Source organism: Calypte anna, chromosome 20 (assembly GCF_003957555.1).
Source record: "Calypte anna isolate BGI_N300 chromosome 20, bCalAnn1_v1.p, whole genome shotgun sequence".
NCBI lineage: Eukaryota > Metazoa > Chordata > Aves > Apodiformes > Trochilidae > Calypte > Calypte anna.
In genome coordinates this window covers 8,507,759-8,579,847 of record NC_044265.1, presented here as the reverse complement: position 1 = coordinate 8,579,847, position 72,089 = coordinate 8,507,759, and the positions used below count along the sequence as shown (strand labels likewise).

General features: G+C 39.2%; 1 protein-coding gene across 2 annotated transcripts; it reads left to right on the top strand.

Annotated features, from left to right (window-relative positions):
* The first annotated feature begins 33,357 nt into the window (after window positions 1–33,357).
* ZNF217 (zinc finger protein 217) lies at window positions 33,358–61,240 on the top strand. 2 transcript variants are annotated; one of them, XM_030463187.1, is made up of 6 exons: window positions 33,358–33,572; window positions 47,676–49,446; window positions 51,319–51,444; window positions 52,392–53,984; window positions 57,702–57,830; window positions 59,134–61,240. In XM_030463187.1, exons 2-5 carry the CDS (start codon window positions 48,051–48,053, stop codon window positions 57,809–57,811), a joined length of 3,225 nt encoding a protein of 1,074 aa, XP_030319047.1. In that variant the 5' UTR covers window positions 33,358–33,572; window positions 47,676–48,050; the 3' UTR covers window positions 57,812–57,830; window positions 59,134–61,240. The 2 variants fall into 2 exon arrangements, with proteins under 2 accessions (XP_030319047.1, XP_030319046.1); XM_030463186.1 differs by lacking the exon at window positions 33,358–33,572 and adding an exon at window positions 34,130–34,300.
* Window positions 61,241–72,089: the final 10,849 nt, after the last annotated feature.

The window sequence follows — 72,089 nt, the reverse complement described above, 5'->3', positions numbered from 1 at the left end:
CAACTCTGTCTGACATGCAGCCATGATTTGGGATTTTGTATCTGTTTTTCACCTATTTGTTAAAATGAAATTATTTGCTTATGAGCAGGAAAAACAAACACACAAACACCATACCACAATTGCAGTGCATTTTAGAGCTATTATGGCCTTTGATTTATGAGGTTTAGCAGGTTCTGGAACAATGTCAGAAGGAAAACTGGGAAAAGGTTGCTGTTACATCATAAGAATACTATAGTATTCTGAAGTTTTATTTCAGAGGATTTAGTGTTTTAAATTGTGGTTTTATGACACCAGTGGATAGCATTATTTGCAATTTGCAGACTCAGAAAACTGTAAATACAGTGTGCTTACATTTTGGAATTTAAAAAGGTTTTCACAAATAAAGCAGATTGGAAATAGTACAAAAATCTGTTCATTTTACTAGAAGAATGTGAACAGAAACTGGGCACGATTTCAAAGCCAAAACAATACAAACTTATTTGGGTTTGTAGTGCTGCAAAGATGCAACCAGTTGTCATTTATTCACTGTTCATTAAATCAGAGCAGATTGCTATTACTTAAGTGGTAAGATGAAATCAGCATTCCTCTCCTGTGGTTCATTTTCTGTTTATTGTTCTTATCTTCTGTACAAGTGGATAAGGGAAAAAATAGCCAGAACATAAGCAATTACAAGGCCTAAAAGCTCATGCTTGCCAGTGCTAAGATAGAGCTATTCTGCATGGAAACAGACACTGAATGAGAGAAAACTACATTTTTCTTCATATGAATCATCCTTTCTAGTTCCAATAAGATTCTGATGGAAACTTCAGGACCATCCAGCAGAGCCTGCACTGTTTATTAAAGGAAAACATGTTTTCAGCTTTGCCTTGGATTCTTATCATGCCATCCACGATCTCTAGCAGTACCATAAATACAGTAAGTCCTGTGGTCCACTCTCTCAGGCATGGAAAACAATCCAAACTGTTGCATTTCTTAGCGTAACAGTAGCTGAGTCCTTTCTCAAAGACTCTCAGGGACTCCAGATGCAGGAGCCAGAGAGCTAATACCAAATGCACTGCCTGCAGAAACCCTGCTAGGTCCAAACATCCCCTTTCCCCAGAATTTGAAGATACATGCATTTATTTATTTATTTACTTCATTAGCATATATATTGACATTGATTGGCTCAGATCTGCCCCACATTCAGCTTTCACACCAGCACAGGCACGTCAGTTCCTCAGTTTGATTTGCCTGGACTCCAGTGGGAACTCTGCCGGTCAAGGCGGTGGCATCACTCCTGAATCAGGATTCTCCTCCCTGCTGAGCTCTTGGAAGTTGGAGCAAGGCTGAGTTGTTACTCTATGAGTCTGTGCTGCTGCAAAGTTGTTACTCTATGAGTCTGTGCTGCTGCAACTGCTGAGTTCTGCTACTAGAGCTGCTGTGGTGACTGACTCACAGTGAGGTACCCGTGCTGCCACAGGACAGCAAGATGGATGCTGCTCCTTCCAGTCAACAAGGTCTTTGTCTGAAGCTGACTTGCACTTTTTTCCATGTGAGTTTTAGTGAGAAAAACAAAGCATTTCACTGGCAGATTTTCTGACTAATTTTGTACCTGTAACAGGATGGCAGTAAAAATGCTGTTGAACTCTGGGCTACCAGAGTTACCAAGCAACTAACTTAAGAAAAAGGATGAATGTTGGTAGGAAAACAAGGATGTTAGTAAAGCCAAACAAAGCAAAAGCGTAAAAAATCAGGATGTCAGCTAGTTCTAGTTGTCAAAAAAAAAAAAAAAAATCACATCACATTCCAAAACAAACACCATTTTTCACTACAGAAATCCAAAGCAACACATCAGCATTCTAGTAATTCCTGTCACTGAATGTCTGACTCTTAAGCAGCAGATATTTTAGGAGGAAATATTTGAACTATATAAATTAAAGGCATCTGGGAATCTTGGGGTTTTTTTGGGTTTGTTTTTGTTTTGTTTTGTTTTTCTGAAATGCAAGGCCAGTAACTTATTTCTTATTAGCAAGTTCATCTTTTGTTTCCCCAAGGTGCTTTTGTGTGTGTGTGTGTGTGTGTGTGTGTGTGCGTGTGTGTGCGTGTGCTCCTGGCAAAATTGTTTGGAACAAAAAGAAAGCAGCTTCCCCTCCTGTTGTTTTGCTGCCTTTGCAAGCATTTATTTTCATGGAGACAAAGCTGGGTTTCCTCTGTGGCACTGTTGTGTGGCATGAAATGTCCCAACATTCCTATGAATGGAGGTTTCTAAAGACAGGCTGTTCTGTTTTGAACTTGTTATGACAAAAATAGCCAAAAAAAGCGCCAGCTTGTCAAATTAGGAATTACATGAGGTCAGCAAATTTTGGAACAACTGCAACTGGAGGAGAAAGAGAGACCTAATTACAACTTCGGGGGAGGGAGAAAGGGTGAACCTTTCCGAGACAAACCCAGAGCTGCTTTTGATCTCTGAGCATGGTGGGGCACTACAGATGAGTTTCTCACTAATTTTGATGGCAAACGATCAGGCCTTAATATGCCTAAAAATAGCACTAATGCTGGCCAACAGTCTGGCTTACCCTCTGCACACCATACTATTATTTCTGCCAGATGCATAAACTATTGAATTGTGAGGTTTAGCAGTTCCCTAAAGTCCTGTGTCCTCTTCTGACTTTCTCAAGTTTTTATATAGTATCTGCAACAATGACATCAAAAGCTCATATCTGTAAAAGTCCAGCTCTGAGTGATCTCTGGCAAGGGAACTCAGCACATTTTGGAGAAGTTTGGCATCACAGCATAACAATTCTACCTCTTGTTATGTCCAACCTCTGATGCCATCAGGCACAGAAGTTTCTTTCAACTTGGTACGTGAATAAGGGTGAACGGTAAAATCCACATCCAGCCCAAAGCAATAAGTTCAGAGGTGGTTTTGATTTGTTCCAAAGTCTAATATTATTTGGATGTGTAGTTACAGAAGGCAGTAGATAGCCTAGCATAGTCTAGGAGACTGCAGATATAGCAGTAAGCCAAAACTCCTGTATTCTGATCTTAACTCAGTGACTCAGTTTGCTTATCTTGTACAATGCAGATAATAATCCTGCTGACCTGCAGCAGCCCAGGCAGGCGTCAGCAGGCTCTGTCCTGGCAGAGGCTGGGGGAAGCTGCCAGGAGATGCCCTCCCTCCACCTGTCAGTTTTACAATGCTTGATTTATTTCTGGATTTATTTGTTTTCCCAAGCTCCATCTATCAGTCCTATGATTAAGTGTAACATGTTACATCCCTAATTTAAAAAAAAAAAAAAAAAGGTTGTATACATTTATACATTTGTAGTTAAGAAGGAAGTTAAAATTAATATTTCTATAAAGTGAAACAACTTAAAAGCAAATTTATAATTGCTGTGTTTTCTAAGAACCTTATGATTCCTAAATCACATGGGGGGGTGAGGGGGAAGGATGTCCTGACTTCTGAGCTCTTGGGAATGGCATCTCTGATTGTTTAGGCTAATAGAGATAGAGCACATTAAACATAAGGCAGGAGGTTGTTTAGTCCTGTGCCTCAACTCCCAGAGGGTGCATCACACAAGAGTGCTGTTCTTGCTTCTTTCTTTTGGTCATATGCAGATGCAGAATCCAAATCACCATCTAGACATTAACTAACTATTTATTCAAACCAAATTCAACCAACTAATTGTTCCCAAGCTTTTCCCTTCACTATTCATTATTTGCTATGTACAATCAGTCCCTAAGGCCCTAGGTCATATGACATGCCTCTTTTTTGGGGCCTGCTCGGATAATTAGAGTGTGAAAGTATGATAAATAGTAAGTACCAAATTTACTTGGGAGCAGTCAGCTATAGACACAACCTCCCTCTCTCCCCATCCCCTAATAACCCTGCTAATAAAAACTCATTCATGCCAGTGCTCACGAATAGCAAATGAAATGGGGCACAACACTGAATGTAAAAACCAAATGTTCTTTGCAAATGTTTGCAGACTTTGTAGACTGCATTAGCCCTGTGAGCCACGTGCAGTACCCAGGGATGTGGAGGTGACAGATATCTTGCTGGTGTTTGCAGCAGGACATAAGTCAGCTCTAAGAAATGTGGCATCTTTGAAGTATTACATCTGGAAGCAGCTCCCATTTTCACACACGTTTTCAGTCTTGTAGTTAAAATATATTCTAACCTTGTGTTGTCTCTGACTAGTGAGTTAAAAGTCCAACATTCTGATTTGTTAATTTTTAACCTGGGTTTGTGAAAATGTTCTGATTTTTAAAATGAAGATGTAAAATTAGCAAACCTTCCCTCCCCTGCCCCACTGCTACACTTGATTGTAAAGCACACAGTTAAGCACTACTTGAACAATACAGTAATAACTAAACTAGATAACCTATCTGGATTTAGTCCAGCCTGAAGAATGAGAGCAGTTTGAGTTGAAACTGAAAGGCCATATTTAAGATACAATCTGGTAAAGATGGTGTTTGATGTAACTTTAGCAGAATCACAAGAAATTAACAATTTCATGGGGTGTGTCTGTGAATTTTAAACTTCTATTTATTGCAGTCAGAAAAAAATAATTTTCAAACAGCAGCTGACGAAGTTTAGAAATTATGTGAATGTGTCTAATCTAGGAATAAGGAAGTTCTGCCTCAGATGCATATGTTTTATGCAATAGAGCTGTTTACTTTATTTGTAAACCCTTCAAAATACTGTCCAAAGTTCATTCTTTGTTCAAGGTAAGAATGTAATTGCACTGTCTGAAATGCAATATAAGTAATAAAGTTAGGAATCGCTAGAGAAAAACAATTTGGAATTAAGAAAAAGCAATCTAAAGAATCTTAATGCCTCTCCTCCCTCCTCCCTCCTCTCCTGCTTAATGACTCTCTTTCGTCCCCTTAAGAAATCTTTGAAGTAAGCCAAAAAGCACGAGTGAGGCTGTTTAAAGGTCGTGTATCTGGGCTGTTTTCCCTTGGTGCAATATGCCTTTGATAATCCCCAGAGTATACAAAGTTGTTTTACATTTTTATCCAAGTTTCATTTTCAGAAGATACAGCAGCGTCTGAGCTTTTCTATCAAACCTTTGATATGTGTTTAATATTGTTAATTATGCTATTGTTCTGTCTTGCAACAGCAAAGCCTATCAGTGGAAGTTCAGGGGAGATTTATTTGTAAGCACAGAGAGTACTTACAGAGAAATAAAATTCAGGAAATAGGAAGGCATAATGAATATGGGCACTCCTTCTGCAAAGATAAATGATTTAGTAATGAATAGATTCTTCAGGCCATAAAAAATCAATTTATTTTCTTTTTAATTTCGGATAGAGGACTTGCACTTTCCCACTCAGTTATAATCAGTTAAAAATAGAGTACAGAGAATGAAACCAGTGTGCAGGCAGAGCAGACAACAACAAGAATGTACAATAATAAAAGTTAAATTAACAGGCATTTTAAAAGAGGCAGCATTTCCGCAGAAAGGTATTTGTTTATTACTGTTCAACATGGACCAAAGATGTGATCTAAAACACACATTGCTTTTGCAAATTATCTGCCTCATAACAACGTGCTGCCAGATTTTAGTCAACTCATTAAAATGAAGAATCCACTTGACCTCTTCTGTAATTGTGGAAATGAACCAGAAATATGATTAGTCCAATAACTTCAAGGGTTGCTCCACATGAAGTTTGCCTTATCAAGGCATCTATCTGGCAGCAGAGTGAATGTGCTGAGTGTTGGATTCTGCTTCACTTGGGTTTTCCTGTGGAATATGGGGAGAAGAAGCCACACCTGGCTGGGGAGCAGAACCAACACTTTGTGTCATGCTTTCTCCCACATTTTCAGAGGGGATGGACACAGAAGGGCAGACGTAAGATCCTGGGGAGCTTGACCAGGCTGTAGCCACATGACTGGGATTTCTGGCTTCAGGAGTGGTGAGTTGCTGAGCAAAGGCTGCTTGTGGCTTTGAGCACGTGGCTGCTTGAAGGCAGAGTCCTTGGGGCAGGTCCATTGGGACGGTTCTGTGGCCCAAAAGCTAAACTCAGCCTGGGAAAGCAAAATAGTCTTGTTAGGGTTGAAACAGTATTGACTCAGTGGCTGGACTGAAAATATGCTAAGCATATAGTGATCAGCTACTGCTGTAGCACCATGTCCCCTTCACCCTTTCCTTTCTGTGGTTCCCAGGGTCTGGCTGAATGAGATATAGTTTTTTTTCTTTCTTTTTTTTTAAAACACTGACCTAAATGCAGATCCAGTGTTGCTGTATTTGGGCCTGTGGGGACTTTTACTACTGAAATGGTCTTACTGAGATCAATAACCAGAGCTCTTTGCACAATTAAGGATTTACTGGAAAAAGGGAGAGAGATTGGGAAAATAGAAGAACTGGCTGTTTAATTTTTGTGTTACCTGTAGCCTTCATATTTCAGTCTTAATGTGGGTAAATGTGTCAGGAGTTGGGTAAATGTGTTGAAATTAGCTGGATGATTTCAGAACAGTGAGATGGGAGCCAGTTTTGCAATAGTTCCATTCTCAACACTACTGCTGCTTCTCTTTGATATGAGAGATAAAACTAAGTTGCCTCTAGGTCCAGTCAAACTATACCACCTCCTGTCTACTCTGCTGAATTCACCAAACTATTTTCATTGGAAAATATGATATTCCTTAAAACATCCTTGTGAACACCAGGATGGCTCAGGAATTTACAGGCACTGAGATTTCCATGTGGCTGTGGCCAGGGAATGGCTGGACCTGCCAGTCCAGACTGAGTCTTCCCTGCTTGTCTGCAGTAAAGTCAAATGTAGGACTCTTCAATGTAAGCAGCAGCTCAATAATTCCAGTGATTTTTCACAAACACAACTCAGGCAAAAAGAACTGAGGCTTGGTCTTCAAAGTGTTTTCTAATTTAATGCCTATAAAAGTTATGAATAGTTTTGTGATGCTTTGAAAACATAAGAGTTTTAGCATTTTTGTCTGCACGGATTAATAACTGGAAAAGTCTGTATCCCAATTATCTCCCCCCAAACACTGAAATATCTGGATCCCATTTCTCTGATGATAATCCTTATAGTTTAGAAATTAGAATAGAAACAGAACTTTTTTCTTTTTCTTTTTTTTTTTTTTTTTTTTTTTAATAGAAAGGAATAGAAATTAGCTTGAAGTAAAGCTGACTGAAAAGCTTTAGTCCTGATTTTATCCTGTTGTTTTCTCTTCCCTCATGCTGCTCATTAGAGCTGTAGGCAAGCTTCATCCCCAGCAGATACAGCACTGGGCACACATCTGGAAGCTGAGTGCTGCAGGAGGCATCCTGCTTGTTTATTGCAGCTGTGCTTGAAAAACACATTCCAGCCAAAATGATCTCAGGATTAAATCCATACTTATTATCTATAATTTGACCCATGGAATTTCTGCATATGCTGAAGTCCCAGAATTTTAATCTTAACAGTTTACATGTTTAAAGACAAGAGCTTTTGCTTACACACTGTAGCTGCTCAGTGGATGACTATAAATCTAAGCAAATTGCTAAAGACTGAAACTCCAGAAGGCAGGAGGAAAGATGCAAACAGAAGGTCCTGTTCTGACTCAGTCACTTACCAACTTGTGTTACATTTTTATTGCAGGTCAAAAGTCGACAGAGTATGCAAATTAAAAAAAAAAAAAAGGGGGTTCTTGTTTTGTAAAAATACACCATTTTAGTATTTATAATTACACACTAAAGGGCTTTTATGCTCAGCCTCATTTATCTTGGATTTTTGCATAATTTGAACTAAAAGTGGCAATATATGTAGAGCTCATTTATTCAAATTATACAGGGTTAGTGTTTTCCCTCTCTTGAACATGGTGTGTGCATTTTGGGATAAGTGCCAGATTCAAAGAGGGAGGAGGAGTATAAAAACAAGAGACTGGAAAAAAGACTACAGAGATATTTAATACACTTTTAAAATGGCTTCCAACCCCCTGTGCAAAATTAGATGTATAAGTTAAATCCTCTTCACTTTGTAAGACAAATATATTCTCTGCAGATCTCAATAAATCCAACTGACATTTGCCATATTACTCATGCCATCTAAAGTGTACAGAAAAATTGCTGTTCTCACCTGTGTGATTTAATAGAAGGCAGCTTTTCTGCATCTCAGACACCAAGTCTTCCCTTCCTACTTGCCATTCCTTAAAATTATGTATGTCAAATTTATTAGCTTAAGAATTGCCTTACCTTGGCTGTGTGCACAATATTACAGATTCTACAGTAAGGATTACTCACTGGGCATCCTGTTGTAAAAAAAGGTTGTGAATAGATCTTATCATCCATCACAATCCAGACCAAACCTGTTTATAGTGTGGTTATCCAGTACAAGTAGTGTTTTGTATTCAGTTTTGCACTAATGAACACCTAATATGGTTCAAATTAAAGGTATGAAGCTCTTGCTAAACTAAAATCTCCAATGCAGCAGAACTACTGTGCCAAACAGGATGGTGTCAGTCCTTAAAGGAGAATGATACTGGGCCGTCTGTAAGACTTAAGTTATTTCCCAACATAATGATTTTAGCTTCTGTTGAAGTTGTTCCAAATGGGATGTTCCTTACCTTGTTCCCATCCTTAGGTCTGTGCTGGTGACTGAATTCTCTTTGGAAATGTAATTGTCATTATTGTGTTTTTTATGCAAAATAGTAGTTCCCAAGCTTTCAGTTTGTGATTCCTGTTCCAGCTTGTGTGCCCATTTCCTTCTGCACTTCCAGGTCATGAACCCAGCCAAGCCACAAGCTCATCTTTGCAAAGTGCCAATGTAAGGTGTCATCATAACTCCAGTGTCAAGCTCCAGTGAAGTGCTGTGATTAACAGGATCTATTTTTCTTTTCTAATAATACATTTGTTATGGAAAGAACTGAAGTTGAGCTTCCATTCCTTTGGAAACAAAGCTGCAGTGTTCCTTTTGTAATGAGATGGCCTCAAGGAACAAGTAATAGGGAAAAAAAAAAAAAGAAAAAACCACCAGACATCCACTTTTTAAGGCATCAAATACTAAATTGTCCTGTACAGAAAATCTTGTAACAGCCCCTGCTGTGCTCATTCCATCTCCAGGATGGATCATATTGTTGCCCCAAGGAAATCTGTAGAAAGCTCCTATCAGAAAGTTGCTTCAGTACTGCTGAAGGGCAAGTGCTGTATCTATCCATGTTATGTTATGAACCATTCTTTCTCCATGGCTTGAAAGAGCATCACTGCTTCCACATGTCAAATATGAACTCCCAGTGATACTGCTCCCAAATGCTAATGCACAGCTGTGGAGTTTGGATATTCCAGAGCTGACTCATTCTGCAACACAGCAGATTCACAGAGATGAAGTGGAGGAGGGGCAGTGCAAAATAGCTCTTTCAGGAATTAAAAGAACTCCTAAACCCCAAAGTATTACTATTCCATTACAGTATTTCTTTCATTGAAAAGTTTGGGTTTTAATGACCCCTAATTGATTTTGGGTTTTTGGCTTTGCTTTGTTTCAACATAAAATCTATGTCACTCTGGCTCAGCCTGCCAGTCTTTTGTCTGATGTTACAAACAAATCCAGCCAAACATTAAGATTCATAAGGGGGATGGTGGGGGGGAAGCACAGCTTCTTAAAGCCACATCAAGTATGTTAGAGACAAAACATTTAATTTAAATGGTAGAAACTAACACAAAACAGCTTCAAACCTAGTAAGCAGAGTTAGCTAAGTAGAAACACATGTTCTTTTGACATTTGTTTTCATGACAATTAGAAGCAACTAGTTTTCAGCTAACATTCTTGTTCAGCCCTTTGAGGCTTTGGCTAATACATTAATTCAGAATTACTGCAGAACAGGTGCTGATTGGAACAGTATAGGTAATTACATGCAACTTCATAGTATGTAAGGCAAGGAAGCCAAATCTGGTTCAGGCACGTACATAACCATACATTCAATGACTCGAGCAAATAAGGAACACAAAATGCTTTCATTTTTATGTTGCTTTGACCTCAGTGTATGTTTTGTTCTAATGTGTTTTGCATGCTCTGATCATCCTGATCACATGCATGTGTCTCATTCACTTGCAGAGCATTGAGTTTCTTCCCCCCATTTGAAGACAAAGCCCTGCAACAGCTTGCAAAGACAAGAACAGGTTTTTAACTTGTCATTAGCTGGTTGGGTTTGGTTGCAACAGTTTTAATGTCAGCCCAGAGCCACTGAGAGAATTAACTTGTCAATAAGCTGTTCCTACCTATTTTATTTTATTTTATTTTATTTTATTTTATTTTATTTTATTTTATTTTATTTTATTTTATTTTATTTTATTTTATTTTATTTTACTGTTTCTCTTAGCCAAGAAACAAATGCTTGCTTTTTGAAGTCAGTGGAAGCTTCAAGACTCATTTCAATTGAGTAATGATTTCATTTGCAGTTAGAGACCCTGCTGAGGTTTTAAAAGGAGAGAGGGGTCTGATATGCCCTGCTGGCTGCAGGAAAGTGACAGAAGGATAGGGACCATGCCCTCTTGGGTAAATGGGCAGGTAACTCTCAAGCTTCTGTTCTGGGATAATTGAAAGTCCAGAACAACCAGAATTACCTCAAAGCTGATCAGCATAGTTGACCACCCTGAAATTTGCTGCTCTGCAAATAAAGCCCAGGCTACCAGTCTCACAAAGATGGGTGACACTGGACTAGGAGAACCATGAATCAATATTCCTGTGTGCCTAAAACAGATAGGAATGAGACTGCCAGCAGAAATATTACCACACTCACATCCCAGTCCCTCCTGGATGTATTGGCATCAAGGTGCCTTCCCTTTGGTCTGACAAGTACAATCCTACGGATTGTTTTCCTTGGTTTGTGTCCCATTCCTTCCTATTGCCTTTGGCAGCTGTGTGCTCTATTGATGCTGGGACTAGTCCAAAGCAGAGTGACTTGGTAAGGGTCTAACTCTCTAAGAGAGAGAAAAATTAGAAGGTGGTGTCCTGGAGCATTTGGGACTTGGAGACATGACTGGGAACATAAATAGAAATTGCATTAGCACTTGGAATCCCAATTTTCAGAAGAGCTACGAGAACTAGAATCATACCCTGCAACTGCTGTCAAGGGATTTGTCCTAGTAGGTGAGATCTTCAAGAAATCAGAGTGACCTATTATTGTTAGCCAATTAATAATTATTTTCTTTTTGTTTGTTTAAACAGGTTTACTGTGCTACTGAAAGAGAGGAGTAATCTTTAAAGTCTTGCTAATGAGTTAGGAAATGCAGAAACACCACACCCTGCACTTGATTTATTTCAGTCAAACAATGGATTTGTATGTGATGAAGAACACAGATGGTGTCATGTGACAAACCCTTTATGGGTCTAGGCTGCATTAAATGGATATATATGTGACTGTGGCCTTCATCAAAGACCAACACAAAGCTTGGCTTGTTACCCTGAAATCTTCAAAGTACCATCCATATATGCTCTCTGCAACAAGCATTTGTTATGCAGAGCTGGGGTTTCTCCCATGTAGCAAAGAAATATTCTAGGAGGATGTCACAGCCCCCCAGTACTGCAGTCTGTACTGCAGGGCTCCTGTTAGTGATGGTGAGGGCTGCATCCCTCCTCAGCAAAGGAGGTTGTGTTGGTGTCAGCCACTCCTCTGCCTCCCTGCTAGAGGTGTGCATTTGCAGTGGTGTGCAGAAACTGTAATATCAGTATAGATGTAATACAACCATATGAGTTAATTTCACTTCATGTAATAACATGGGTGAAACTTCTATATATTACAGTGTTATAAATTGCTGTGGTGTAAGTGTGGTTTCACAGGCAGTGAAGGTTCTCCTGTTCAGTTTCCATCAGGGCTCTAGCTCACTATCTGCCCTGACCAACTCTCACCCATTGCTAAAATTGTTTCTGCTCTTATTTTTCTTTCTTTGTTATCATTTCTGCACAATAAAATCCATACATATGCATCATATAGATTATATATTTAAACACAGCAGTACTTTTTTATTTCTAGAAGAAAGAAATGTGGTTCTGCTCAGAGAACAGCTCACCAGAGGGCTTTGCTGGGGCAGTACATGGCAGAGGGCTTGGGCTGAGGTGTGGCAGGAAGCCCAAGTAGTTCAGCAGGTTGCTCCCTCCCTAGCTGCTGCTGTTCAGCATGCTCTTGGGGACAAAATGGCAATGAAATGTACATGAGATGTACAGCTGGTCCTACCCCACCGCTCCTCAGAGTCCCAGCAACAGTTTTAGTAACAGCAGGGTGTTCACGTCATATAAAAACCAAATTATTTTACTTTGATGACCTTTATCTCCAACTGTTTCTGGTCTGGTATTATCTCACTGGGAGGAGCATAGGTTACACCAGCAAAGATATCCCTTAATTCCAGTTTGCTAAACACTCCAGAACCAGCCAGACTGAATGTTGGTATATATAAATGCTACTATTATCCTGCCTTTTATTATGCCTTAAATTATGCCTTTTATCTGATCATCCCAAGCAGTTTATCAACAATGAATGATGCCCTCACATCACTATGAATCCTGCAAATAACTGAGATAAGATAATACAAAAGAATAGAAGGAACTTTATACCAACTCTGCTTTTTAACAAGCTGTAATAAATTGTGTATCATAGGGTGCAAAACCACTTTATAAATCCTCTTCTTTTCCAACGCTACATTTTGTACATATGATTTTGATTAATCTCACTCATTTCTGAAGTCTATTAAACCAATTGTCTTAATCTCACTTATTCTGCAGTGTATTTGCAGTGGAGCGACAGCATTAATGAAAATCCCTCTATAAACACATACCAGCTGGAGCAAGCACCACAAGAACTCAAAAGGGTGACCCACATGGGCAGCATTATCCATATTCTTTTTATTAGAGATAAACACTTTGTCTGGTCCTTCCCAGGAATGCCTTCTCCTGGATGCCCAGCTCTCCCCCTGGCCCACAGCACGCCAGCAGCTGCAGCAGATCAAGGCACTTTTTTTCCTGGTACTCCTCACCCCACAGGGAAGTGGAAATTTCTTTTCCCCTCCCCTTTTCTCTCTGTTCAGCCGGAGGTGATAATCCCCTCGGAATGCAGCATTTAGCACTTGTCAGGTATATGGTAATTGCTGAATTCCCAGGGGATTAAATCCGTGGAATCTAATTACAGTGGACTGAAACCTCCCTATAAGAGAGGAGTTCTGCTATAGAAGAGGAGTAAAAGTCTGTGTCAGAGTTAACAGGAACCGAGGGGAGGTGAAATGAAAGCTCTGGGTAGTGCTGAGCTCTGCCTGTAATTCCTGAGAAGGCCAGAAATCCTTGGGCAGGGTCGATTTATATCAAAGTCTGAAAGACCTTCTAAATCAGGGCTTCATTTTATGGCTATAGCCATGCTTGAACTACAGCACAAGAAGCTCTTTTTGCCCTGGGTAGGAACGCAGGGCCAGGCTGGGACTGAGCAACCAGGAGTGGGATGAGGTGGGGAGACACAAACACTTGGGGTTCAGACAAGTGGAACAGCAGCAGAGCCTCACCCCAAGCTCTGTGTCCACATCCTGCATCCATGGGCACCAGGTCCCATGAAGTCACCTCCCAGCTTCCCTTGGCAGGGTGTTCCAGGTAGCCCAAATGGCTACAAACTTTAAGTTTCTCTTTAAGTAAACCACTCATGATCACTTTTACCCCACTTGTTCTCATTACAGCTCTGGATTGTGTTTAAATAAGCTTGTGCTTAATTCTGTGCACTCTTGTATGTGTTTACCCTTGCTGGTAAGGTGGGCAGTAGCTCCTGGGTTTGGACTTGCTGGTGAGGTTTTTAATTCCTTGAATAATACGGATGCAATCCAAACCCCACTTAAGTCAGCAGGAAATTTACAGTTGTTTACAGGATCAAACACAATTTTACTAAATGAGATTGCAATGTATATCCACAAGCATAGCTGTATACACTCACCTACATGTGACCATAAAATCTGTAGTATTGGCAATCTAAACCAGCCTCACTTCCTGCTGATGTGTCACCTAGAAGCACTTTAGTTCTTTATAATTTTAGGTCAGCAAAGCATATTGCAGAGGAAAAAAAATTAAAAAGTGTGCAATACAAATATTCTGATCTATAGATGATACCAGAAGAAAATGAAGGAGACAGGAAGAGGTTTGTTTATAACAGGAAAGATCTTACTACATATACAAAGATAAAGTGTCTTATGTCAAGATACCAAGTAAGATTCTTGCTGTTCGATTTAAATCAAAAAAAGAACAGATGTGCTACAAGCTCCTATATGTAAGCTATTTTGTTGTGTTCAGTTTTCCAGTGGATAATTATCTTTGGAGAGTGAAAAAAAAATATATAAAACCTCAAATCAAAGTCCTTTGCAATTGTATATCTGTCTAGTCCAAAGAAAAGGCTGTGTCTTTGATTAACCAGCCTAGTATTCTGAAAAGATGAGTTTCAAGGAGATGAGTTAAAATCTACACCTGCCAACTCTGTAACTGACAAAACACAAGTGGGCAGATTTTAAAATGTCACTGCCTATCTGTATTCTTTGTCTAATACTACTAACACTATGTTGCCAAACAACAGTATTAGAAATTAAATTGTAGGACTGACTTGCCAAAGCCTTAGGTTTTAAAAATATCGTCTCTGTTTTATTTTTTTGTGATTTTTTTTTTAGTCTTTATGTATTTTCAGTTCATATTTCAAGCTTCTGTTTTCATTCAGGAAGACTAAAAGAAATAAAGAAATAACTTTGAGAAAGTACTTACTGTTCTCATGGAAACACAAGGGAACATTTCTACCTCCCAGAACTGAATCTTAAAAGGAACCTGCAGTATTACAAGGCTTAGTGATATTGCCAGAGTTAACACACTATGCAAAACATCACCTCTGTTATATTTGAATTATTATTTATAAACTAGAGATGTACAACAGTTCTGAAATGAAAATATCAAAAAATATGTACAAAATATTTATAATTGTACACTGGAAGACTTACACTGTAAATTAGCTCAGCCACTGGATTTCCATATGACTTCATTTCATCATTTCTGTTTTCATTTTCTGCATACATGAAGTTGACTTGTAATCCTTAATACATGAATCCTTAAAAATGCACTCTGAAATTCTTGGGTGGAGGTCAGATACATGTGTAGAGTATTAATCCATATTATTAATGCTATGACAAAGAAGCATGCATAATTAGAATATGGAAACATAACTGGATAGTATGTATATAGCCTATTACAGACATTTCCCCAGCAGGGAAATTATTTCTAACTATGCCACTGATTTATTTTCCCACAGGGTGAACATTATCTCCAATGCTTGGGAGTTTGCTCAAAAATAAATAGGGAATACTAATTCCTCCTATACCTTCTGGAAACACTTTTCTTCTGCTTTGGGAAATGCTGAGTGTTTAAGTCCCAGTAATCATGGTTAAATGTTAGTATCAGTAAAATATTCATAGGAGAAATGGACTGAAAAATAATTCTTTATTCACTTATTCATAAAGAAAATAAAATAAAAAGACTCTGGCATACCTATCAGCTAAGCAACACAAGTAATTTTTAATTTTAGATCTATTTGCTCCACCTTTATTTTGCAATTTTGTTCTATTTTTTGTTCTATCTAAAATGAAGATTTTGCCTGTGTCTATTTGGGACAATATTTTTATAGGCAGTAGTGTGCTTCTGTAGTTTCTTTTTTCATATTTTTTTTTTTACTCTTTTTCTGTGATCACCCTCTATTACAGTGTACAATAATTTTAGACAAGAGGATGCATGCAAAACAAAGATGCTCATTCAAACAGAGGCAGAAAACCGAGAGCCTGTAACAACCCAATCTCCATTAGTCCACAAGTGACAAATTACATTGCAGACACCTAAAATTTCCTCTGCTATTGCACTGATTTTTTCCATATTATTTATGAGCTGTTGCATTCAACTCCAGAAGTGGCTCCACTTCCCTCAGTGAAAAATGCACTGTACAGTTTTGAAAAACACATTAAGTTAGCTTCATGTTTAATTGAATCTTTGCTCAGAGTTTGACTGGGTGTAAAAATACAAGCGAGGAATTGAAGGACAAGCCAAATACCTGCAAACTGTAAAACGTTGCTTTATCAAGAAAAATACCTGAGCAAAGAGGGGAAAGGCTCTTTGTGGTGATGCCTCTTGGTTAATATAAAATTGTGTGAGAGACAGATGGGGGGAAAGTGTTAAACAGGGCTGGTGCATGGAGAATGTACTGAGAGGAGTGATCTGATGGCCTGAGTCCAGAGATGGTTCTGATGAGGATGGAGCACGGTTCTGGCAGGAGGCAATGGAGCTGGCAGGGGGTTGTGTGGTGGCTGGTGGCATCACTGGAGGGTTTGGAGGAAGTGGCAATGTGAGAAGACACAGACCACTTCTCTCCATCAGCCTGATTCTGTTCTGCAGGCCTAATCTTCCTCTCACCCTGTTGTACTGCTTTAGTGCATTATAAATATAATATCCCCCTGGCTTGCTGATGAACCAAGGTTGGCTCCAGCCTGGTCCTCTCTGGGTTGTCCAGGCTCAGTCACAGTTCTGTTCAGAGCTGTGGAACTCTTGGTTATTGACATGTCTCACTCTGCTTCTCAGCTGAGGGATTCAGTGCTCTCCAGGCACACACAAAAACCCATTTCGTATTGCTCCTCTGTCAGAAGCCATAGGTTTTATATACGGATTTGGGGACCTTCAAAATACAGTAAAATTCCCAGCAAAACAGGCACCAAAACCCACTCAAAACCCACCAAAACCCACTGACACTATTTTTAACCCTGTGAATTCAAGTCGGAGCAGTGAGTAGCTTTTATCTATGTTTATATAAACCTGCACTTTTTTGTCAATACTTAGAATTTATTATAAGAAAGATTAATAACCAGTAACTCATGGGTTTTTTTTTAATTGTAGCTGCACAGCTATTGAAAAAGAGGGCTTTTTTTCAGCCAGTTTGTAAGGAATTTAACATTCTGAGATGTTATCATATGAGCTTTTCATGAAACTTTTTTCCACCTATCATACTTGTTTAGTTTCATTAACTACTAAGCTGTTGAATGTCATGTTTGATTTTTTTCTTTTTTAGTTTAAATCTGAGTCATGACATTTATGCAATAATAACAGCAGAGCCTGTAAGTGAAAAACAATTGCATGTGACTCCAGCCCACATGAATTCGATTGAAAATTGTCACCTATTGAGGAAATTGGTGTATTAATTTGTCTCCATCTGCCTGTGTTCCTCCACCTGAGAGCTCTGGGTGTGGATGGCAGTGTCACCACCTGGGGAGGGAACCTCAGCCTGGTGACCCGGGAGGATGCTGTGAGTTCATCTTCTCCTGCCTCCAGAGTTGTTTTTTTCATGTCAAAGCTGATATTCTGGTTGTGTTTGAGTGGTTTGCGCATTTTAGGAGACATTTTCTTGCTCTGTTTCTACAGGAAGAACTTTATTTCTTTGGGTTGTGGTGTTTTACTAAGTACCATATTTTAGATTTTTTTTTTCTTCCCCAAGGATTAGAGTTAACTCAAGCAGTAATTTAATCCCTGATTACAGATGATTGGAAAGTGTGACCCAAAAATCTGGAGCTCGATTGCCAGAGAAATTTGGATAAATCCTTCCCTAGCTGTACACTTTGTCATTCTGAATGAAACCCTGAACAGGAAACGTTTTTGTGATTGTTATTGGAAACACGTAGAGATGAAATTACCCACTGTCTACACAGATAAAATGAATTTGCTAAGTATGAAATCAGCTGTGTGCTACCGAGCTCAGGGCTGCTGCGAATTCAGAAGGCAAAATATACACACAGCAAACCTTGATTTAGTCCTCAGACTCTCATTTCCATTTAAAATATGCATATGCATGCCTATCGGGAAACAGCTTCAGAAGTCGGCAGTTTAGGGCAAATTTGCAATGCAATAGGTAATTTGTCTGCAGCCAGCCTGGGGTTCAGTCCTGCAGCTGGGAAGTGACCATTCCCAACCTCTCTGGCTGCCAGAACTCGGGGGCCGGGGATGGGCCAGGAGCAGGGCAGGGGCTCAGGGGCAAACCCTAATTTTTATTTTATTTTATTTTTGCCAATCCTGCACATACACACGGGATTGTGGGGTTTATAGACGTGATCATTTGATAGGGCAGGCTTAAAAAAATGTGTTACCCACGTTTTCCCGCAGAGGCCTGCTGATGGAAGTGATTGGGGCTGTGTATACAAAGATTTAGCAAGCTTTTAAAGGGAAAATAACAATTGATGAGCCAGAAATGTACCTTATGGTAGGTGCTTAATGAACTTTGCTTCTGGGGAGACCTGTGAATGGGATGGAGATTTGCACATGGTTATTTTTAGAAGCACCAAATTGATGTCACTGTGACATTGCATTTACTACTCCTTGTGGTACTTTCCTGAAAATCTCATCAATTTCTGCATGTCATCAAGAAAAACTATCAGGATAATTTAGGCAATCACAACAAAGGGTAACTCATTCTCTGCTATTGCCAAATTATTCTGTACTCTTGACAAATTGTAGGGCTTCATTTTTTTCCAGATTTTTTTTAATTGGAACAAAAATACTTTTAACATAAACTGAGTGGAAGAGACAAGAGGGGAGAAGGGAGAAACATTGTATTTGACAAAACAATCAACATTGTTCATGTAGTGAAAAAGCACAACACATTTCAGGACACCAGTTAAAACCTGTATTTTAGGAAATTAATTTGCAGCCAAGTAAATATTGTTAAGGAAAAAAAAAACTATTTAATAGAATTTCTTTCTCTTTTTAGGGAAAAAAAAAAAGTAAAAATCCCCACAATCTCACAGACAGCTTTTCTTCCATTATTTCTAATCACTATGTATAAGTGCTTTCCTAGGAATACATTATCTCTGTTTGCAGACTGCAAACTTGTACTTCTGATGATAAATCTGCTGAGACATTGGCTTAGTTAGGAGCACAAGGCACGGGTACCTGGATGATATTTCATGTACTGTTTTATATCTAAATTCAGACAATATGACCCTTATGTTCCTAATGTTGCCAATTCTGAAAATGTTTCACAAACGTTAATATTATAACTGAAAGGAAGTTCATGGGAAAAGCAGGAAAACCCTGAAGCTGAAAGCAGTACTATCCTGAGACAAAAACATGTGTGTGCTTCATTTTAGGTATATGTTGAAGTCCTGCAAGATTTTTTTTTTTAAACAGTGTCTTAATGGAATTATATATTACTGTCTTCCTTTAATTATTTAAAAATTAAATAATTAAGTTCTCCATGCACTTCTGAATGCAATGTACCTTTCCACCAGTAACAATCAGTCAGAGCAGTGGGTATTCACAGCTGCAGCTATCCTACATGTCCTGTGCCTCCCCAGCTCTCTGAGCAGGTACAGCAGTTAATTAGTCCCCTCGTGTGAAGTTTGCAATCAGGTGTTGAAGCAGTTTCAGTTACAGTGTTGTGGTGAATCATTTCCTTCTGATGCTTGTGGTGATCAATCATGTGGGGCCCTCTTCTAGATTTTCACACTAGCTTTAAGACAAAAGATGTTCACAAAGAAAAACAAAATATTATCCATCTGGGTACCCAGCATGGATCTCGCATCACTTTGATTATTTTCAAACTACAAGGTTATACAAACATTTTTTTACATAATAATCTGAAAGAGTCTTCATGCAGAAATGTTCTAGAAAAAAGAGCAGGGTCTAAAATACAAACACTATGTATATGTTAAAAGACTGATGGTTTTCTGGGAGTTTTTTGTTTTATTTTTTAAAAATTGTTGGCCTTCTTCTGAGCATTAGCTACCTAGCCAACATACCACTCGGGAAAATATCCTGATTTTCCAGAAGCAGCTTTTAAACTGCATAGCACATAAAACGAAATACTTTATTTTTTTCAGAAATCAGGCCTGTACTTGTATGACCAGGCAGATTTCATTACCTCCACAGAAAGCACACATGAAGAATTTTCACCTGCAGCTATTTTGATAGATTGATTTGGATTCAGGAATGCATCCCTATCCGAGCCCACACTTAGGCATGTGGTTAACAACACGCACAAGGTAATGCTTAAAGTCGGTCACGCACTTAAATGTGGTCTCGAGGAGGGCAGAATTTGAGCATGTGCAAAAGTGATTTCTTGACTTGTGGCCTTTGTCATTGCCACACAAAAATCTGCACGGGGAAGGCCGGCCGCACACGGCAATTACAGCAGCCTAACCTCCTGTCCTCAGTCATGTTTTAATATATAAAATAATTGTGTGATGATGAAGACCTTCAGCTCCCAGAGGTTTCAGTGGGAATTAAGGATCATTGGAGGTGGTGAAACTAACAGTATTTGCATAAAAATGCACATGGGAAAAAGAGAACATCAACTGGATAATAATAATAATAATACTCCAGGCCTCTTTGCAGTGTCTTCTGTATCTTTCCAGCTGTCTGCTAGCTTTAGGATGGATTTTGCTAGAAGTGCAAGTGAACATGCATTTCCAAAGATAGACTTCTTTTTCTTTACCTGACAGTCATAAATTATGGAAAACAATTTTTTAAGTTTTCCTTATTGTTTCCTCCATTTTCCAGACTTGTACCCTGGGGTCTGGGAAGGTTATTAACTGAAGATTGCTTGCTTTCCATTGCTACTTATAATTATAAAACGGTTAAATGAATAAAGAATAAGGAACGTGACCTTGTCACCCTAACTCATGAGTGATTGTCAAGTGAGGTATCCCAATAGGTCAAATACTGAAGTCTTCATTTATTTTTCCATTTTATCGTGATCTAAAAATGGAAATCCTGATCTCCCAAAGACTTCTGTGTTGCCATACAGGAAGAAAAGCCTGTACCTTGAACATCTACATTACAGAAGTGAGACCTAAGGAAATCACAAGTCAACCCCATTGCCTTCAATAGAGGTTTTCCCATGAAGGATTGCAGGATCGGATTCCTGGGTTGATACAAAGGGAGGTTTACAGAAAGTGCTGGGGGTGGGGGAGGTGTTACTGAAGATATAATTAAAGTTGCAACAGCAGTTCCTAATGATCACTTCCGACAAAAGAAGCAAACTACATGCCAAGTAGATTTGAAGGTCTCTGCTCTCTTTTCAGTTTAATTTCTAACAATAAGGATCCTTCCTGAAAGCAAGAGGAGGATGGGTCTGGGGGATGGGTGCATTTGCATTTTTGTAAGAGATGGGGGATATCACTCAGGAAGGGAGAGTACAGAATAGTGATTATGTGGAGACACTGGCACTTGAATGTTATTGCCCCTGCTACAGTATTTTGGATAGCTGGATCAATATAACATTGGCTGTCCTTGCAAAACACAACAGGTCAATAAATAAATTTGTCAGCATTTTTCTAGCTTGCCACGCTGGGAAATAATACAGGTTACTAAAGAATTGTCACCTTTGATTTACAAAGCTAATTAAACGTAGGTGGCTTGGTTTCTCTTGAATCATTTAGCAAATTAAAAGATACAGGGGAAGAAATTTCTACAAGTGAACCACAGAAATACAGTACATCTGAGTGCTTCTGAACTTGTGGAGACATCTGACCTCGATTACTAGGACTGCTTTTAACACAGAGCTTTACTGTTGCTTTACACTTTGTCTATTGACAAGATATGGTATTCAAGCTAAATCTGCAATGAACCAGTTTTAAATTGGTGTTCAAGATTCTAGAAATTAATTCCAACTTAAGTCTTGGGGCAACAAATATTTTCTCTTGTGATTTCCTGCTTTTGCAGCACGTTTTTTTATTGCTTTGCATGGTATTGTATTAATAATACTTGACTTCCTTCATTTCATTAGGATTCATTTCATGTGCAAACTGGCTTTGCTCTTGAATGAACAAACCTTTCAGTTCAAGACACCATCCTTGTAGCAGACTTTGAAAATATTACATGGTATTTTGTCCCATTGTTACAAGTGAAAGGTTACTGAAAACTAAAGGAGCAGTATCGGGTATTTCTTGTTTTGGTGTGTGTGGGGTTTTGTGTTGATTGGGGTTTTAAAAATTATGTTGTTATTATTATTATTATTATTATTATTATTATTATTATTATTATTATTATTATTATTATTATTATTATTAGTGGGGGGGGGGTTGTTGTTTGTTTGTTTGTTTGTTTAATTGTAGACTTTTCCTAATCACCTTTGGCTTGCAAACAATGAGAGAGTGAAGATCAATCTCTAATATTCTAATTTGGATTCCTTCATTTTCATTTTTAAAAACAACTTGGGTTAAGGTCCTCTGCACCTGACTGCAATGGCCCAAACTGTGCTCTTAGTGACACTGTGCAGCCTTTCTCAAGAAAAACAGAGCCTGGCTGGTGCTTCCTGAATATTCCAGATGAGAAGGGGTTTGGATAGATTCAGTCTTTAAAAGCCTACAGAGTGAATGGGGTAAAAGGAAGGCAACTCGTTAATGGAAATTTCCCATATTTTCCCTTGGGATTTTGCATTGGGGATGACAGGTATTGTCTCTGAAGCCATGAATCAATATATTCCTCACAGCCAGTGGCTCCCTAATCCACTCAGCCCTTCCCTGGCTATGAAGAGATAATCTGGGGCTGATACATTTCTCTCTGGGATTTCCTGGACAGAAATACGTGCACATGTGCTGTGTAATGGCATGGAGAACAAACCTGCTGTATCCACTATGCATCAAATTTACTGCATATGTCTGAATCAACCATACAACACCTGATCAATAAATCAAACATTTCTGAAAAAAGCAGTACAAAATCCACTACACAGATGCTGGGAATTTGGGATGTATGAAAATCCACCTGACACCAGTGCACAGAAATTCTAACTGTGCTGCCCTTTTAGCCTGAGATCACAGATGAAGGACAAATCCAGCCCTTGATTTTTTTTCTTGAACTAAGAAAAGGACAAAAAATTCTTTTCTCCATCTAGTTGGCAACAGAAAAGGATGTGAGTGCAAATATCCAAGCACAGAGTGGTCCTAGCTAATCCTACTGTATTGCATCTTCCCACTTTGTTCCTTCTTTGACTAATTACTGACAGATCCATGGGTTTGGTTCATTAAAAGATGCCATGTGGCTATTGTATGGAATTCTTTAATGGAATTATACACTTGGTTCAGCAGCTGTGTCTTGTAGCATCTTGGGGAAAATACTGTGCTTCTCCAAGCCTCGGTTTCTCTATCAATAAAATGGGTCTGGTGATGCCTTCCACTATTTGTAAAGTACTTGTAGCAGTATGCATCAGTGGTTCTCTTGATCTTATGGCCATCAATGACTTTTAATTAACTTGTGGACAGTTTTAAGTAAGACTTGTGCTACCTATGTAGATTCTGCCTCTCTAAGTGGATTTTTAAAAAGCCTTACAAAACTCATGTAACTTTTGACCTATTCCTGTTTCTAAGAAACAAGGCACGGAAATCCAGGACATTAATGTAGTTCACAACCCTCTCTGAGCTAGCTTAAAAATTTTTATATAGTCATAGCTATCCTCAACAAGTCTTTCCCATCCCTTGAAAAATGATCAAATAGAAACACAGGCTGTTCGGATTACAAATACTGCCTACTGAGAATAATTTAAATCATTGAGAATAAATAAAATTAAGCAGTAGGTAAGTCTAGTGAGTCTGTTAACTTTATGTAACTGCCTATTATTGCATTAAATACACAGCATACTGTTACTACAAATCCATTATCATTCATTGTGTGGCTTCCTGTTCAAAGCAGCTAATGCAGCTATGAACCTTTAAAACGGATTAGTGACTTTTCTGCCTTAGAAAAGAATCCTTTTCCCTTTATTTTAGAAATTGGGATTTTATTTCCAAAGCTGAAACAAAGGGAAGGCTGTACTCTGGCAAGGAGACACACTGCTTAAGGCTGACAGCTGGAGTACTGTATATAGGATGGCAGTGCTTGATTTGTCAGCATGTTGCTAGGGGTAAGGAAGCTGGGAGTATAGTAAAATGCCTATTGAGATATTCCTGTATTTCATCTGCAGACTTTCTCCTTCCCTCATCTATCTATATTCACTGCAACTTCTTTAAAATAAATATATAAGTAAAACAAATCCTCTTGACAGAGCCAGAAAGACACATCCTGTGTTGCCTTTCTTCTCTCTGCTTTTGTGCGCAGGTCTAAGAAGTAACAGAATGAGGGGCAGCACAGAAACTGGGTCTACAAAACAAGTCAGAGAAAAGTCCCGGGATGGAGGAGGATGAAGCAAAGCTGAGCTCCTGGGGGGCTGTGGGGAGGGGGTGGGTGGGCAGCAAGCTGACATGGCCAGGGGCACTGAAAACTATTATATAGCTTGTGGCTTCAGAGACAGTTGTGTATGGAGACCCTGAGTAGGGTGCAGAGCCTTAGAGCTTGGTGTTTGTGCAGGTAGAAAATGCAGAGGGCATGCATTCATGGTGAGCTCTTCTCATTTCTCCTGAGTGTCTGTACAGGTAAAAGGAAATGAAAATTTGCCCAATTAGCTGTTTCCATGCACAATTATCTGGTTTACATACCTGAATTAAAATAATTACATGCCTAAAGCATCCATCCAGCTTCATGCACATTTGCACTACTCCTTTGAGTTCTTATTTTCTCTTGGAAATCCACCTTTGATGATGAATGACTAAAACAATTTTGGTCTCCAACCCACCAAAATAGGTTATTGAGCTTTTCTTATACTATATAAAATAATCACATTCACTATTGCTTTTCAACATTTGCTAAAGTTATTTACTTAAATCTCCATATTTAGCAGCATTACCAGTTTGCACATTTTTCTAAACTTCTGTGTGCTGCATTAAAGGCTTTAATTCACCACACAGCCTGATAAAGCTATAACATCTGAAACAAACTGGTTTGTGCTGTTCCTGCAGCAGAAGCAGGAAGTCTGCAGCAGGAAGCATTTTTTCACTCTCATGGTTTATAGTGTCATCAGAAGTCCTTGATAAAGCTATGGCTGCATCTGTGAGGCAAGGATTTTGTCTGTTATTAGAAGACCTGGGAGAGAGGTCTGCTTCTCTCCAATGTTAATAGCTAGCTACTGCTGTATGCTTCAGATAAACATACTTCTTTTTCCCTGTAAGTATTCATGTACATGTACTATCCAATTATTATACACAGTCTGTACTGAATGTCCTGCTTTCTTAACCACAGAAACAAGCTGTCTTCTCTCAAACCATGTTAAAAGAAACTTTAGTATTATAAAAATATAAAATGTTATAACTTTGGAAGAGCACTCTCATATTAAAAGAAACCCATATAACATTTTTCTGTTTAATCTGCAGTAAGACAATCTCAGATGAATATCCTGAAAGGGGCTTACATTTTCATTCTACCCACCGTTTAATTTCTGATGGTTTTAGGTTTACTTTTGCTTCTACAGAAAAAAGTCACCTTCCTCTTTGTCTAACTTGAATAGTTCAGGCTTCAAATATTCCCAGTTGCTCATTTTACTGTGAGGCTTCACAGTTCCTTGTTTAAAACCAAGTTTTTAAACTGCAAAAACATTTCCAGTGATGTTAATTTTTTTTTTAGAAGTCTTCTCAAAACACTTCCATTTGAAGTAATAGCTAATGTCTTCAGTGGAAGAAAAAAAAGTCATACAGGAAATAATGAAACAATGGCAAAAATGAAGCAAAAATCGGATGATTTATTTTGAATAATATCCTGGCACAGACCACGGGGAAGATATTGCTCTGTCCCATATACAATACTTCCATTGTAGCAAAATACCAGTGTTGAATTTTGAATTTCCACATGCAAGTGGAAATCCTGCTTGTTGACGGGTGGGCTTCAGAGGGCTGCCATGTCCATCTGACAGCCTGCCCATCACTGCAGGATTAGGCCTTGCAGAACAGTAGGTTTTACAATCAAAACTCCTCTTAAGCACACGAAAAGGCTGAGGTGAAGTCACAGCTGCTGGAAATTATTGTAGCTCCATTAAAGGCAATGGTGTGATACTGATAGGCACCAGCTGAAGCCCTGCTCTGAGCAGCCCCTCGCTGGCACCCCCAGCAGACAGGGCCCCCCAGCCCCATCCTCATCCCACTCATCCCAGTAGAGCCCGCTGGCTGGTAGGGAAGGCACAGTAGGTAAGCAGGAACTTGGTATTTTCTTGCATATATTTTAATTTGGCAAGTTTTCTCATACTGGCTGCCTCTTGACAGTTGTCTGTATTTGAGAAAAGGCACTGGCAATATAGTGACAAAACTTCCCTTGCAGGATTGTTTGGGAAATTTTAGTGCCACTCAGCACAGCAGGAGTTGTGGAAGCTGTGCAAAGAGGCTGTACCTTGGGCTGGGTTTTAAAAGTTACTTGAAAGCTTCTTAGAGCTGGGAAGTGTGGGTTTTTCTGTTCCCCCCTCCCCCTTTAAGCCAGAACATAGATGGCAAATGTTCATCACCTGTTTATCAGAGCACTGACTGCCTTGTCTCACACAGTTGCAAGAACGTTTTTATTTTTTGCAAGAAGAGGGAAGCAGAAAAATGTAAATCAAATAAAAATAACAAATGTGAGGCCAGAGATCAGGTTACTAGTCAGTTGTGAAAGGGGGGGAAAAGCTAATGTGTTTTCAAGTAAAACGATATCTTCTTGTGGTGTTGGAACAATAATTCTCAAAATGGGGAAGCACGTTCACTGTGTGTGTAAGAACACGTGAGGCAACTCTCTCTCCCTGACTCGGATCAAGGCATCCTTGTTCTCATTAACCAGGACTGGAAACCAGTCAGATCTGGCAGCACACCATGCCTTTGTCAACTGTCATGCTAATACCTCATTTTAAACAATTGCTTGTCTTTTTTTTTCATAACCTTTCAAATGCACATTTTTGTCATACCAGCTCTACAGCATTCACAAGGTTAAGAAGCTGCAGATCTTTCTTCCTGCATTTCTGATAGAAGGAGGAAGTGTTGAGGAAGGGACAATAGGAAGAAACAAATAATGATAACAAAGAGCCAAGCTCAGGGAATTCTTTCTCTTATCAGATTAGGAAGAAGAAAAAACGTTGCAGCCCTCCAAGAATGGTAATACCACTTCAGGATTGATCAATATTAGCTTTCTATTTATAGAGCACCTTTCATTCTGAGGCTGTGCAGTGTTTATAAATTAATAAACACACACGCAAGAATCCCATCATCCATTATTAATGTAGCGGCACTTCCAGTTTATGAGAGACAATTATTATTTTTAACACTGTGAAAGTTCATAAAATTACTTTCTGTATCCTGTTGTCTCTTGCTACATTTCAGGCACTGAAATGCTGTAGCAGCACTATAGCTGTGTGTGAGGATATACTCTAAAGTAGACTTTTGAGAAAGTGTGGCTCAAAAAATTAACTGAACTCCCCACATTGTTCATCTGGCAGAGTCTGGGGCAATCTCGCATTAAAAATATTTACAAAATTAATATTTATTTAATGGATTTCTTAATTTTCTGCTATCTTAAGGCAAATAGTTTTGTTTCCTTGCCCATGGGTCAGTTCTTAACAGATCTGCTTCCACATCCCAGTTGCAAGCAGCTACCTTGAACTGCTACCCTTTAAGGCAGTTTTGATCTTGGAATATGCCATAAAAAGTAAAGGAATTAATCTGTTTCCTTCATCAGTCTGGGAACATATTGTGAAACTCCAGGAGGCTGCTTCCATGATTTTGATGATGCAGCCTGTTGCAAATTTTATTGGTTTGCCTGAAATTCTGATTCAATTTGTTTAAGATCAAAACAAAGAGGAGGCAAACTTCTATAATACAAAACCAAATGGAAAATGACCCCAAAAAAGCAAAGCACAGAAAAGGTAATTATTTAAATTACACCTACAGTGTAATAGGAGTGTCACAATTTAAATGTGGCTGTAAAACTCTTGCTTTGCAGACTTGTGAGCTCTGTCAGATCTTGGATTTTTGGTGCAGATCAACTTACATCTTAACACTGTGAACAGAGCTGACTAAGGGAGTGAGGAAAGTTGCAAAAAATAGAAATTGAAGCATGTCATTGTATCAAAGGAAGGCATTAAGGCTTCTGTTTTAGAGCCACTTCAGGGGACACATACCTGTGTATGTGTGAGGTGTCAGCTCAGGGTTGGACATTTAATATTAGACTTTATTTTTAATTGAATGGTGTCAGGTGCTAATTAGCATGGGTGAAAATGTTCTTATTTGACCATATCCAAGCAATAGAAAGAAGTCGTTTATAGACTGAGAGTGAGATGACTGGAAGCTCAAACTAATCAAGGAAGAGAGAGGATTAACTGCCAGTCTCCAGATCCAACTCTTGATATTCAGAGTAAAGGCCATGTGATACCAGGGAGGTATCACTATTTGGAAAGTTGCAACAAAAATTTAGGGGCTCTGGTGCTGATAACTGAGTCATTCTGGGCAGAGGGTATGACTTCATTATCTTCAGTTTGTTTATCTTCTCCAGCAGCCTTTTTCACATCATTTCTATTTCACCAACATATTTGTCTCCACTCCCTGCACACCACAAACGTTTGCATGCTTTGAGTTTGTTTCTGTTTGCAGTCCCGAGGAAGAGCTTGTGTGCCTGAAAACTCTTCTCTTCCAGCTCCATCTAATAAAAGATACTACTTCGCCATGCAAATCTTTATTCTCTAACACCGCAGTGGCAACAACACTGGTGTTATTGCTGTTGTTACATACCTTCCCAAACAACTAATGTCTGCTTGAATAATTAACAGTAAGATCCCACGGATCTTTCACCCTTCATGTTACAAGAAAAGAGAACATGCACATCGTGGTGTGCCGTCATTCTGAAAAGGATCCATTTGCAGAACAAAGTACAGGAACAAAACTGCGGGCTGAGCAAAGTGAGCTTTTAGAAAGCGATGTATTTTCTTTGATAATTCTACATGCTATTGAACAAGCTTCTGTTTACATGTCTTTTCTACCCTACATGTACTGTGATAAGTAAAGAGAAAAAACATGTCATGCTTCAAGTCTGTTAAAGTTCATACGCAGTGAAAACAAAACACAATCAAGGTCAAATAGAAAATCTTTAATAGCTGTACTGTCAACGTGCCTCGCAGGATTTGAAATCTATGAGTTTATACAGACAGGATGTATAAAATACTGAAAGAAAAACCCTGCAATTTCTTTCTCATTATAAAAATAAACTGTCCTACGTTAAAAGTGCTGCTGAGAAAGTAACTAAACATTTTAGCTGAGCATAAAAATACCTACGAATGCATTTTTAAAGAATGCAGCACTTTGGTCTAGAATGTAAAGAGAAGGGGGGGGTGGTGGTGGAAAGAGCTGTTGTTGATGAGAGGGAGCCTGGTAACTGAATATGGGTTGAGGAGATAGTTACTAATGCAACAGCCAGGCACATTCTTGGGGGGGAGGGCGAGGGAGCCTTCTGCATGGTTACTGCACAAAGTCGCTTCATGGATTATCTGATGTTGCAAGAACCTGATTGCTTGCAGCTTTCTCATCACCGTCTCATCTGTGTCTTCATTTAGTAAATCTAATCATGTGAGCATGTTAGTCAAATCTGAGACCGTGTCTAACTACCAGAGTGCCTCTGCAGCAGGCGTTTCCTGTAAACAGACTGCGGGTGCTTCTGCAGAGGCAAAAACAGGAGAATCATCTGACTCGATGGGGTTTTCTTTTACTTGTTGCTGAAATAATGCTGAAAGAAGTAATTTGTGCAAAGGGGAAATTCAAAAACAAGCCACAAAGCACTGATAAAGCCTTCTTATAAGAGACTGTTTTCTAGTCTCATCTGAACAACACACAAGCAGTTTGTGAACAATTTTGTAAGGGAGGAAGCAAAATGCTCCCGATATTACAAATAGAAATTGTGCAGAAATGAAGACTGGAGGATTTCAGGTTCCAACTCGGGCCCCAGACACATTTTTAATAGGACTTGTAAAATTTGTTCTCTAATTTTGAGCCATTAGGTTACACTGTGATCGTGGTTTCAAGTTTATCTCTGGAAAACCTAAAACACTGCATATTTACTTTATTTATCTATTCATGCCAGCGAACGGAGAATTTCATGTAATGACTTGACTGCTGGAGCAGGGGCTTAGGAGGAAAAAAACCACCCCAAACCTGCCAAATGTTGTGAGCCCTGTGAGAAGCCTTGCCCAAGATCTTGCAGGAAGTCTGTGGCAGAGCTGGGACTGAGCCCAGATCCCCTAAATCCCATTTGTGCCTTAACCACACGACAGGCCAGATTTAATAGCTGCCTAAATATGAATCTAAAATGAGAGACCCTATGCAAAAGAATGAAATTTGGCTGGTCTCCTGCTGCCAGATATAAACAGGGTGTTTTTGCTACTCAAGTCAGTTGTTTGAGACAAACACTGAACACCCAAATGACTTTAAATTTCGGTAAAGGCTTCCTGTTGCCTGATCAGCTCTGTTTTCATTCCCTCTGACAGCGAGTGCTTTGTCATGTGCACTATGCAGAAGAGCTGGATTTTAACCAGTTTGCAAGATTAAGTATGGATTTTTTACATAATGTAAACGCACATAATGCCATTTAAAAGAAATTATAACTAAGTATGTGAGGAGTTTGGGGATTAAAACTAAACTTTTCAGCTTTTGGCAATATTTTTTTATCTGTTGTTATGGAGGAGATTATCACAATTTTAGGCATGCTGCCTGGTTTCAAAGTCTAGTTTGGGGCTAGGTTTAATATTGCAAGACTGTGTAGTAACATATAGTGCAGAACAGTAAACACAGGTCTGACAGTCTTTCCTGTGCAGTTGTAGAAGTTTTTACCTCATACATAATGCATGGATTGCTGAAGCTTCTTCAGAAAGGCAGCAAATGTCCTTAGCACAGGGCAAAACAGGGAGAAGAAAATTTAAGGTTTATTTTTACAGGTTGGCCCTTGCCTCATATCAAACATTTCCAGTACTATGAACATAAATCACGGAGGTCATTGTGGCTAATCTGTAAAAATAAATTGGCTGTTTTCCTTTCAGTCGTACCGTGATATTATATGATGCATTTTGACGAAAAAAAAAAAAAAGGGAAGAACTGTAAGATAGTCTAAACTTCTCTTTTTTTTTTCCTGAAACAATAATTTTATTTTTCATATGTTTTCCACAGAGCAAGCACATCTCGGTGGATAAAAACTGTACAGCTTCTATGTTCTCTGCTAAATCATGTTTACAGTCATCCAGAATCCTGGCTCCAGTGAAATGCCCCTTGTGATCAGGAAGGTCAGTGTGTTTCACCTGAAAAAGTACAATCTTTAAAAGGAGGTAAAAAGTGAAAGATGGGGGGGAGAGAAATAATGGTTTAATTATGTCACAGGGACAAGAAATACTGCAAAACCTGATTTTGAGTATTTTAGGAGACAACTAAGAGCAGAAGCACGCACTTAACATTTGTAAGAGTTTGTGGTCCCTGAAGTTTTTTGGAATTCTTCAGTATAATGACTTCAAAAAATGCAAATCAAGAGACAATAAAAAGACTTATTTTTTTCAAGTCATGCTTTTTTCAGTCATGTGACTCAGGACATTGGGTGTAACAGAACTGGTAACTGCCACACCCATTTCCAGCTAAATTCTTCTTTGTTCTTCTTGCCATGCTGCCATTTGTAGATAATCGATACTTCAGTAGTGAAGTGAGCTGGCCCACTCCTCTGCAGAAACTTGGGAGTTTTGTTGGGATCAGGTTTGGTCACATAGTCCAAAATTAGTGTGCAAAAAGTTACAAAAAAAAAGTGAAGCTCTTGCAATTCAGTGGCATATTTTGCAGACATGTATAAATGCTCAGATCCATCATACTGATGGAAAAAAAATTACACTTAAAAAAACCCAACAGAAATTGCTCATTGTGCACCAAGTCCTATATTATTTCCCTTCTGTATCAACTCAAAACTCTCAGACTATTCAGAGCAGCTGGAGGACCAAGACCTGGCATCTGAAAACCTGTAAAGAAGCAGACTGGGATAAACCCTGTGATCTCGGCCTGCACAGCTGATTCATGCAGAATTTTGAATTTTCAGGAAACTAGTGAGTGTGTACCATGTACCCATAGAACTAGTTGGAGGGCCAGATTTTAACCATAAATACTTTAAAAATTTGACCTTATCAGTTTTGCCCTTCATTTCATGACAAGGACTCTGTTTCAAGTGAGTGTGAGGTAAGATTCAAGTTTGCCAATAAAGATATTTCATCTTCCAAAATTACCTGGTAAGTAAGTATATTGCCACATTCTGTAATGTTTTTGATTAATCTTTATTTGCCAGGTAAGTGACCTAAATTTCAACCTGAATAGCTCATTTTAAACCGGGAGAACATTTTGAGAAAAACTTAAAACACATTAAAAAAAAAACAAACCTCAAGACATATAATTTTAGTTGCAATTATTTTAGAAACGTTCTCCATTCAGGCAGAATGATTTTTATATTGAAGCAAATAAGCCCCTGGGTGTGATCTAAACCAAGTGATGTAAACTAAACTGACTTTAACGGGTCCATTGTGTCTTTGGGGGAAAAACGAGGAGAGACCACATGGAAACCTCACCTCTTTCTTATCCCATTTACTTGAAGAAGGTGCTAACCTCAGAGTCTCGCAGAGATTAAGCACTTTGCTAACAGTGTTACAGATTACATTTAACTCCTAAAAAGCTCCTCAGTTCCAAGTGGAACACTTGAAAAAAATATTTCAAGTCTTTGTCTGCTGCATTTAATTCCACTTTAGCGTCCGTGCCTCTGGAGGAGTGATGCTATGCCAGACGGAGCAGCTGAGCGCATCTGATTATCAAAAGCACTGCAGAATGGATGAGTCCTGGCCCTGCTTTGGGTGATGTCTGCACCAAACTGCCCCTCATGGTTTTTTTTTTTTCCTCTCCGACTCCGGAGGGGGCAGCAGCTCCATGGGCAGGAGGCATTTGCTCAACCACCCCGCAGCGCGACAAGAGGGAGACGGCTCGGGCTTTTTTACCCCTCAGCGATTCCCCCAGAGGAACCCGATGATAAGACTCGCGAAGTGCATTGGTTTTATTTACATTTGTAAAGAGGAGGCTGTGGGAGCAGCCCAGACCGATCCGGCCTGTAATGGCCCCCGCCGGGTGCAGGCTTTATGTCAGGGTGATACGAGGCTTTATAGCAGTGCCCTTCGCCGCTGCGTTTTGTTATTCAGGGAGATAACCATCGCCCCATCTCCTTGCATCACACAACACAAAGGGGGCCGAGCCGCAGCCGCTGCCCTTGCGGGGCCGCACACTGCCGGGGACTCCCGCGCTTCTCCCTCACACCACGGAGGCACAAAGGGAACAATCGCCACCACTCTCGCCTCGCCGCCCGGCGGGCAGGCCCGAGGCACCCAAGGACACTCCGGGCCCGCTCGTTGCCCCCCTCCCCGCTCCGAGCCGCGTTATTTAACGGCCGGGCTGGGCCGGGCCTGCCCGCCCCACCGGCCCCACCGGCCCCGCGCCTCACGGGCCGCCCGCCCCGCCGAGGGGGGGCGTGGCCTGCGCTGGCGGAGGGGCGTGACCTGCGCGCGGAGGGGCGTGTCCGCAGGCAGGGGCTGCCCCAGCAACAGCTGCCGCGGGAGCGGTTTACAAACAGTGCCCGAACGCCAGCGCCGCCGAGTCCGGGCTTCGGCGGCACCGCGGGCGGCCGCCCCCGCTCCCCTCCTCCCTCTACCCCCCACCTCAGGATGCTGTGCCGAGGAGGCGGCTCAGGCACAGGTGAGGGAGGGCTGGGGGTCAACTTCCAGGGGGGCTCCGGCCCCCCCTCCCCGCCTCCTCCCCCTCACGGGGGGCACCTGAGGGAGGCGCAGTCCCCTTCCCCGCGGGGCGGTCCCTGTCGTGAGGGGCTGGTTGTGTGATTGACCGTGGGGAGGGGGGGGAAGGGGGGCAGTTGCCTTCCGGGACCTTTTGAGGGGATCTGAGGGGTGCACCCCCCCCCCCCCCCCCGTTGTAAGGAGTGGTGGTGGGGAGCAATGGGACACCCCCCTCAGGGCAGGGCCGCCCATCCTCGTGTTGTCCCGGAGCCTGGGAGGCCGGCGAGGCACACGGACCGCCCCTGGGAAGAAGGGGGAGGAAGGGCAGGTGTGAGTGAGTGTCTGTGTGTCTGTGTGTCTGTGTGTGTGTGTGTGTGTGTGTGTGGACGCGGTGGGGAGGAAGGGCTGGGGAGGGGGCCAGGTGTGTGGCAAGCGGCCCATCCCGGGCCGCGACAGCCTCTGCCCTGCCGCGGCGGAGCGGCTGCAGGTAACGAGCCCCTCCCGCCCCGGGGCCGGCCCGGCCGCAGCGCCCGCGGGCGGGCAGGGGAGCGAGAGGCAGCGGAGGGAGAGAAGCCCTGCCCTCCCTCCTTCCCTCCCTGCCTGCCACCGTAAACTTCTCCCTGTCCCCGATTTTCTTCTCCTGACCGGGATCGCCTCCCCCTTCCCTGCTTCTTCCCCCCCCTCCCCGTTCAAGTAGGTGTCTCACACTTCCATTGTATACCTGGGGGTTTGCTTGGAAATTGGAGGCGTTGAGCCTGGGTTTTTTTTGGGGGTGCCTTTCTGCCGGGGTGGGTAGGGGGGGGGGTGGAGCGGGAAGAGACTATTTCTTTGTGAGTCAAAGATGTTCCTGGAAGAAGGATTTGTAGTAAGTGGCTCATGAGGCGGCGGGGGGTTGGTGTTAATGAAAAGTTTATTGATCCGTTTTACCAGTTCTTGTTTCGTTTACCTTTGTCTTCTGTAGACTAAACCTTTGCTGATAATTTCTGTGGCATCGTGTTTCTCTCTGTCTCTGCTTTTTTTTTTTTTTTTTTTTTTTTTTAATGACGAATAGGAAGTTTAGAAAATAAATAAATAATTCTCAACTGACTTCTTAAGCAACAAAAGACGTTGCCAAGCGAGAACAATAAAATTCTAGAATATCTAGAGATTGGATTTCAATCCTGTTCCGTGATACCCACTGGACTTTCTGTTTCTGGTTTGTTTTTTTTTTTTTTTTGGTTGGTTGGTTGGCTTGCTTTTTTTTTTTTTTTTTACTTCTCACACAGAAAACCTGCAGCCAAAATAAGGTCTGTATGTACCCTAATGAGCCATCCCATAAAATGTGCTGTGTGACACCCAGTAAGTATTTGAATTGATGTGTAATAGTTTTGAAGTGGTGGTGAACAAAAATCTTTATGTTGGGTTATTGATCCGCTGGTGAAAGGCGTTTGAATTTGAAAAGGGTTTAGTTTTGGGGGTTTGTGTGTTTAAAGGTTTGGTTTTTTTTAAGCCAACAAAATTTTTTCTCTTTCATTTGTGAAATGACCTTGAGAGCTTTAAAACTGCATCAGTTTCTACCAGTGGGTTTGAGGAGGAGGTATTAGCAGAAGGATCTAGTGAAAAATCGAAAATAGGAAAGGAACTGAAGTAGATGTGCTGAAATATTTTCTTGAAGAAGTATGTGAAAAGGGAAGTTTTTGTAAGGCTGTGAAAAAGAAGAGAGGGAAATAACGCAGTTTCAGATGCAAGGAGAGAGAGGGAGCATATCATTCTTCACATTTTATTAGGCCCTGAAATGCAGGAGTGATATGATCTGAAAGACACAGAAATAAAACGCCTAACTACAAGTTGAATAGCAGGCATTGACTTGCTGACCAATGCATACATGCTTGTTGGTTGGTGGGGGCTGGTTTTGTGTCTGCAAAGGTATCAGAACACAGTGCTATGACAATGGCTTGCAAATGCTTTAACGCCATGTTTTATTGCTCTTAGGAGCTCTTATTAACTGTAGGTTTGGGAATACGACTAATACTTTAATTTGTGATGTCTACACTAAGGTTTAAGCATTTCCTTGGATAATATAAAGGGACAGTTTCAAATAAGTGGGATAAACTGCATTCTTTAGGAGAGGGGGAGGGAAGAGGGAAAGGGTGGAGGAGGCATTTTTTTTTCTTCCCCTTTACTAGTTCTGTAACTGAGTCAATATTTTAAGGTCTGTAGCAGGAATGTGGCTTTGTGATCACTAATATTCTGTAGCATTTTCTAAAATGAGCAAAATTGTAATTTTGTGGAAATTATTTGGATTTATATCTCATAGCTCGTTCTTAAGACTGTGAGTTTTCAAGTTTTTTCTTTTTAAGTTTTCAGGATGATAAATATGAAAAACAAGTAACTTTGGAAACATGGTTATTACCGTGGTTATTGATTGTCTTGGCCTAGAGCCAAGCAACTCTTCTGCATTCACCAGAGTTGCTGATTTGAATTCTATAGATTCTTTTTCATATGTTAGCCTTTTTGAATCGTTAAACAGTATAGATAGCTATTAAAGAACAGTAGATCAGTTTTTAGTTAAGGTTGTTCAATTATGTCTTCATCGCTTTGGAGTTGGTTGAATGACTTGACATGAGATTAAGCACAACAAAAGAAAAGGCAGGGGAACAACAGCTGCCTTCCAGTACCAGAGCACCAGTGTTCTGAGCAGTTAAGCATTTTACCTTTTAGTATTACGTGGTGTCAGGTTTGAATGTTTAATATTTATATTCGTGTTTACAAGAACCTTAGGCATTCTGATAAAGCATCAGACACTTAAATCCTGGGTATTCGTGTTTTGGAGTTGTTTGTCTCTTGCATTTTTGAGAAAATTATCTGAAGATCTGATACTGAGGAGTGAATTGATCTCATTAACTTTTAAGACAAAAGTAGCAAACAGTCACCACTAGTTTGTACTTGTTTAGTTACTGTGTGGTAAGAACTTTAAGGTGTGTCCTTAATGGCAACTGACGATTCTTGCTGCGAAGCTTTGTTTATTTTAGGTAGATGTTTTATACAGAATTTCCAGTGGGACAAATTACTACACTGACTGCACTTACTCTTTCTGAAGACTGGCTGTAAGCATAAGAGAATAATTTTGCCATGCTGCAATCAGTATATATTTTAAAACTGAAGCCATTAAGTTTTGCTGTGTATTTTGAGGCTTTTCCTACTTCCTTTGTTTAAACATTCTTAAACAGTGCATATCATATATGAATTTAAAACATTCACATGGCACTACTGAGGCTGTGTTTAAATTTAATATTAATGCCTACCTCCTTGTTGATCAAAATAGAAAAAACATTTCTTTAAATAAGTGGATATTTTCTGGTTTTGAATGTGGTAAGAAAGCTATATTTGTATCTTGTAAACAAAGTTTCATATTAAGTAGTCTTTAGAGAATGGCTTCCAGGCTTTGGGTTAGATTCTTTTTCCTTTTTCTTTTTTCCTAATTTTAAGGGAATAATGGTTTTTGGTTTTGTTTTCTTGTGGGTAGGGGTGGGGAAAGCAAGATTTAGGGTAGGGGCTAGAAAGAGGAAGATAAAAAACTTTAGCACCTTTTATCAGACTGTCTTACACAAAAGGTTACTTCATTTTGGTTTTCCCTTTCACACTCCAAACCCACTTATTTCTAATGTTCAGAATCTGTCTTCTCCTTATTACTGTATTTTCATGCAGAACAGTGTTGATAGATTAATATTGGATTTTATATAACAAAGTGCCGAATTATTACTGTGATCAGAGGAAAATAATCTTAAAGGGAACTGTGAGTTTCACTTAGGCTTTCAAAATGGTGATTACAGTAAACTTTTAGTTACAAAAATCTGAGAGTTTGTAAGTAAGAAGCTCTGGGGACGTGTGAAGTAATCTTTAACTTCTCTTTGTTCTTTGGGACTTTTTGTTGTCCCAACTCTTTCTAACCTGGGTCTTGATTTGGAATTCATTGTCCTAGTAAAAGATTCCATACACTGTATATGTAAATGCACTCTCTCTTTCCTGTGTTATGAAATGCTGTAACTATCGCTGGCATATGGAAAGAACAGTCCCCCCTTCCCTAAGGTAAAATGGGCTGAGCTTTCTTTCTTTTCTTTGCAAGAAGCTGAAAGAAGAGTTTGACCTTTGAACTCACCCTCACACTTCCACACTGCTTTCAGGATGATTAAATAACCGAGGATATTTGCCTGTGTCTTGTGCTTATTTATCTCACTTAAAATGTTCTAATACTTAACTGTTGAGGTATTGTCTTTAAATATAGTAAGACAGTACAGTGCAGTTACAGCAGGGCTGCCATTTGCCAGCTCAGCCTTCTTATTTTTGAGACTCTTGATTTAGAACCTCGGCATTACTATCTAATACTCTCCCCACATCTCATATCTACATTAATTTCAAACCACCCTTTGGGTCATTTCTGATGACCCTTGACCTCCCTTTTTAAAGGTCACTTTAGTAACAAAAAAGTTTTTCTTTCTGGTGCATTAATGCGATCAGGGGATTCTGCTGACTACTGTATGCATGCTTTTAGAGAGATGTGACTCATACCACAAGAGATTTGCAGCTGAATACAAAAGTAAGGAAAAGGATATGACCAAGCTATGCAAGATTCTCAGTGTGTGCTGTATTTTAGGATTAAAAAAGCCAAACACACTTTCCTAGCCTAAATTTACCTAGGATTTTATGTACCTCCATACAGAAAGCTACTCTTGTAACAATTTTAATCAACTTCTTTTCAGAGTTATTCCTAAATAATCTTGTTTTGCTGGTGAAAACCTTTTTTAGGCCAAACCTTGGGTATATGTCTGTGGGAAGGAATATTAAAACTTTTGCTATAGTGATATGGCTTTGATCAGAGAAGGGTTTATAGCCTATCATAAATCTAACTCCTTTAATTCTTCCTCATTTTTGTAAGGGGTTTAGCAAGTTAAGTGGTATGATAAGAAAAGACTTTCAGTTTCAAAGTAAAACAGTGTATATGCTGAGAAAAAAATTAGTTACAAATCAAAAATATAGGTGACACACTTTAAAATGCAGTGTTTCAGGATTCATTGCAGAAGGTTGAATTATCAGACTGCCTTGAGAATTTGAAAAGGAAGCACATGAGGAAATGTGGCTAGAATGTGCAGGAAAATCTATGTAGAGCAGTGTGACTTCAAGATTTGAGCAGAAACCCATCCAAGTGAATAATTGACTGGATAGTGATTTTCTATGTGCTTAAGATTTTATGTAACTAAAAGTATCAAAGTCTGAGTTTGTTTATGTGCAATGGGTACACTTGCATTTTTCAATGTAATGAAGTGAGTGCAGTTTACCTCGGACATAAACTACGGGAAATTAAAGGCCCTTTTATTGTGCTTATACTTTATGATAGTTAAGAACTGGCTGGGTGAAATCCTTGAAAGCTTCTTTTTGTACCTGGGTAGAAAGAAGCAAATTAGATCCACTCCAAAGACTTAAGGTGCTTAGTTCCTTGTAAAGGAAACAGATGCAGAGGTGGTCCAGAGAAGCCACAATTTCTGTTTATCAATGTTTGTTTCTAATATTTTTTTCTTATACTAGTAGAATTTATATTTGAAACTGCCTGCTTGAAAGGTCAGTTTCTTGTGGATGCTAATGCTCCTTTTCTGGCACAGTTTGGCCCAGTTGTTGTACATCATCAAATACATCCCTTCAGTTCACTAGTGTGAGACAGTGCTGTGCCAGACAATTAAACAGGTTTAATCTCCATCATTCTGTGTGGGTCTCTGGAAGATTTCCCACCTGCATGGAAGAAAGGAGGCAGCTATTTGAAGTGTCTGTTTCTACCACTTTTCTATTTTAGTATCTCCAGTTGCTAGTCCAAGGGATGAATTAAGTGGAAGTAAATGTCTTTCCCTCAGACTGTGTAGCTTTTTCCATCTTTCAAGACTGATTTTTGCAAATACATAATTGTGGATATGTTTGAAAGTGACAACTTCAATGTCAGTGCTCTGCAGAGGAAAGGATAAGAAGTCGCTTTTTCTTCCAAGGTATAGGAGTTAGGTTGTGTTGGGTGAGAGATTGAGTTGAAACCAGGTGAGCACTAGGGAAGATTAATGACCTTAACAAAGTGAACTTCTTACAAATTCAAGAATAATAAAAGAACCTCTTTTCCTGTTATATATATATATAAGGGGTGCAACTTGCCTATAATTGGTACAGAGGAACTCCTGGCTCTTGAGTAAAAAGGAATTAAGTCTAATTTGGTAAACTTGAAATTTACCACTTCTTTGTAGTGGCCACTGGAGAGACCTAACATCTTTTTGCCAAGAAGTAAAGTAAAATTTGCTTTCAAGGTCTCTGAAAAGATCTTTCAAATGAAAGCCAAGACTAAACATAGAAGGCTGTCGATGTAAAGTAAAACTGACTCAACAATAAAAATGTATCATTCACTCTACCAGGAGAGTCTTTACCTGCTGTGGAGAGAACAATAAACTGTTTTGTAAGGTAAGGGGTCATTGCCAGTTTAAGTGCATGTAACCTTGATTTAATGAAGTTGCATCACCTTATAGCAGTGGTGAAATGTGTCCTGGACTTAACTAAAGTAGGATCACCCGTGTGTATTTCAGACTTTCTACAACAGGTATTGGCCACTTCACGTTGTCAAAAGTACACTTTGGCTTTGTGGTTCCTGAGAAATTCTCTCCTAATAGGAGGCAAAAAGGGGAAAAAAATCTGGCTGTTAAAACTGTTCTTCTGAACTTTAAAAGTCAATACTTATTTGTAGTGCTTCCTCCTTTAATGCCAAGAATTAGTCTCTTTTATATTTGCTCTTGCTCAATGGAGGAAAAGCATGTGCAAAATGATGCAAGCTTATATGTTCTGCTTTAAAAGGAATGATTACATCTTTTGATAGAAGAGGCATTCAGCTCACTGAGGAGACACATTCAGCTCATCCATCCTCTGCCAAAACACTGTTAGACATATAGCCTTCAAGAAAAAGGGACTTCAGGAAAAGGTTTTTTAGAGAAAGGATATCCTTTGTTTCTATTAGTATGGATGTCTGAAATGGGGGGAGGGAGTTTTCCTAATATTGTTCATTATTAGCTACTAGTTATTTTCCACTGGTGATTAAAATCCTGTTTGCTAGACTATAGGGGGGAAATTCATGTTATGTATGTATGTCTTATCTCTCTACAAAAAAACTTTAAACACAAAAGCTTTTTGAAGCATTTGTGGGGTAATGCTTGGGTAGTAGTAACATTCTTGCGTATTTTGGTATATGTGTCTGTTTCTTCAGTTCTTTTTTAAATGAATTGTCTTAGTATCATTGTGTTGGAAAGCACTGAACTGTTGTTGGAAGGAACAGTAACAGGAAGCCAGAGTAGTCTCTCTTAGGGTAAAAAGATAAGCCATGAAAGCCTCTGTAAGAGTTTAAGTTTTTGATAACTTTGAAAACGTCAAGCCTGAAGGATGAAAACTAACAAGGGGACTTAACGTTTGTAGATTTAGGGAGTGGAAATTCCAATTTGGGGTCATCTTTCATGTTCTCTTTTCAACCTGAACAGTCATCGTTTTGATCTTTCTTGCAACCGAAACAAACAACTCTCTTCCTTCCCTTCCTCCCCGTAAATCTCCATTTCCTTTAAAGAACAAACATGAGTGCTTTATCAGACCGAATTGTTAACAAACTTTATTTAAAAGCATTTTTGTATTTGAATACTTGGTATAAAAACGTGTGGATGAGAAACAGTGTTAGGTGTGCTCACGTGCTCCTCCATAAACAAAGAAATGCACTGGGAAGTTGTGTTAAAATGATATACTGTTCAGAGATAGAAGGGACTACCTCTTCCCTTCCCTAGAAAGCAATAGAATGTACAGTAATGAAGAGTAAATTATTGGCTTCATGTAGTGTGATGAAGGAAAGCTGACTTTTGCTATTCTGCAAAATAATGTTTTGTCTTTGCTGACTTTTATAGCTTTCCAGTTTTAACTTAGTCATAGGCAGATGGGCAATTCGACTCTTTCAGAAATAAGGTCACAGTGTATGCAGCAAACAGTGTGTTGTTTTCCCTAGATTTAGGGGCTATCCTTCCCTCACATTGGGGTAGGAAAGGCATTTTTGTCTAATACAGGAAAATGCCTCGTTGCATGAGACATGACATGGATGTGTTTCTTCTTAAATGGAGAAAGGAAGTTATGTGGTGGCCATAAAACCCTTAATATCTGTAGAGAAATACTGGAAGTGTCATGCTGTGAATGTCTGGAAATCTGACTGGTGTTTTGGAGCAACTGGTAAATGAGAACATCACAAGGACACTTTGCTTCACCATCTGACGAACAGGCTATGAAGGCCAAAGCACACCAGTACTGCTCATAGAGTGGAGTCACTGTCACTGATGGGGTCTGCAAACACTACATATACAACCCAGGATGCTATAGGTGCTGTCTTGAGAGTCTGGAGCTCTTGAGTATTGTTAGAAATATATAAAGGTGTTAAAATAACTTGTGGTTTCCAATAAACAATCAGCAGTATAAATTTTTCTTTAGCAATACCAAAGAGCAACAGCTTGCTCTGAGGTATAAATATACCAAGAAAAAAAGTGTTTCATGTCAAATTACCCTTAATGCCCTGAAATTTCTTGAAACCTGAGAAAAATGGAAGCTTTTTTGTTCAGTTGGGGTTTTTTTCTTGATTTTTTTTTTCTTTTTTTTTTTTTTTTTTTTTTTTTTTTTTAGAAGTGGAATAAATGTTACAAGAAAGTTTCTGAAGTAGGCACAGTATAACTTAAGGCAGTTAAACCATAGCAGCTGGCTCTGGGGGTCTTTTGAGTGTTTCTTCCTCTTTGCCTGACACTGGATTATGTTGGACTTGAAACCTTGTGGAACCTTACTTGGTTGTGGAATAAACTTTGGGTACTTGTAAAGCAATGATAGCTTTGCTACAGGCCTTGAATTTAAGGATCTGCCAGCAGTTGGTTGTGAGCAGGTATCTTCCAAAGTAACTGTTGTGCACTTAGCTGTAACCCCTTTTGTTTTCTCACTTCTGTTTTTAAGAAACTGTTGCAGCAACTAGGATAACTTCTGTAATTGTTCCAGTTTGCTTTTTACAGTTTAACAGTAATTGTGCTAGCACAAAATTCTAGGCACAGTTGCTTTTCCTGTTACTAGCTATGCTGCTTTTACTCCCAGTGCTCTGTAGTGTATAAAATAGGAATTTCAATCGTTAGATTTTGCTATTCTCTGAAAGGTGTGTCTAGAATTTTATTACATATTCATGGAAGTTTTGAAATTCAGGAAGTACAGATGCAATAGAACTACAACTGATATGTCATTTCCCAAAGAAATCTTTGAGACTCTAATATGTTCTCTCAGGTTGTGTAATTTAATAAAAATAAATGAATTTTTTCTGTAGGGACTTAAAAGCTTTCTCTGTTTTAATAGTCCATTCATATGCAGCAACTTTTTGGTGTGGTTCTCAGGTTGTGTGGCAAGTGCAATGCAAACAAGATGTTCTCATCTGTTCAGTTCAATATTTGTATGCTTTGCAGTGTTTATAAATATAATGAGTATTGCTGCAAACTTGTTGAAACATTTGACTAAAGGCCATATAGTCAGATGCAACTCAGTTGTGAACTGAAGTTTGCTAAGTGCTCAGACTGTTGAAAGAATAAAATAGAGAAAAATGGGATCCTGCAGATGAGAAGAATTTGCCACTTCTGGACAAGGTGCACTGAGCAAGGCAGGTTCCTCCTGCCCTGTCCCTTCACCTCAAGGCAGTTGCAGCAAACAGGGGAACATGTGGGCCCTGGACTGTGGTGTGAGATGCATGCTGACACTTACAAATGGATAGAGGAGTCAGAAGTCAAGATTTCTTGTCTTGCTTTAATGTGAGGAGGGATAGTCATTCTTTAGTTTCAACCTTGAGTTAATACGTAGTGAATGAATCGCTTTTCAGCTATGGGAAAGATTTCCTGTTTTGTTTTATTCCTTTACTCAATATCTCTGACTGATACTGGTGTGTCCTGTCTGTTCTTTTGTCTTATGAAAGTGAAAGAACAGAAGAAACCCCAGGTATTGTATTGTGTTTAGCTAATATAGAGACCTTCAGCCACAAACAGTTACAGTGCTGTTCAAAGCTGCAGGTTGTCCACTTTCCCAAGGAATCAGTGTTACAGAATTAAGGCAATTCTTAACAGTTTTGCTGCTGCTTTCAGGGTTCTGAATAACAGGAATGAAATAAATAATGTTTTTTGGTTCCCAAATCCAAGGCATAATACCATCTTCACTAGGAAGAAGGGTTTTGATAATAATGGATAAAATCCTAGTGTAGATATTTGGGTTGTAGTTTTAGCATGTGTTAGCTTGTCTAAACAGTGAGAGCTTAAAATCATGTTTACTTCTAAAAGCCATATCAGAATGAAGTGTGTAATCACCAGGTATAAAAATAATACTGAGTTTTGTAGCTCCCGTTCTGATTCTAGTAGTATCATCCCTTTTCTTCTCAGGTGAAATAATATTGTCTTACTGCATCTACAGTTTTCTTCAGAATTGCTATTGCAGTTTTTTTTTTTAGTCCATAGATACTATCTCCTTGATAGGATGGTGCTTACAATTGGTGGTACATCTAAGAACAATTGTCTGAGCTGCATAAAGGCATTTCAGATTCCTTAAACAGGAATATCTTGCTCTGCTTTGCAGTGCTGCCTAGAGGATGAGCTGTGGCTAATTCAGAAGTGCACAGAACCTCTTGTTAAAAACAGTGAAAGCTTGAAAAGCATTCATCAGCTAACATGGGTTAGTGAAGGTGCATAAAGTGCTTTGAAGAGTTACAGAAGTCTCCAATGGGTTTGTTCAAACCTATTTGCACTTAATAAATTTGGATCCAAACTATTAAACTTCAGTCATGATCCGTGTGTTAAAGTGATGTGCTTTGTATTTATAAATGCAGTTTTGAGGACAGGCTTAGCTTTTTACACACCTGAGTAATGTCTGCTTTAATACATTTTAATAAGAGAAGATTGAAACAGATGTGTTTTCAAAGGGCTTGCCAGAGAAAAAGTTATTGATTGAGGTGAGTTTTTCACACCTCAGTGACCAAACTAAGGCCTTCTGTAGGTTTCATCTTTGTCTGTCCTTTAAGTTCTAATGAATCTTGAAGCATGCAGTTTTTACAAAATGTTTATGTTATCCTAGGTTAGGTCTGAGTAGAACTGGATCTGGTGGCCTTTGTTACAGACATGTCTCTAATACCTTCATCTCATCCCAGAATGCTATGGAAGCTAAGGGATTCGGTGTGGATTTCTGCTGGTTTTCATTTGTTTGCTTTACAGTGGCTTAATTCTTGTTACTCTGTTGTGTGTATGTTGCAATGCCACAAAGTGGGGAGCATAATCTTTTCTGTGTTTGTAGACACTAGCAAGGAAATAGTTGATGATGAATCTCAGCAACTTGGTACGTGGGACTTTAGGTCTGACTTTATATCCCAGAAATGTCTTTGGCCTTTTGTAGGATGGTTCTTACAACTATTACTGCATAGTGGCTCTGAATGTAAATGCATTTAACTCGTAAATTTGTTCAATTTTTTAAATATCACCTGGATATTTTTATTGGTGTTCAGGAATCTTTCAAAGTTGCTGTTCATTTTTGGTTTGCAATGAAATTATTTTCAGGCAGATATTCACCATTTATGCTATGAGCTTTGCCACAGCATGTTATCCTCTAGTGTAAAAAATGCCTCTTTAAAACTACAGTAGAAGTAGAACAAAAGAGCAAGTTGAAACATGAAGTAAAACATGTGAACTGGCACCCTTTGATATGTTTTTCCTTTTGTTTTGCAAAAGGGAAAGCTTTTTTGAATACTTCAACTTTAGACTTTTGTTATAGCTTCCCGATAGCGAGGTGAGTGAAAGCCAGAAACTCAAACCTGAATGGGGCAGGTAGAAAGGCAGAAGCAGCAGTAGAAGCCATTCAGCAGTGTCTTACCATAGACAGAACCTGTGTATTATAAAAGATTTCTGAGCCATTATGCAAAGAGGAGGAAGTGCTAATCATGGCAGTGATAAGACTGAAAATGGGACTGAAGGGTGTAATTAGAAAAGAGATTTTGACTGCAAAAAATCTCCATTCTGTTGTTACCAACCTGTCAGGCAGTGGATTTTTCCTTCTACACTCTCTAACCTACCCCCCAGGACCCCTCAATATATTTTTTTTGTCCTGTATTGGCATTCTGGAGATCTTGTTTACTTATCTTCATTAGGCTCCAGGATCTTGTTGTCTCCGTAATGGTGGGAATGATGCTGCTGCCTTTTCAAATTAAAACCAAAGTTTTCTGAGGGCAAGGCTGCAGCGAGTGGGTAAAGTGTTTGAGATGTTGGATCTTGAATGTTGGCTGTTCTGTGGTAGGTAAAGGTACCCAACATAGTGGAAAGCACAATATCAAGTCTTGGGTCTGTGGATAGTTGCCTTTTTACTTCACCTGGTCAAAGGTCCTGACCCCCAAAGCTTCATGGCTGTGAGACATACTGGGTCTGCCTGCAGGTGACCTGACAGGAGAGTTACCTGAAAATATGTTTGGGCCATTGAACTGTATGAATTAATGTAGGAGTTCTGGTTCTGGTGAGGGATTTCTACTGAAATGGTTTAAAATTTAATGGCTTAAGACCACCTTCTTCTGTCCCAGCTTGCATAAGAGGCTGGAGAGAAGTAACCTTAGGTGCTTAGGTAGCCTTAGGTACATCTGCTACAGCTGCTTGTCATGGAAATCTCTAGCCTGAAGTACTCCAGGATTGTATTTGAAATGTAACCCTTTCTGAAATAGAGCAAAATATTTCCCTTTTTTCTCTTCTCTTAAAAAAAGCAAGGCAGAGGTGGAAGTTAAGATGAATTTTAAAACCCTACTTTGCCCATACTCCCTACTGCTATTTAGAGCTGTAGAGCATATTGTGTTTTTGAGATATATTAATTCAAGTAATGTGAATAACTGGTCGGCTGCCTTTTATGAAATAATTTGAGTCAAATGCTGAATGCTTTACTTTCATGAGGTATTCATATATTTGGAAACATGCTTCATCTCAAAATGATTCCTCTTCAGTTCATTTGGTCATGTATTAGTTTGGTAGATGTTCCTGTTTTCGAAAAATTTGATCAAGCAGAGTCCTGAACTCCACAATAAATATTATAATTTAACCACACAAAGGGTGATGACCATTAATTGGCATTTAAATTGTAGATGTGATTAACCATATTACAATTCTTTTTAACCTTGTGGAATCTTAAACCTTCCATTTTGAGTATAATTAAGCAACGTTTTTTTCTTATATGTCGTTTGAGACTGGAAGCATGTTCTTTTTTAAGTGTAATAGCTGGCCTCTTGAGGTGATTTAAATATTAGACTGTTCAAGAAACAGTATAATCAGTTTATTTCAAAATTCAAGGTGATCTAATTGTACCAGCCCCAAATTGTCACAGATATCTTAAATCTATGGATGATAGTAAGAGCTGTGAGTAGTGGTATTACTGCATAGATCTTACATGAAGACTTGTTCTGACTTACTGGGAAAGCTAATTCCAAACTGTCTAGTCTAGGTTTAGGGGGGAGAGGGAGTATCCTGCTCAACAGCCTTTAAAGAACAAGCATGTGAAGTTTTACTGTGCTTCTAAGCACTGGTTTCACAGGTTTGAGGAAAGCTTACTTTACTTTGTTGCATTGGCTTGTTAGGAATTCAGCAATGTGTGTATCAAAGTGTAGTTTCAGCAGCTTTGTGTATCTGGGTAAGTGTAGGTGCAGGATAGATGGGAGACAAAAAGCATTGGACAAAAAGCATTGTTTTTATTTAACCACCTTAAACCAAGTGCAGCTAATGGAATACAAGGATGTTAACAAGACCATGTTATTTCAACTGGGGTGGGGAGAAAAGTAACCAGACTGTTTTCTGGCTGTCCCTCACTGATGATTTTTTTTTAGAAATATGCCTTTTGTGTTCAAGAGAATTCAACAGTTTCTCTAGTCCTAATGTTTTTGTTATATGTATATAATATATATACCCTATAGAGACCTTACTTGTCTTTTGAAAAGACTGACTGGCTGTTTTCTTCTCTTCTCCAGGTGCTGGAGTTCTTTGTGGCACTGATCTTGTCCTTGAGAGTATTTTGCCCCAATGCAAATATTTGAAATGTTTATACAAAAAAACTAGGAGCAACTGACTTTCTACCAACTTGAAAAAATCAGAAGAAAACCCTCATTCTGTCAGCAAGAGATTCGACAGATACAGTTTAAGTGATGTGTGAACACAGATAAAAAAAAATATTTTTTTTTTGCTTGTGAAAAAGAATATTTTTCCTGGCAGAGGTCTTTTAGCTTCACAGACTTGTAAGTATATGCTGGAGAACTTTACAAGTGTCCTTATTGTGACCAGTGAGCATCCCCAAAGAACTGAAACTTGACATTAAAACACATAATAGGGAACAGAAAGTAGGAAACATGCCAACTCAGCCCCTCTTGGCATACATGGAGGGACCGGATGGAATAGCCAGTACCGTTGGTGCACAGATGGAGAGTAATGATGCCTCAATGACAATAAAAGGAACAAACACAATTTCTTACAAAAGCTTGCAAGAAAAGTTTCTCATGCAAGCAGAGGGATGCATGCCTCTGGACTGCATGTTTTGTGACGAGACTTTTAAACATCCTGAAGAACTTGGGAAGCATGTTTTAACTCAGCACAGACCCACTCTTTGTGAGCCAGCGGTTTTGCGTGTTGAAGCAGAATATCTTAGTCCTCTAGATAAATGTCAAGTAAGAACAAATTTGCCTTCACCAAACACTGAAAAGGACCGTGAAGAGCTTAGTTGTGAAGTTTGTGGACAAACATTTGATGAGGCTTTTGATGTTGAGGCACACATGAAGAAACATAAGGATTCTTTCACGTATTGGTGTAATGTATGTGGAAGAAGATTTAAAGAACCGTGGTTCCTCAAAAATCACATGAGAACACATACTGGAAAGCCTGGCTCTAGAAACAAGCACCAACAATGTTCTGAAACCCCCATAACAATAAATGACGTAGTGCAGGAGCATGTAACTGAAAATGTAACGTCCCCTTACAAAATCTGTATGGTTTGTGGTTTCCTATTTCTCAATAAAGAGACTCTAATTGAGCACAGTAAAGTGCACACCAAAGAATCAGTACCCAGTACTGAAAGCCCCCCAGTGACTGGTGAATCTAATGTAGAGGAAACGTCTCAAAGAGAGGAATTTTTGCAGTTCTTGAACTTAAGACCAAAATCAGTTCAAGAAGATGACAGATCACTAAAACCTGTGAAATGGATTGCTCAACTAGATCCTTTCAACACTTACCAAGCATGGCAGCTGGCTACCAAAGGTAAAGTTGCAGTAGGCCATGGCCAAGTCAAAGAACCAGGGCAAGAGGGGAGTACAGACAATGATGATTCATCCTCTGATAAAGAAGAACTTGGTGAAATTTGGAATTCAACTAAAGGTAGCCAGACTGAGACTACAGGAAAGTCAAAAGTCAAAAACAGCAATTATACAGGGAATGGAAACTTATCCCAAGAGAAACTGAAACATCCCGGTGGTGAAGTGCCTTCTATGGAGATGGATTCAAAATTGTCCCAGAACAAAGAGAAACCAACACACTGTTCAGAGTGTGGAAAAGCCTTCAGAACATACCACCAGCTGGTCCTTCATTCCAGAGTACATAAGAGAGACAGGCGGACTGATGGAGAGACTTCAGCTGCTTCAAGGACATATTGTGCTGATATAATTGTCACCCTGGATGAAAATGGAGCAGGAGAACGAATAGAAGGAGGCTCTGAAGATGGATCTGAAGATGGGCTTCCAGAAACAATTAATCTGGGTGAGTAGCATTTTGAGCACGTAAGTTTGAAATGGGTGTTGCTGTATTGTTTAAGGAACTCTTCAGAACCAAAGAATGTATCTTAACTTTCTCTGTGACTGTCTCCAAGCTTGTCCAGAGATATGAAATACTGTTGTGCAGTGAGAAGAAAAAAATAAGAAAGGTTCTGACACTGATATTTTTGAGCTGTTTGTTTTTGTTGGGCCTTCTTGCAGCTATTTTTGGGTGAATGGAGTAATTTGAATAATATTAATAACAGTCTAGGAAAAGTCACTACTTACCCCTTGGCTTGCTCTCATATCTGCAAGATTCTTAGTTTTACTGGATGCTTTTTAGTGTTGTGTATCCAGCACATGTTTTTAAAAATAGTATTTCTGAAGAGATGATAGCAGTTTCACTTTTTTTTCCCCCCTGCATCTTGTAAGAAAGGGCAGAAAATGTCTGGTGCTAAATACCATCAATTGTTAAGGTACTTAAAAGTACAGAATAATTCCAAACTTTTTCTACCAAGCTGCATGTTTCTTTTGAACAGTATGTATCTTGACAGTCAGAACCAGAAATATAAAATTAAAGGAATAACAAGAAGTCTTCTAGCTAACTCAGTACTCTTGTGAGTGACATGCTTTTGAGCCTGCATTTAAAGAACAGGCACTTGCATAATCTCTAGAAAAGACACAATGTACAGAATGTCCTGGCTTACACGACTGACTTTTCCATTTCTGGTAATGTGCAGCCCTTTATTTTGCCTCCAGTAACAAAGGAATGGAATTATTACCTAATGTTAACTTGTTGTTTTGTTTCTCAGTGTCTTATCCTAAAGTACAACAGCTTTCATTGTGAGATGCTGAGTCATGCTCATTGAGACGTTATCTGTTTGTTTAAAACAGCTCTGGCTTGTCTTAGCCTTGGTTAACATTTCCAGTACAGAAGCTTTGGAACCTGTAGGAACTTCAGAGGACAGTTTTAAGCTCTATATCACGTATCTAACATCTGAGTTGAGCAAAATTTCTCCTTCCTTCTTGTCCCACTGTAGCTTCCAAGCCAACTCTGATTTGGATGTTTTACTGAAGTTGTGTTGATGTTTTTTCAATTCAACCTGCCAAAGAAATCACGTTTATTTGAATGGTTCATTGTGTGTAAGCTTTCTCCCCTCTTTTGTTAGACATTATGCTGTACTTGCCGCCCTCCAGCGGTAACTACTGCTCCTTGCACTTGGGCAGAACCAGTTTTTAATCTGCTAATTCGCTCCCTGAATGCACAGAATTTCACAGAATAGCAACCTGTCACTTTCTATTCCCATTTTTCTTAAAAGCTTAAGCATTAATACTACTAGCGAAAGAATTTTACTCACTAAATCTAAAGATGTTGTTATCCAGGCACAATACTATGTTGTTTAGTGTAGGAATAATAACAATAACAATAATAATAAAAACCCATCCTCCTCTCTGCCTTTCCTTCCCAAAGAACCTTCCTGTGTCTTGTCATGGTGTACAGAGTGGACTTAGTCTGAATCATCACACTTGCACTTAATAATTCAACTATTCCCTTCATTAAAAAGAATACAATTTATAACCTGTATGAATTTTTGAGCTAGGCCATTCTCCATCAAGTTCCTGTAGCTTAGGACACTGGGGCTTCTTCATTGCACCAACCACAATGTTATTCAACACAGACAGAAACCTTTTTAACTCTTTTGCTCTTTGGTGGCTAAGTGTGCAGCAATACTGAACAAAAGATGCCCATAGACTGCAGTGTTGACAGTAGTTCATAATTCTGTGCTTTTCCTTAAAAAAATAGAGTTACTTACAGTTTTAAGTGAGACTCCAAATTTGTATGTGCCCTTTGTAATTTTAGCTCTATTTTCTTCCAAAGATAAAAATGAAGATTGTTTGGAAAGAACAAAAGTTAAAAACCTTGGAGCCTCCAGAGAATGCAGCTATTGTGGAAAGTATTTTCGCTCAAATTATTACCTCAATATTCATCTCAGAACTCATACAGGTAAATGGGCTTCACCTCTGTGGGAGGGGAGGAAAGTCTCCTGAATCCAGCTGAATGGAATGTTTAGCTTTGCTTAAGAAAAAGAGATGTTGCCTTGAAATTATTGTTACTAAGAAAAAAGTTTTTCTTGATTCTTCAAAAAAATTAAGTTGACCTTTCTTAAAGGGATTATTTACCTAAGTGTAAATTGTTTTAATAGAACTAATTACATTAATACTGCTAAGAATGCTGTATGTTTTAAAACTTGTTTTTGGAAAGATATAATTTTAAATGATTTTAATAATAATTACATTAAAATCTTTCTGCTTTTAGCTGTCTAGCAAAAAGTTGGTAGTGTGGTGTGGTTTTTGTGTATGGTGGTTTTTTTGTTTTTTGTTTTTGTTTTTTTTTTTTTTTTTTTTTTTTTGTTTGTTTGTTTGTTTGTTTTTTTTTTTAAAGGCTATTTCCCAAGTACTAAGTTGATTTTCTGCTAGTTTCTGTTACCTGGGAAAAAGTGTTTCCTTTTCAGTTCAACTTTTTGTTTTCCATAGCCAGGCAAATTCCTTCTTTAATGTATGTCCCTGTTTCTTTTGAAACAGCTCTATTTATAGATGAACTGTAACATTTGTGTTGTTGAATAGCATACTTTTGCTATGATCAAGGGCTACAAATTGCTGGAGTTGACCCACAGCTATACTTCTTGTTTATCTCAGCCAAACATATTGTCAGCTACCATCTACATACATAGCCAGTGTGTGGAAAATCTTCATCATAGCCAGAAGATGTCACTGTAGTTAGTAAAAGCAGTATGAGGCAGTTGTTTAAATGATTTAGTTTAGTTTGAGAATTACAAGCATACGGAAGGGGAAGGAAAAATCTATTTTACTGTTTTGCAGTCTACGTTATTCCTTTGTCTTTCATTGTACTCCAGACTTAAAATAATATTTGCTGATAAAACTGTGTTTCAGGTGAAAAACCGTACAAATGTGAATTCTGTGAGTATGCAGCAGCACAGAAAACTTCACTGAGGTATCATTTAGAGAGGCATCACAAGGACAAGCAAGCTGATAGTGCAGCAGATGTGAAAAGTGACAGCAAAGTTTCATTACAGAGTCAGGAGACTGAGATGTTGCTGGTTGCTGATGGTGCTCAAGAAACCAAAAATTCGAAGAGGCTTTTTGATTGTGCCAAAGATGCTGAGGGCTGCACACACACCAGGCAGCAAAAGGAAGTTCTGTCTTTGAACAATGCTCTAGGCAGCACAGTTCTTTTAAAAATGAAAAACAATTCTAGGGAATTCAGTAAAGGTTCTGTTTGTAACAATTCAAATCAAATACATGAGAATGTGTCTACTCCTTACCTGGATAAACTAAAGGCTGAGAAAGAAACAAAGGATGCTCAGCCCAAAGTTCGTCATAAAAGAGAGAGAAAGGCTTCTGTGGCATCAGAGGAAGATGATGTTCAGTATGTTTGTGCTTTAAAGGATGGAAAATATGTGAATGATGTGCTGGAGTATGCTGAAAACTACAAACGCAAACATTTGGTGGACTCTCAAGAAAAGCCCTTGAACTTATCTGTTGGGACCTCACAAGAATGTTCAGTGGTTTCAGCTAGAGGCCTCCCAGCTCCCAGCACCTGTCCCTTCTGTACTTACAGAACGTTTTACCCAGAAGTCCTAATGATGCACCAGAGGCTGATGCACAAATACAATCCTGACACTGTTAACAAAAATGGCTGTAGAAGCAAGGCTCTAGCTAAAGCCAGACGCACTGGATGTCCTCCAGCTCTGCTTGGTAAAGATGTACTTCCTCTGTCTTATAATTCTAAGAGAAGTAAGGCTTCCCCACCTACACAGCAAAAACTGGTGCAAACAGGGAAAGCCAAACAATGTCAACAGCCACAGAACAAAGTCCCTCTCTTTTCAGTGACTGACTCGAGCAGCACAGTCCCAAGTAACCTCAAGTTTCATAAACAGCAAAATAGTGTTGGAGCTCAGGCAAATAACTATAGGCAACCGCAGCAAGAAATGCACTCCAGTTCCAGTGTCTCTCCAGTATTGGACAGAGTAAAAAGATCTGAATCTAAACTAAAAGCTCTGAATGTCCCAGTGTCTCAGACTGGTCTAGTGAGCAGCAGTATGAATGGAGCTCTCGACTCTCACCTAAACGAGACTGCCTGGTCTTGTCATCAAGGAAGAGACTATCTTTGTAGTAAATCTGTGAGCAATGTAAATCTAGACTATGGTGAAACATCTTCTAAACGAATGAAACCCAATCCATTAGCTATTGAACACATTGACTCTCCTGTGGCTAATTACAGAAGATATGAAATGAGCAGATACCGGGCTGTGAACAGATATGCAAATCTGCTACCTCAGGAATGTTCTCGCACCAAACCTGCATCCTCTGGTTTGCCAACCAAACAAGGGCTTCTGAATTCAGATGATGCTGATCCTCCTAATCTATTGACTGTTCTCAAACCCTATGAGCCATATAGCTCTGGATCACTTTACAGTTCTAGTGGATCTAGCAATGGCCAAGTAACCAGCTCTACAGTAGAAGGTACTGTATCTCCTTCCTAGTTAATTGTCTTACACCATTACAAAGGAAGGTGAATGAAATATAAATACATGCATGTGCACTGTGAAATACAGACTAAAGTTATTTTTTGCATTCCACCTTGGACTTCGAAGTCCAATGACCTTTTAAAAAGTCCTTCTGGCTGGGGAATTAGGTGTGAAAGATCTAAAGAGGGATTTAAAGTTCCTCTAGTTCCCTCCTGTCCCCTGCCATGGGTCTCTGATAGCAAGTATGCATTGTTTGCTCATCAGATCACTCCAGACATGTTAACTAATCCAGGATATGGAATGAGCCTTTCTGCTTAATACACGAGAAGTCTTGAACTGTCTGGAATATTAATAAGGCCTCATACAAAAAAAGGCAGTTTCATGTACAATTGTTCCCTTTAGTTGCAGAAAGGGATGTATTACAAATCATAAAACTATGATTTTAATCTTATGCCTCTGTTCTTCAATGGGTTTTCATAAAATTCATTTTTAATAGGAACAGAATACTTTGTTAAATCAAGACAAAATATTTCTGCTACTCTAATTATGGTGTCTCCTTGCACTAAGTAGTAATGCTTTGTGGAAAATTCTGGGCTTGGTAGAGATAAATATTTTGAGACATATCTGGAAAACTTTGGTACTTGATGTAGTACATGCTTTTTCTGGGTTGTTCTTAGCCATCATGTATAAAATTTAGCAGGAGGCCAAGATTAAAAGGTGCTAGGTGATATTCAAGCAGTTGTCTATTTCTAAAAGATGGTATTTATGACTTAGCTGAGGTCAACATGGATTTAGATATAAATATAGGACTTTAAATTTCAAAATAAGGATCCTAATATAAAAAATGAATAGTGTATCTGTGCTGTGTAGTCTTAAAGTCTCTACTATGTTCTTGCACTCTGAATACTTGCACTCTTTGGAAGCAGTAAGATTATTCTTCTGAAGTAGTCTGGGCTCATAACAAGCAGGGGTGTGTTACCTTAGGTCAGAGCAAACTGCAAAATACTAAATCTGCATCTAGTTATGTGGCAAAAAATATTTGCTAACTCTGTTTTGTTTTTTGTTTCCTTGTTTTCGGGTTGTGGGCTTCATTAAATATTCAGACTTGCTAGTGGGCTATGGAAGGATTAAGGAAAGTGTTACAGTTCTGTGTCCAGCTTGGGTAGGGAGTGGATGGAGGAAAAGCCAGCATCACAGCTGACTCACTGAAGAGGTTGTGAAATGGAGTGAATTCCTAGTTTCATGATGAGTGTTGTCTGTCTCTTATGCACTGTACCATGAATTGCTATGAGGAGTGTAAAATGGGCACTAGGGAATGCATAGAATGCAGAGGGACAGACAGAAGGACAAATGTTGTCTTTTATTCCTACTGACCTGAAAGAAAAGAATACATAGAGGTTTTTTATCTGAGCACAGTCATTCATGCATTTGTGGAAACTAGAGAGCTTTGCAAGCCTTTATTTATTTTCAACTGTTACTAGCTAAGAGCTTAATGTGTGATCTCTCCCTCTGATGGAGGACATGACTGTCTCTAAGGACTTCAGGATGTTAATTTGCAGTGAGACAGGACTTGTGCTTCATGACATTGCTATCTGTTAACAGATAAAACATTCAGGGTTCTGAGGGAATGCCCATGATGCTGTATAAAACCCAATTAATTTTCATGAAATCAGGAAGGGGGAAATTAAACTGTCTTCCAACTTCAACCAGCTAGATAAGAGTAGTGTGTACCTCAAGGACTAGGTGGTGGGCAGCGTCTTACTTCTTTCCAGCATTAAGGAAATTATCTTATTTTGCCAGTAGTCTTAGTGAGGTCAACTTATTGAAGCAGCAGTTGATGCAATACTGTTTTTAAAAAATGACTCAATTGGAATCCACCTTGTTCTTTTGAAAGTTCCATCTGTCTGCCAGAAAAATCATAGTGGCAGGCTTATTTTCTTCTTTGGCACAAAGCTGGAGACAGCAGCCTGTAGACAAGAACTTTCTACTGTTTCTTATTTAGAGCTCTGAAAACTTACGACTGCATCTAATTTGATGGTATTGTTGTCATGGAAATAAAGATTTCATTGCTTGCTACGTAGTGCTGTCTCAGGGCAAGAAAAGCAACTTTTTAGGGCTGTTACCTGCATTGGAAAGGCTTGTGAAACAAGACTGCCTCTGTGGGTTTTCATAGCAAAGTCAATAAAAGCCCTGTGCAATAACCTGTAGTATTTTAAGGATAATTTTCTAATTTCCCAACCATTTTAACTAGAAGTACTCAGCCCAGACCTTGATAGTTGTTTGAGAGGTTGGAGGGTGGCAGAGAGACAGACTTCCTGGTATTAGAGTTTTAATGTGGGTGCAGACAGTGAAGATAAAAGCTTCTGCATTTTTTTTTCTTTGTTTTGTTTATGTTTTGTTAAAAAGCTGAAGCAGAACTCTTTGTTAAGAGGTGCAGCTCCTCAGAGATGTATATTGTGAGATACTATATGCAACATACTGCAGGTGCAGACCTGCAGGTTTCTGTAGTATTTTTGTTGAACTCTAGTGATATAAAACATCCTGTCAGAGCCTTTCTTTAAGGGCCTCTGTGCCTTGTGGCGACATTATTTAGGTCCTACGAACATGTTATATTGCATGTTAAATGCTGGATCAAGTTGTCATGAGAATATGTTCCACTTGGCAAACTTGATTAAAGCATGATGCTGTGTGTTACTGCTTGTAAGCTCTGCCATTCTCTGTTGCCCTGAAGAGACAGAAACATTCTGAAACCACTCAGTTTGTGTTATTTTCAAATTAGTTGCCTTTGCAACAGCAACATGCTATCAAGGATAACCTGTTGGCTGATTGATCTGGCAGAGGCTGCAAATTAAAGACAATTGCTCATGACACACTCGAATGGCTTCGTAGATTCTGTTGAAATATTAATTTAGCTTTGCCATTTTAATTTAATTAAAGCTTGCTGCATTTTTTCAATGCTGCATTTAAAGCTTTCATGGAATATGGATGGCAGTTGGGCTTTTTGTATCCTGTGGGAGTAATGATTCTTGATTTTTTTTCCTTAATTTCATGAAATGTTTTTGACTGCTTGCTTAAGCTAATAAGACTTAATATGGAACAGGCATTGATTTCACATGTATAAATCTGAATTAATGATCTCAGATAAACATGAAATTACCTGTATACTAGATTGAAAATTGCTTAACAAAGATCTTCAAGTAAATGTGTATTAACACCCTGTAGGTGTCACAATTGCCATATAATCTATTATGGGATTAATGTAGTATACCTGGCTTTCCTGATGTACTTATATGCAATAATACTATTTTCAAACATGCAAAAACTGCATCCATATGGAGGCATCATTCTATAGATTGTACCTCTTCACTTAAACCTTCTTCAAGTGAAGCCTACTGTATGATGAGTTATCAAAGTTATTTCTTTCTTGCAAATAAGCGAAATCTGGAGACATGAACATCACCTGTGTGCAGCTTAGAACAAAGTTGTTAGTATTTGCCATCCCTCTTGTCTTTGTTCTGAATACTGAAGTGCATATCAGCTTTTAATGGGACCAGGGATATTTTGTCTTGGGCCCTGCTCATGAGATGGTCTCTGGTAGCATTCGTGTTATTCTGGGATTCTGGATGCTAATGTAAACCTGCTCACAGTTCAATGCCTGACCAATTAGATTAGGATGAAAGAATTCTAACTCCTCTAAATTTATTTTTGTCAGGAAAGAGATCAGTGTCATACCAACACTTATCCAGCAGCGTGCTACAAAAGCGAAGTTACGAAAGCTTCATTGGCAATGCACACTTTCGACCAAGCGACAAGAAGACTTAATCATTCACTTCAAGCAACGGTAAACAAACCTTGTGAACTAATTGTTACTTAAAAGTTGCACGATGTAATCATAACATCAAAGGTTGCTGCATAGCATGATGAGAGGTTATGAAAGTCTGAACCACAACAGCTGAAAATACAAACTCCCCCCCTCTCTTATGAAGTCAGCCAAACACTGGCATAGCAGCGTTAGTTATTTGGAATAGTGGTAATGATTTGAAAAAAAAATTGCATAGATATACCTTTTCTAAAAAACTTGGAAGGGCTGACATTAGATAAATGTGTTAATTAGTTGTAATATCAGTTGGAAGTGTTAAACAAAAGGGCTTCTCCCCTAAGTCAGTATATGGGGGTGGGGGAATATCACATGCAGAACTAGAAATGAGGGGAGGTGCCCGTTATCACAGCTCAGGAATCCTGTGAGAGCTTATGTTGGTTAATCCTCCCTGAAAATGTAGATATTACTCATTTTACAACTTCTGAAGATTGCAAGGATTTCTTCAAACAAGATGACTCTTCTTGGATTATTTAATAGGGAAGCAAGGGCTTCTTGATAGCTCCTTGACAGTTTATCTTTGTGTACTGGAGAGGTTGTTCCAAATAGTTTTTCCTTTGTTTGACTTGAGGGGTGGGTGAAGCCTCTGAGGGAAACAGGTCAAGTGAAAAGACAGTCTTGTGTTCTGAATTCCCGTGCTTCATATCTCCAGTTCTGTAGCTCTATCTTGGAACTTAAAAACCCCATTGTGTTTGCAGTGTTTTTAGCTGCTGAGGAGATAAGTATTCTCTAAGACTATAAATAAATATATCTGCATCCTTTTTCAAACCTAGAGCTGCAGATAATTTTCCTCATTCAAGTTTAAAGGAGATATGTCTTGAATGCTGTGGCACCTGGACCAGCATGTACTTTTTTATGGCAAGATTTTACATATCTGGGTAGCAGAGCTATCTGACATCCAGTTGACAGCTTTTAAAATAGTTTGCTTTATTTCTTGGTATTCCTCTAATCTTTCTGCTTTTATTGTCCTCCTACTAAGCATATTTTTTGCCTAGTTCTGCTTTTTTAAGCTAACTCAATTTCCTGCCTGTATTTCTACTCGGGGCTTGAAAAATCTTCAAAAGTAGACTTGATTGCCAGATTTTATTTGGCAAATAGAAGACACAGACTTATGTGACAATATTTATTTCTAAATACACATGCAAGGGTGCAGAAGGAACTCCCTTTACGTTTTAAAGAAACTCTTCACAACAAAGAATGTTGTATTATTTATTTTATAGATGTATACCACAAAACTATTTTTTTCTTTTCTTTTTTTCCCCTCTAGGTCTAAGGACACAAATGCATGTTCTATGGAGTTATACCTTGCAGTTCATCCCTTGAGGAAAAATAATTCGTGAAAGCTACTGAATTAAGCTGTGATTGTACTGTATATAAAAACACTACAGTTTTGTAATACTGGTTCTGTTAACATTTTGTACCAAATAGCCATAAAAAGTAGTCTAAACAATTGGGTTATGAAGGTGTGTGGAGAATGTATATCTTGGCATTGACCTTTGAGTATTTTTCATTAGAATTAATTGACCAAATATTAGGTAGGAATTATATTTTTACATACTTGAGCGCTGCTGAAGAGTTTCTCTTTGAAAGAATATATAAACATTGCACCTCAGGTAAACTGTAGATACAGAAGTTGAAATCCTGTTGGCTTAATGCTCCTTTTTCATAAGCATAAAAGTTTCTCATATTTTTTTTTCTTTTTCTGTTGAACTATGTTAGTTTTTTAAACTTACAAATAAACTGTCTGAAACTGTCCAGTTTATAAATGTTGTGAACATCTAAGAAATGGTGCTGACATTATGCTCATCTGCCTTGTATGTGTTAGGACCAGAATTTGTTGGAGGGATCTGTTTCCCTGGGGTTGTTTCCAGCATATTTTTAAATGCAAGGATGAGGCAATACTTGACATTTGGATTTCAGTATGGCATTCCTGAAATACGGTTGGATTCTTCTCTTAGCATTGGCTGCAGTTCTTCAAAGAAGCCTCTTAAACATCTCTACCAACACACAAACTTTTATAGCAGAAAGTACCAAGGACTTCCATGAGAAACGATACTAATCTAAATGTTTCAAGTGTTTAGTTTTGTACTAAACTTAATGCAGTTACATTTAGAAGAAAACTACTTTGCACCTTTGTCCAAACTGTAAAGTCACAAGCAAACAGACTTGCAATATCAATATGGGATCTACAGACTTCAAAAGGGATGTGGCTGTGGTGTAGCCTGCTTGACTGTGCTTGGAAGCTCCTTGATGTTGAGTTTTAGCATCTACTGAGTGTTTAAATGAGAAATAGGCTGTCAATGGGAGAATATCTCCTTTTTGTGAAGACAACAAGAGTTTTTTCTAATGCACAGGCAGTTTAATTTTTGTAAAGGGAAGATGGCCAGTTACCAGCCAGTAAAGCAGAATTGTTGCATATTTTTGACTTGCCTTCCTAGTTGCTTCTCATAAAGCCCGTAGCTCAGAGTTAATTTCTCCTGTACCTGGCTTTGACTTCCATATATTTTAGTAAAACAGAAAATGAAAAATTTTGCACTGTTCATTTTGCTCTCTTACCTTATACAGCAAATGTAAAATAGCAAAACCTAGAAACTCTTTTTCATTATGCAACTTGAGATGTTCCAGTTGTATGTCTTAGTTCCTGTATATGGGACCTATTTTTAATGTCTCTGTAAACTGGCAATGTAATGAAGTGCTGTGTATCAGGAAATTGTACACTATTTACCTTTTTTCCTGTTCATAAGCTGAGCCATATGTACATAATCTAGATTTTTGTTTTCCTAGTTTTGCACTTTTATAGCCTATTTTTTGAAGATGAATTCACTTGGAAAATGGTTAATCTATTTTTTTGCGTGATCTTTCAATGAGTCTTATAGAATGCATGCTGTAACTATCATCTTTGTACCTTACAGGGTTCTGTGATTAAAATGTATGGGGCTGGTTTTTAAGATGTTTCAGCAAACAGACCTAAGGCTTGTTTGTTTTTAATCTCCCTTTGTGCTGGTACAGTTTCCTCAAGGCTTTTTTTGGTAGATATCTTGGGGTTGGAATGAAAATGGACATGAAGACTATTTCATGGCAGCACAGCCCTGTACTTCAGAACACACTTTGCCCATCAGTATTAACTATTGGGATACTACTGGTCTTCTATGTTTCTTTGCAAATAACAGTGCATATATAGAGGTACAAATTGTTGATTTTTTCTTTTTTTGTTTTATGTATTTATTTCATTCCATTTTGTTTTATTTTAATTGTTGAAACCAGAAGTTGTCAAGCAGTAGGCACCCATTACTCATTTAATTTATGATGTATTTCACTTTAGTTGAGTATATTATTACATGTGGATGTAAATATAGACTTGGTGTTTTGCAAAATTGGTTTCTGTGTCTTGCTTTTAAATCTTAAAATTAGTTTCCTTGGAATTTCATGTTCACTTGACCTTTTGTCATACGCTGTGGAGAAGTGGAGAGAAGGAGAACCTGCCAATAACCAAAACCAAATTTGTGCTCTGTTCAGTTGCTTCCCTGAAAATACTGAGTCATTTACCAGAAAATCTGCTGTGAGACTTGGGAAGTCTTTAAATAATGAAGAAACATTTTGTTTCTTCTTTCAGTTATTTTCCTCCTAGAAAGGAAATGAAGTTACTGCATTATTTCTGGTAATAAAATTATGAAGGGAGCATGGATTTTTGTGTGTGTGTGCAAAGCTTCAGAATTTGTATGGGCTTAAACTGTCATTGAAACCAAATAAGTTTGAAACCAAATTTCTTGTCTGATGTGTATGTGGACCTTGACTGAGGTATGATGAGACCTCACCAACACCTCTAACCATATCTGAGAACTACATTAGGAGCTTGAAAGGGGGCTAGAAAAGACTTGTCAAAGGCAACTCCTCCTCAAGAGACAGGGAACTCATCAGATGAGCTCCTCAATATAAAACAACTGCGTTTAAGGGCACTTCCACGAGTGACTGCAGCCTCATTGACATCATGGGTTAAGTTTTTCATCCCTGTGCCAGGCTGGCACTTGTGGCTATGATAAGGTTTGTAGAAGTAGATGGATCTAATTAAGTGAAGTTTTGCCCTCTCCAGTAGCACTGCTTTTGAAGTGGGAGCTTAGGATCAAAATGTGATGATTGGATCTGTCACTGGCTGTGCAAGTAGCAAGTTCTTACAGCACCATGGTGCACAAGTGAGGGGTCTTGGAGTCTTGCTACTGAAGACCTTCAGCTGGGCTTAGGGGAACGTGGCTCTCCAGACAATTCTGTTTATTGCTGAATACCAGTGTTGTTAGGGTGCAAGAAGTAAGTGCAATCTTTCCAGGTCATCTTTGTTACTCACCGTGGCTTTTCTTTGGTGCTTCTGACAAGTGCTAGGGGTCTTGCACTCCTAGATGATCTTTAAGGACACTTCCAACCAAAATCATTCTATGATTGTTTTTTGCCTTTGGTTTCAGATAAACTGGACTGACTGATCTTTATGCCAGGGTCTTCAGGTATCAGATGCCTACATTGCTGTGGGGATTTGTGAGCTATGCAGACTGTCAAAAGTTGAAGAGCAAATCTCATTAACTGACTGAGAGGGAGGTGTTAAAGATACAGAATGAATACATGGATATTTGGCTGAAGGTTGAAAAGTCTTTGATTCAAGTCTTATGCATCTTCAAACAGCATGGGACTTTGGAGATGTTTTTTTCAGGGCTGCCATGTCTGCTTTGTCATATAATTGGTTCCTCAGTTGTGAGCTACATTTATACTGTTAAACCTTCCTCTGCTTCATTCCTGAGAGATAAATTACTCCCAGCCTAAGTTGGGTTAACTGAAAAGTTGAGACTCTCTTGGGGGGAAGGACAAAACCAAAAAGAAATGGAGCCAGTGAGCAAGGTTGGGATGGCTTTTCACTGTTGGTATTGATAAAGGTGCTCTGGCTGAGGGCTTGGGGAGATGTGCTCCTGACTCTCGTCTGCTCTGGTTTCTGCCTCCCTCACACTAATGAAGTCCTGAGATAACGGGTTGGTATAATGCCCACTGACCTCTGTTTTTTGCCCCAAGCAGAGTAGCTGAAGACTTAACAGTACAACCTGAAATACTGGAAGGTGTAACTGAAATAGTGTTTGTCTGTAACTGTTCTGAGCAGCATTACAAGCACTTGTTTGAGGGATATTCCTCCTATGCTTTTAGTTAATTACCAGTTAAGATGCATAGCCAGACTACTGGATGTCTTGAAATTATGAAGCAGCAACATTATAATTTTGTCATGTGAGGAAGATCTAATATTAAATCACAAACCAGTTTCTTCTTCCCCTTTGTGAAAGAGGAAAATATGCAAGTGTGTTGCTGAGCAGATTTCTCTGTTCATTTGCACACGCTTAAGAAGAGTGCATTTAATTAGGATTAGCAAGTCTCTAAATTGCAGATGGTTCTCAGGGGAAAAAATAGTTACGAGTGCATTCATGACATTAAAATCAGTACATTTAATTCAATTTCATCTTAATATTAATCATAACATCTAAAGTAAGTAGTTCCTACAGAAGATATTCATATGATTTAGAATTACTGGGGAAAATTAGATGTAGCATTTCCAAACATGCTACAGCATGTTTGCTGTGGGTAATAATGCAGATTGAGCAACTACTGCTAATGACAAGAGACTTGGAAAGGGTCACTCTGAGTCTGGAGTCACTGCTCAGTGTTGGGCCATATGTGAAATATTGTAAACCTCAGGAGCTGTTGGTGACTCCAGAGTCAGTGGGCTGCTGGGTAGAGCTTGGTAGCACAGAAGAAATTCTGTCTGGTTTAACACTTTCCAGGCTGCCATGTAGGTCTTTTCTTACCACAGATCTGTAACTTTGCTATCTCTTTCCTTAAAGAATCAAACATAAAGGTGTGGGACCTGCCCAGGCCATGTGTTCTTGATTTATTACTGGCTTTAGTTGAACTGAGCCTGATCAGCTTAGAGGCAGATAACAGCAGTTTCATGTCCCTTGCATGTTTATTTGTATGGAAGAGAAGGAACATCCTTAGCTCTGGCCCAAGCTGGATCTTTCTGCAGGACACAGAAGCCTGGAACAGGGACCTCTGGCTGATGGTAATTCCATTCCCTATGGGAGTTTTTTCCCTTTATCTCCCTCGGGTTTATCCCTCACTCCAGGCTGACCTTGGGCTTCGCAGCCTCCAGTTCATCACTTCTGTTGTTTTAACAATTCACAAACATCTTTCAGCTTCTGTAAGACAGGGAAAGGTGGTTGGGTGGAGGCCTCCTAAAACCATTCCAGTGCTTCACTTGCTTGCTCTTATTAATGTTAGAAGATCTTGGGTGGACAAAGGAGTGGCACTCAACAGCTGTGTGATCAAGAGATGATGCAGAAAAGGCAGTAATAGCATCATGTTTCTCCTCCTAGGGAGAGCCTGGAGTATGTTTGGACATTAGATGGCAGTGTCTGCAAAGAAGAGCAAAGAAGCTCAAGGAAGAGATGAGCATCGGGAGAAGTTCGCTGTGCTGAAGGTACTAATTATCTTAAGGCCAAGTTTACCTTAGATTTCTAAATTAATTGGCAGTTGCATTGCAGTAGATCAAAATAAAACAAACACAAAGCTGTCCCAAAATAGACCATACACACAGAAAGATATTCATCTATTTAAATAATCTGTGTAGCAGGAATCAGTACAAGGAGGAAACTTCACCGACAAGTGAGATGAACCAAAGGAACTCTGTAGATACACAAATGTTATCTCTGATTTTCTCTTGTCACCCTCTCAGTGTTTACCGAAATGTGTTGCTCCAGAGCAGACTAAGTGTGCAGTTTAGCTGCTGGCTACCATTATTTTTGACTGCTCAAGATTTTATGATTAAATGATCCATTTTATAATGTGGTACAGCACAGTGAGACAGACGTTTCTCTGAGTGATTCTTAGGTACAGAACTATTTGCATGAGCAAATCTGGTGTAACAAATAATTATGGAACACTTTGGCATTTAAAAGTCATTTTACTCTGATAAACTGTTTTCATTAATCCTCTGTGATAGTCATGACCTAATTACTGTGGGCTTCTTTTTTCTCTTGTTGAATAATTACTTGCAAAGAACCTTTCTGTCATTTCATCCTTCCATCCTCGGTGTGGTTTATTGAATCAAGATGGAAGTGGTGAACAGGGTGAGCCAGTGTTACCTTTATCAGCTGGGAAACAGCTGGATTCTTGGTTTTGGATAATTCTGGAAAATCATGAAATAGTTTTCACTTAAAGAAAAAAATGCCCCCTTTTATAAAATAATTTTTTTTAAAAAATCACATATTCATCATGAAGTATGTTATTTCAGTTTTGGGTACTTCTGAATTTTAATGTATTTATATATGTTCTCAAAAATCTTATTGGATTGCTAAATATGGTAATTATGAGCAAACCAACTGAAGTTTTAATGTCAAAGTTAAGCATAAATAGCTACGGAAAAAGAGGAGGTCAGAACAACTGAGTGAAATTAAACTTAATTCAGAAATTCATTTTCATCAAACTTGTGTTTTTTCCTTCTGTGTTTTTCCACATACCTCTCACCAAAACCTTCAGGAACTTCCCAGCTTTTCAGCAGCAGCCCAGGTATTTCATACATTTTCTTACAGGTTTCTGTTCTCAGTTGCATGCGGAGAAATGGCTCTGCACTTGTCTTTATTATCCAGCTAACATAGTTTACATGCTCAAGTTTTGGGGTAAATTTTAGTGCAAATAACACCTTAACTGTAACACCTTCTCACCACACTTCTCAATATTAGCATTGTGCAATCACTCTGCATGTTCCATAGGGGAGGATCAGGATGAGATTTGGCACTTAGTAATTTCTGTTGCTTTTTGATTTACCTTCAGCGCTGTGTTTGGGTTTGTATTGCTTCTCTCCCTCCCTCTGCTTGAGGTTAAATGTTAATTGAACTCAACATTTCTATTCAAATTTGGTCTTGTAAAACTCTCCTTTAGCAGAACCTAAATCTGGGCCTTTGACATTCTGACAGAATCTGTTTTCAGATTGAAAAATTTCTTTCCCTCTAAGACTTTTGCTTGTTTTCCTGTTTGACTCCAAAAGCCTGGGATGATCATCTTTAAAGCATTAACACAATTGCTTACAGATGGACTTTTTATATATAAAAAAAGTTATTTCCTCCTTCTCTAAGCTAGCAGCACTGCTGGGCACATTCCCCCTCTCCATGTGACCAGGTGGCTGGGGGAGCAGCAGGTCCAAGCCCAGTGCCCTGGGGGGTGAGTGCTGGGGTGTCCCTGTTTGCTGCCTCCCTGGAAGGTCCCCAGCATCATCCTCAGGAACTTGACTCCTTCCCGTGAACAAAGGAAGTTCTTCCCAGTAGTAGGGAGCAACTTGACACACCTCAACTTCCATACTCCTTTTTGGATTCTTTTTCTTGTGGTATTTGTTGCTTCTCTTTCCAGGAGGACAGCCTGAGCACTGGAGCCTGGGTAAAAGCTTTTCTCCAGAATGGCCCCTGAGCTTCCCTGAGGAGTCAGTGTGCTGAGAACAGATGCTGAGGGTATGGATTGCTGCCTTTTCTTCCTCTAAAATATTGTTTTGCTGACCATAGATCTTCCTTTGAAACTGCCCTGAGTGCCACAAGCCTCTCACGGTGCTGGGCTGGGTGCTGGGTGCTCAGCAGCCCTGCCCAGGCTGATTCAGACACATGGAAAGCTCAGTCCATGTCTGGGCAGAAGCAAGGATCCTGCTCAGAGGTGTCCCAGGCCCAGGAGGTGATGCACATGGAGGGGATTGGGGTGATGAATGGGGATGATTATGAAGGGTACCCAGCTTGTGCAGCACTTCTGTGCTTTTAAATTTTGGAGTGAAGCTTGGACCTTTCCCATTTCATGGTGTCTCAGGACAGTGAGTTAGCTAATCCCACTTCTGGTGTGGCAAATCCCAGCCTCTGTTCCCAGGCTCTCTCCTGTCTCCCATAGACTCAGTGACATCCCACCTGAAGTCCTTGGTACTGTGACCTTGGTAGCACTCTGGAGCTAATCGATCTCTCCTTCGTACCCAGACTAGACTGTCAGACCAGCTATTTAAATTGTAAAATGATCAGCAAAGGTAGACAGAATTAAATTTATTCCTGAATCATTGAATAATGTAATATTCGTGTTGTACATAAAAGAATCACAAACCACCCAGCCTGATTTTCCTATGAAAACATTTAACTTTTATTAAATCAAGGCAGTTTTAAGGAGCAGCAAAAAAAATGAAAGAAAAACCAACAACTGAACCATCTTTCAAAGTTGCCCTGTAGCCAAAACATCCATCTGAGAAGCTGAAGGGTTGGTTTTATTTGTTTGTTTGTTTTTCTGTTGGAGTGTATCACTGATAATTAAAAAAAAAAAAGAAAAAAAAAAAAAAAAAAAAAAAAGAAAAGAGAAAAGAAAGAGATAGAAGTTCAAACCCTTGGAATAAATTAGAGCAGTCTCTTAAGCCTGCTGAGAGCTGCCTACAGCTGATTTGGCAGCCTCCATCCACCCGGGAATGCTGCAGCAGCACCGGCGCTTGATCCTGCCCAGCCCTGATCCTGCCCAGCCAGCTGGACCTGGGGGCTCTGGGACACCAGAGGGGACACAACTATGTGCAGACCAGGATCCCAGCCCTGTTGGCTGCTGGTCCTGTGCAAGGGCAGGGGGTGGGAAGACTCTCAAGTGGTGCGTGTATGGCTGCTTCGCCGAGTCACTAAAATATTCAGGGTCAAGGCCTGTGCGCCATGCAGGTGAGCCTCCCTTTAGGCCAGGATTTGGCCCTGTACCTATAAAACATGCCTAACCCATTAACTGTTCTTCCCAGGAAAGTGGCAGAGGACCCTGCATGCTGGAGTTAAGTCAGAAAGGCGAGACAAAGCCCTGGGGAGAGGTCTGCAGGGAACAAACCTGTATTGGCAGACAGCAAGATAAATTGGATGATCTAATAGTTCTTTTCCATCTCTAAGTTTTATGATTCATTTGTTATTTTAGCCATCTATATATGTTTTTTATTTTACCCTAGAGGGCTTTCTTGAAATGTGTGCAATATATTCCTCTTTTTTTTTTTTAAAAAAAAAAAAGAAATAACTTAAAAAAACCCCAGTGTTGCAGGATCCAAGGCACCGTCTCATAAGTGTACTCGCTAATGAAGCTGGAGGGTGGCTGGGTGCAGATCAGCCGCGGGTGTGGATGGGTGTGGGATGGTCACACCAAGGTGAGGTGAGAAGGCTGTGGAGCCTTTCGTTGACTTTCACACTGAGTGTTGGAGATGGGAGGCTGAGGAAGGGATGGGTGGTGCTGCCCTGGTGGACCCCCTCTGCCAGGCTGTGCAAAGCCCCTGGTGGGCTTGGAGGAAACCCAAGGAGAAGTGGTGGGGGGACACATCCAGTACTTCTATTCCCTGAGCAGGGTTGGCTGCCCCTGACCGCTGTGGTTCATGGATGGGACAAAGCCTGGCAGTGGGATGGTGGGTGCTCTGCCCTCGGGACCAGGGAGAGCTGAGTGCAGATGGGCTCTGCCCCTCACCGTGCCTTTTGTCAAGGCCAGGAGGAGCAGTGGCAATTAAATCCGGCTAACAGGTGATGAGTACCTCGGGAATCGCTGCCAGGGAGAGAGAGCTTTGCCTCATGGGCAGTAAATAACCCCCCACACCTCACCCTGCTCGGGGGGACGTTCCGGGGGGTGGGGGAGTGCTTAGGGAAACGAAGTGTTAACCAGAGCCATCCGTCTGCGGGGAGCACTCCAGAGGAGGGGGTTTGGTATCTCAATCATGCCTGGTTTATGGCTAGCGAGCCTTGAATTTGTGTGACAGCAGCCCAATGCCTGGCTGTAGATTACACCATAAATAACCCAGGCATGGAGTGGTCAGAGAAGCCAGATGAGGGAAGGAAAAAGATATGTAGAAACAAATGCAGGGCGGTGTAGCTGGATTTTTTTAATATTATTTTTATTTTAAGTGATTACTGTTTAAAAGAAGAGAGGCTGCTAGAAATCATTCGCCAGTTTTACTGAAATGGGCACATTCCTGTGGTTTTTTTACTCCCACAGCCTCTCCAGGTCAGTCTTTTTCTTTCTCTGCAGAGAAAGAAAGGGGAGAAAAAAAAGAATGAAAAGAAAAACCCACACAAAAATCAATCCATCAAATGTCATTACAGATTTATTAAGCCTGATGTAGAAAGACTTTTAACAGTAACATCTTCAGAAAGCATAAAAAGAGCACTTCTGTTCAGTCTTGTGCTTTGAAAATCTAAATATATTTTTATCATATAAATAATTCTTTTCATGTTTTAAGTGCATCTGTTTTTTTTTTTTTTTTCCCTTTTCAAATTTCCATTTTACAATTGGCCAAAACTGAAGTCTGCATTGACTGAAATGAAGCCATTTGCAAAGCTAATGATGTTGTGAAGCATGTCTATGGTGAACCATATCAGCTAGATTTCAGAAAGGTAGTTCAATGAGTGCAGCATTAAAATGAGGGACAGCCTCCAGCAAAATCATAATTGAACACACCCAAGTCCTTAATGTCTGCAGTTGGGTTTCCTGATGCAAATTACGATAACATTTCAGATGTGAGCAGTTGCTTTCCAATAGCTGCAGTGGAAGAGAGACATTTTATGCCACAAAGAAAAGAATTACCATGTTTAAAAATGTAAATAATATATGTATAGAAACCTTTTTTATGGAAATGAGGCATTCAGGATTATGTGAACAGTTTGGGCTATTTTTTTTCCTTTTAAACACAACAGATAAAGATGTATGATCTATTATTCAGGGCTTTAATTATGGTTCCAAAACTGCAGTGATTTTATTTAAAAAAAAAAAAAAATCCCATGGAATAAAAAGTAATGTTTTCTGTTGTAAAGTTGAGGGATTTTTTTTTTTTAACAATGAATGTACCATAGAAAAATACAGAAAAAAACCCCCAAAACCATTAATGGATTTCAATGCTGCAAAATCATAGACAGAAATACATCTTAAATGCATTGGAATACAGTCATCTTCCTATAAATCAGAAAAGGCCTTAGATAAATAGGTTTGACCTGATTTAAATTTAATGAGATACATAGTCCTGATTGTTAATAATTGGTTTGGGGGAACCCAAAACAATAAAAGCAGTAATCTCCTCCAGTATAAATTATACGAATTTATTTAGCAATCAACCAAAGGAAAAAAAAATGCCACCAACATTATCAATTTGTTTAGTTTAAGTTAGTTATAATAAGTAAATAATTTGAAGCAGAATTGCCGGCGAGGCTTTTGTAACTCGTGGGAAGCTGCAGATCTGTGACGAAGCCACTAGGTGGTACGGTCCTCCCAGCAGAAAGGGGTTTTTCCTTTGTAAGGACCATTCATAATCATCAAAACCAAGTGAAACATGGTTTTGATTAAAACAGCCTGTTGGCTCAATAATCTTAGTAATTTTAAAAACATCCTTAATGTGGAAGAAGAACACTGCAATGTCAGAAATGGCCTTGGGGCCCATTATAAACAGCAACAAAATAAATAAGGAGGAGAAATGAGAGGTCATGAAAACAAAATTAAGCTAATGTTTCAAATTTTGACAATTATGAATTGTTCCTCCAAGAAGACATTTAGAAAAAATAATTCAGGCACTATTAGATAAAATACAAAGAGAATAATTGTACATGTATGAGTTTTCCCATGGGACTAAGCATGCTTTAAAAGCAAAACTTGACTTAGATTTTTCCCTCTCCCGTCCCCCCCCCTCCCCTCACCCCCCTTTATATCCAGCAATTGGGCAGGTCTCATGCAAACACAGACTTGCTTCTCAGAGTTCCTCCAAAACCTCATCTCTATTTCCTTTAGGATGATGACCAAGAAAACAAACAAACAAAAATTACAAGCATATTTCCTATATAAAAAACAAAACAAAACAGAAAACAATCCCCCATCCTGGACCAATTTTTTTTTGTAGGAAACTGAAACAAGCAAATATAACAAAATCTGTGTTCATAACATGGCAATATAGTTAATATATACAAATATGTACAGTATAAAAATGCATCAAAGGCATAACTTTTCATCCAAACAAGCTGCAGTGCACACTGAAAAGCAGCTTGCCCCCCCCTCCATTCTAAGTATACAGGCAATATATTCTATACAGCATGCACTTGTTACAAAATTAGTGCATAAGCACTGAAACATTCTACAGATAAAGTCACTGTGAGTCCTCTCAGAAAGGACTCCCATTTGTGTTGTTAATATAAAAAAATGTGTTTAATCTTTCCTTTTTGCAATTTGTAGTATGTACATTGTTTTTAAAAGAGAAACGAGCTTCTGCTTTCTTTCTTTTTATTTTTCTTTTTTTTTTTTTCTTTTTTTAACTTTATTTTTAAACAAAATTCTAGACCTACCACCACGGGTCACAGATGTAACCTGATGATGCTGCCAATAACAAAGTTCCTACGTAGCACAAGCGCTGGGGCAGAGCAAAACTGTCAGATTTACTATTATGGCTAACTATGCTCTATTATTTAAAATGGGGGCAGATCTCAGGATTCGTGCTGACACAGTCAAGATAATAAAAACCAAAACAAATGTACAGAAAAAAAAAATCCCAACAACAACAAAGGATTAGTAAGTGGTGCCTGAGCACTAGACAAAAGGGCATATTGTACCAGAGACGTATGACAGTGAAGTACCCTGAGCCAAGTAAGAACTGTTTAGCTTGTCAGCTTTTGCAACCTGTATTGCACATTCCAGCATTTGCTGTGTTACAAAGCCAAAATACTGCATTGTACATCCTGACGATAGCTGCTGCTTCACTTGGTGCCAACAGTGCCCAGCTGTTACTTCAGCCCCAGAATCCTTGCAGGGTTATAAATAGCTGCACAGATGCATAGAGGGGTAGGTAGCTGAATATAGCTGCAGATGTGCCTTGGTACAAACAGGTATGTATTTTTTTTTTATTTTATAATGTTAAATGGACCAATTAGTAAATGAAAGCATTGCCCACATAAATCTTCCACATTTGAGGCAATTGCATGGATGTTTAAGTACTGCAAATACATCCCTCCCCTGGCTGATGCTGTCTTGAGGATGTGGCTTTCAAGGGAAAGCATTCCTTGCATTTAATGTAGCTGCATTTTTGCAAGATGTCATTTGCACTGTGTTTTAAAAATATTGATCCTTTTTTCCTGCTATTGCATCTAAGGAATCTAATGCAAGAACTTGTTGCCTTTACCTAGATCAAAAAAGCAAAAAAAAATAAAAGTT

What these genes read in the sequence shown, in the direction of transcription:
- ZNF217 (XM_030463187.1), top strand. Translation starts at nt 48,051, where the DNA reads ATGCCAACTCAGCCCCTCTTGGCATACATGGAGGGACCGGATGGAATA. An exon ending in TCCAGAAACAATTAATCTGG is followed by an intron (nt 49,447 to 51,318) that starts GTGAGTAGCATT and finishes TTTCTTCCAAAG; the next exon opens with ATAAAAATGAAGATTGTTTG. An exon ending in TCATCTCAGAACTCATACAG is followed by an intron (nt 51,445 to 52,391) that starts GTAAATGGGCTT and finishes ACTGTGTTTCAG; the next exon opens with GTGAAAAACCGTACAAATGT.